A 72089-nucleotide genomic window follows, 5' to 3' on the forward strand; every position below is an offset into this window, starting at 1 on the left:
CTAATTGTTTTGTAAGGTTGGCTCAACCTGGCCTGTCAATGTCTCCACTCAAGTTGTTCAGCAGGGGTGGAGACAGTACTTCAGGTGGAGAGATCAGGAACCATGGTTATTTTACAAATTATATGCACTGTATCATATGAAAGAGTTAAAGTTGTGGAAGAATTTACTGATACCAATCATGTGCTACAGATGTGGTGATTAGTTTTGTGGCCCTGTGGGGAAGCGACGATTCTGGAGCAGCTTGAAAGCTACCTGTAGAGGGAGCTGCAGGCTCTTGACCCACTTCTGCCAAAAGTCAAACTTCACGTCCCATCCATCTGTCTTTTAATTTATACATGTTATCCATACATTTTCATGGGTTTGGTACATGGTATTTACATGGTATTTACCTAACTACAATAAGGAGTACAGCCTATAACGTCAAGTCACAAAATCTGCCCTCTGTCATATATACTGTACAAGCCGCTACAGTCTTACATACTTTTTTTAATGAAATCACATTTGGTGTGTAGCATTGCAGCATGGAATGTTTGTGATTGTGGCATATAGGCCTATAGTGTTATGGTGAATGTGAGCCTGGACAGCACAACAAGGATGAGTGGAAGTATGAGAGGGGCTTACATATTTCATGCTTATAGGATGTTGGATTTGATTTGATTTGACTGTAATGTCTATTTCTGCAGCATACCTATGGGACTAGATCTGTGAGCTATAGTGCCCCTCCGTGCTCATCTGGTTCTGGTCTCAGAGCAATGTGAGAAGGGGACCAAATCACATTTTATTGGTTGCGTACACATTTTTTTGATGTTATCATGGGTGTAGCGAAATGCTTATGTTCTTAGCTCCAACAGTGCAGTAATACCTAACAATGCAAAACAATACACACAAATCCAAAAAATAAAAAGGGACAAATTTAAATATTACAACAAGCAATGTCAGAGTCCGGAATATAACTATATATGTATATATGATGGTGTGTATAGACATTATGGACAGTATATGAATAGAAAAGGTGTGTACAGCAGTAGTTCTATAGGATGAGCTTTGAATAGAACACAGTATATAGAGTGCATTCAGAAAGTATTCAAACCCCCTCAATTTTGTTATGTTACAGCCTTATTCTAAAATTGATTAAATACATTTGTTTCCTCATCAATCTACACACAATACCCCATAATGACAAAGCAAAAACAGATTTTTTGATAAAATAAAAAACAGAACAACCTTATTTACATAAGTATTCAGACCCTTTGCTATGAGACTCGAAATTGAGCTCAGGTGCATCCTGTTTCCATTGATCATCCTTGAGATGTTTCTACAATTTGATTAGAGTCCACTTTTGGTAAATTCAATTGATTCAACATGATTTGGAAAGGCACACACCTGTCTATATAAGGGTTCCTCAGTTGACAGTGCATGTCAGAGCTAAATCCAAGCCATTAGGTCGAAGGAATTGTCAGTAGAGCTCCGAGAGAGGATTGTGTCGGGGCACAAATCAAGGGAAGGGTACCAAAAATGTCAGCAGCATTGAAGGTTCCCAAGAACACAGTGGCCCCCATCATTCTTGAATGGAAGAAGTTTGGAACCACCAAGACTTCCTAGAGCTGGTGGCCCGGCCAAACGGAGCAATCGGGGGAGAAGGGCCTTGGTCAGGGAGCGTGACCAAGAACCCGATGGTCACCCTGACAGAGCTCCAGAGTTCCTCTGTGGAGGTGGGAAAACCTTCCAGAAGGACAACCATCTGCAGCATTCCACCAATCAGGCCTTTATGGTAGAGTGGCCAGACAGAAGCCACTCCTCAGTAAAAGGCATATGTCAGCCCGCTTGGAGTTAGCCAAAAGGCACCTAAAGGACTCTCAGACCATGAGAACAAGATTCTCTGGTCTGATGAAACCAAGATTGAATTCTTTGGCCTGAATGCCAAGCGTTAGATCTGGAGGAAACCTGGCACCATCCCTACGGTGAAGCATGGTGGTGGCATCATCATGCTGAGGGGATGTTTTTCCACGGCAGGAACTGGGAGACTAGTTGGGGTCGATAGAAAGATGTACAGAGAAGCCCTTGATGAAAACCTGCTCCAGACCGCTCAGAACCTAAGACTGGGGTGAATGTTCACCTTCCAACAGGACAACGACCTGAAGCACACAGCCAAGACAATGCAGGAGTGGCTTTGGGTAAAGTCTCTGAATGTCCTTGAGTGGCCCAGAAAGAGCCCGGACTTGAACCCGATCGAACATCCATTTGTAAACATATCTAAAAATCCGTTTTTGCTTTGTCATTATGGGGTATTGTGTGTAGATTGATGAAGGGGAAAAAACATTTGAATCCATTCAAGAATAAGGCTGTAACGTAATACAATGTAGAAATAGTCAAGGAGTCTGAATACTTAACTGAATGCATTATATATACAAAAGTATGTGGACAATTAGTGCATTTGGCTATTTCAGTCACAAATGTTGCTGACAGGTGTATAAAATCGAGCATCCAGCCATGCAATCATTGGGAGTAGAATGGCCTTACTGAAGAGCTCACTGACTTTCAACGTGGTAGCGTCATAAGATGCCACTTTTCCAACAAGTTGTTTTGTCAAATGTCTACCCTGCTAGAGCTGCCCCGGTCAACTGTAAAAGCTTTTATTATGAAGTGGAACCTTCTTGGAGCAACAACGGCTCAGCCGGGAAGTGGTAGGCCACACAGGCTCACAGAACGGGACCACTGAGTGCTGAAGCGCGTAAAAATCATCTGTCCTTGGTTGCAACACTCACTACCGAGTTCCAAACTGGCCCTGGAATCAACGTCAGCACAATAACTGTTTGTCTGGAGCTTCATGAAATGGGTTTCCATGGCTGAGCAGCCGCACAGAAACCTAAGATCACTATGCATAATGTCAAGCGTTGGCTGGAGTGGTGTAAAGCTCACCGTCATTGGAGTGTGGAGCAGTGGAAACGCGTTCTCTGGAGTGATTAAGAGTGATCACGCTTCACCATCGCAGTCTGACGGACGAATCTGGGTTTGGCGGATGCCAGGAGAATGCTCCCTGCCCCAATGCATAGTGCCAACTGTAAAGTTTGGTGGAGGAGGAATAATGGTCTGGGGCTGTTCATGGTTCGGGCTAGGCCCCTTAGTTCCAGTGAAGGAAAATATTAACGCTACATCATACAACGACACTTGACGATTCTGTGCTTCCAACTTTGTGGCAACAGTTTGGGGAAGGACCTTTCCTGTTTCAGCATGACAATGCCCCTGTGCACAAGCGAGATCCATACAGAAATTGTTTGTTGAGATCGTGTGGAAGAACTTGACTGGCCTGCACAAAGCCCTGACCTTAACCCCATTTAACACTTTTGGGATGAATTGGTATGAGACTGCGAGCCAGGCCTAATCGCCCAACATCAGTGCCCAATCTCACTAATGCTCTTGTCGCTGAATGGAAGAAAGTCCCCGCAGCAATATTCCAACATCTAGTGAGAAGCCTTCCCAGAAGAGTGGAGACTGTTATAGCAGCAAAGGGGGGACCAACTCCATATTAATGCCCATGATTTTGGAATGAGATGTTCAACGAGCAGGCGTCCACTTACTTTTGATCATGTTGTGTATGAAGTGGGTAAAACAGTATGTAAACATTATTAAAGTGACCAGTGTTTAATGACTATGTGCATAGGGCAGCAGTCTCTAAGGTGCAGGGTTGAGTATCGGGTGGTAACATTGACTAAAGTTCAGGAGAGGGTACTGGGCAGAGGCCGGCTAGTGGTGACTAACAGTCTGATGGCCTGAGTCTCTCTCTTGCACCTGTACTGTGTCTGTCTGCCTTCTAGATGGTAGCAGGGTTATCAGGCCGTGGCTCGAGTGGCTGAGGTCCTTGATGATTTTCTTGGCCTTCTTGATCTTGGATCCTGGGCCTGCGAGAGGAGGAGAGGGCAGAGATCTGAGTGGTATACTACGAAGCACGCTAGATCTACTCAGGCTTTTACAAATCTAGCCAGCTTCAGTTGGCTTCACATTCCAGATCAGGCTTCATCCGTACTACGATAGTGGATATTGCTCATCTGCCTGTTGCCTTTATGTTGAAACATCAGTCCATGGGCGAGTCAGTGCCAAATTTTCATTTGTGCCGAAATCAAAATGAAAGAAAAGTTATCTTGCAAATTCAGCAGGCTATGGTGTGAAATAGGCATTTAGAAGTGCTGTCTTTATTTTATTAGGCTAGTTCTCATTAATGGGAAAGGGTGGATATTTGTACAACTTAGTCAGTTGTACAACTGAATGCATTCATCTGAAATGTGTCTTCTGCATTTAATCCAACCCCTCTGAATCAGAGAGGTACGGGGGGCTGCCATAATCAACATCCAGGTCTTCGGGCGCCTGGGAAATAGTGGGTTAACTGCCTTGCTCAGGGGCAGAATGACAGATTTGTACCCTGTCAACTCGGGGATTAGATCCAGCATCCTTTTGGTTACCGGCTCAACACTCTAACCACTAGGCTACCTGCCATCCAACAGCTAATGCCGTCTTTGGTGTGCTTATTAATGCACAAGCACCTTTTTCCGCACTCCTATTGCTCCTTCTGAACAGCTTGTTGGGTTGTGGCCAAAGAAATATCATCCATATAATGGGGTTGGAACATCTAACCCTATCAATTTGACTGTTAAACTCATGAGTACACTAACAATGGCTGCCAGTCTTGACTTGAATGGGAACTGCCATATATGGTTTATATGTCTATGGTTGGTTGTGACTGTTTAACTTTCGCAAATTTTAAAATTTGCGAAAGTTAAACTGACAGTTGTAAAAAACGTACAGTTTGGAAAGCAAATACTGTTTTAACTAAAGGTGTAATGTGATAGGTATTTTAACATTATTTTTCTACACACAAAAGAAAACTATTTAATCAGTTTCTCAATTGAAGGGGATGATGACACAATCTTTACAAGAGGGAGAGGGTATCTGATTTAATTGGTCCTCAACTCGTGTCTCAGGCACTTCATTAAGGATAAATAGAGCAGCCTGGAGTAGGTTAGTTCTGAAAGATTTGTTTGCCATAGAAATATACCTGGGTAAAATGTGGGCCACTTTCGTGGTACCGGTGATCCCGTATTGAAATCAGAGTTGACCAAAGTTACCTTGCTAAGTCCTCAAACCTGATTTCATAGTATATGGCTCTGGGGCCTGAAGCAAGAGATCCAACAGCTTCAAACGTTTATTAAAAACATGAGGGAGAAGCAAAGTTCCCTGTAGAACCAGGTACAGTGCATATCAACTAGGGTCAGTCTCAATCACACCATTGCTGCTCTGAAAATACCTCCGAGCAGCACTGTTTCATGTCATCCACGCATGGGCTGAACCCTCCTTCATCGCTCTTTGTCTTGTTCTTCCCAGGTGTGTTGTCTGCAGGATGACCTCGCCACTCAGTATCTAATGTACAGAGAGGAATGTGATGCTCGCACGCTGCTCATCACCAACATCAGCAGCATGAGCTATGGACCAGATGAGAAACCAGAGGAAGAGCTGGAAGGTGGTGAAAAAATAATGATTCATCAACTGTCTTGATGGAAGAGAGGTTTGTAGGGTTATGTCAACTCTTAACACACGTTCCTTTCCATCAGAAGTGGAAATATAGGACCCAGTTAAAGAGAAATTAGCTCTGAAGGTGTGTCGAGAGGACCTGACTAAAGCCGTGGTGGAGCTAAATCGATCGCATGCTGAGTATAGAGATGTAATGTAGTACGGATGAATACCCACAAAGAGAACTTGCTCAAGGTACAGTACATTACAGTAAAATATTTTATTCAACCACAGCAGATTCACTTAAATTCATTTGGAATCTCCATTTGCACCTTTCCCATATGGGGACCCTGCAGAAAAACTGAATATGACACACTGCTTGAGGCGCACAAGCAGGTCACAGCCTCCGGGGAGAACTGGATGGCTTCAGAGAGGCCTGAATGGGAGCAGGTATCACATAGGAAAAACTGCTTTAGGTTTTCAGAAATTTTTCCCCTTCCCATTTGTACTACGGTATTGTTGGTAGTAATGCCGAAAGCATTTACAGTGCCTTGCAAAAGTATTCATCCCCCTTGGCGTTTTTCCTATTTTGGTGATTTACAACCTGTAATATAAATTGATTTTTATTTGGATTACATCAAATCAAATCAAATTTTATTTGTCACATACACATGGTTAGCAGATGTTAATGCGAGTGTAGCGAAATGCTCGAAATACTACTGTCTTATACACAGTGTAAGGGGATAAAGAATATGTACATAAGGATATATGAATGAGTGATGGTACAGAGCAGCATAGGCAAGATACAGTAGATGGTATCGAGTACAGTATATACATATGAGATGTAAACAAAGTGGCATAGTTAAAGTGGCTAGTGATACATGTATTACATAAGGATGCAGTCGATGATATAGAGTACAGTATATACGTATGCATATGAGATGAATAATGTAGGGTAAGTAACATTATATAAGGTAGCATTGTTTAAAGTGGCTAGTGATATATTTACATCATTTCCCATCAATTCCCATTATTAAAGTGGCTGGAGTTGAGTCAGTGTCAGTGTCAGTGTGTTGGCAACAGCCACTCAATGTTAGTGGTGGCTGTTTAACAGTCTGATGGCCTTGAGATAGAAGCTGTTTTTCAGTATCTCGGTCCCAGCTTTGATGCACCTGTAATGACCTCGCCTTCTGGATGATAGCGGGGTGAACAGGCAGTGGCTCGGGTGGTTGTTGTCCTTGATGATCTTTATGGCCTTCCTGTAACATCGGGTGGTGTAGGTGTCCTGGAGGGCAGGTAGTTTTCCCCCGGTGATGCATTGTGCAGACCTCACTACCCTCTGGAGAGCCTTACAGTTGAGGGCGGAGCAGTTGCCGTACCAGGCGGTGATACAGCCCGCCAGGATGCTCTCGATTGTGCATCTGTAGAAGTTTGTGAGTGCTTTTGGTGACAAGCCGAATTTCTTCAGCCTCCTGAGGTTGAAGAGGCGCTGCTGCGCCTTCTTCACGATGCTGTCTGTGTGAGTGGACCAATTCAGTTTGTCTGTGATGTGTATGCCGAGGAACTTAAAACTTGCTACCCTCTCCACTACTGTTCCATCGATGTGGATAGGGGGTGTTCCCTCTGCTGTTTCCTGAAGTCCACAATCATCTCCTTAGTTTTGTTGACGTTGAGTGTGAGGTTATTTTCCTGACACCACACTCCGAGGGCCCTCACCTCCTCCCTGTAGGCCGTCTCGTCGTTATTGGTAATCAAGCCTACCACTGTTGTGTCGTCCGCAAACTTGATGATTGAGTTGGAGGCGTGCGTGGCCACGCAGTCGTGGGTGAACAGGGAGTACAGGAGAGGGCTCAGAACGCACCCTTGTGGGGCCCCAGTGTTGAGGATCAGCGGGGAGGAGATGTTGTTGCCTACCCTCACCACCTGGGGGCGGCCCGTCAGGAAGTCCAGTACCCAGTTGCACAGGGCGGGGTCGAGACCCAGGGTCTCGAGCTTGATGACGAGCTTGGAGGGTACTATGGTGTTGAATGCCGAGCTGTAGTCGATGAACAGCATTCTCACATAGGTATTCCTCTTGTCCAGATGGGTTAGGGCAGTGTGGTTAGGATTGCATCGTCTGTGGACCTATTTGGGCGGTAAGCAAATTGGAGTGGGTCTAGGGTGTCAGGTAGGGTGGAGGTGATATGGTCCTTGACTAGTCTCTCAAAGCACTTCATGATGACGGAAGTGAGTGCTACGGGGCGGTAGTCGTTTAGCTCAGTTACCTTAGCTTTCTTGGGAACAGGAACAATGGTGGCCCTCTTGAAGCATGTGGGAACAGCAGACTGGTATAGGGATTGATTGAATATGTCCGTAAACACACCGGCCAGCTGGTCTGCGCATGCTCTGAGGGCGCGGCTGGGGATGCCGTCTGGGCCTGCAGCCTTGCGAGGGTTAACACGTTTAAATGTCTTACTCACCTCGGCTGCAGTGAAGGAGAGACCGCATGTTTTCGTTGCAGGCCGTGTCAGTGGCACTGTATTGTCCTCAAAGCGGGCAAAAAAGTTATTTAGTCTGCCTGGGAGCAAGACATCCTGGTCCGTGACTGGGCTGGATTTCTTCCTGTAGTCCGTGATTGACTGTAGACCCTGCCACATACCTCTTGCGTCTGAGCCGTTGAATTGAGATTCTACTTTGTCTCTATACTGACGCTTAGCTTGTTTGATAGCCTTGCGGAGGGAATAGCTGCACTGTTTGTATTCGGTCATGTTACCAGACACCTTGCCCTGATTAAAAGCAGTGGTTCGCGCTTTCAGTTTCACGCGAATGCTGCCATCAATCCACGGTTTCTGGTTAGGGAATGTTTTAATCGTTGCTATGGGAACAACATCTTCAACGCACGTTCTAATGAACTCGCACACCGAATCAGCGTATTCGTCAATGTTGTTATCTGACGCAATACGAAACATCTCCCAGTCCACGTGATGGAAGCAGTCTTGGAGTGTGGAGTCAGCTTGGTCGGACCAGCGTTGGACAGACCTCAGCGTGGGAGCCTCTTGTTTTAGTTTCTGTCTGTAGGCAGGGATCCAAGGTCTTTCCACCCCTGGTTGCGCAATCGATATGCTGATAAAATTTAGGGAGTCTTGTTTTCAGATTAGCCTTGTTAAAATCCCCAGCTACAATGAATGCAGCCTCCGGATAAATGGTTTCCAGTTTGCAGAGAGTTAAATAAAGTTCGTTCAGAGCCATCGATGTGTCTGCTTGGGGGGGGATATATACGGCTGTGATTATAATCGAAGAGAATTCTCTTGGTAGATAATGCGGTCTACATTTGATTGTGAGGAATTCTAAATCAGGTGAACAGAAGGATTTGAGTTCCTGTATGTTTCTTTCATCACACCATGTTACGTTAGCCATAAGGCATACGCCCCCGCCCCTCTTCTTACCAGAAAGATGTTTGTCTCTGTCGGCGCGATGCGTGGAGAAACCCGTTGGCTGCACCGCCTCGGATAGCGTCTCTCCAGTGAGCCATGTTTCCGTGAAGCAAAGAACGTTACAGTCTCTGATGTCCCTCTGGAATGCTACCCTTGCTCGGATTTCATCACATGTAATGGACATACACAAAATAGTCCAAATTGGTTTAGTGAAATGAAAAAAATAACTTGTTTAAAACCTCTTAAGGCTAGGGGGCACTGTTTTTACATCCGGATGAAAAGTGTGCCCAAAGTAAACTGCCTGCTACTCAGGCCCAGAAGCTAGGATATGCATATAATTAGATTTGGATAGAAAACACTCTGAAGTTTCTAAAACTGTTTGAATGATGTCTGTGAGTATAACAGAACTTATTTGGCAGGCAAAAGCCCAAGGACAAACCTTTTTTTTTTGAGGTCACTCTCTTTTCAATGGGGTTTCAATGGAAATCTAGAATTCTAAGGCATTTTCTTGCAGTTCCTATCGCTTCCACTAGATGTCAACAGTCTTTAGAAATGTGTTGGTATTTTTCCTTTGAGAAATGAAGTAGGGCTGTCCAGAATGAGGGTCGAGTGAAGTGTACTGTTGTGGTTGAGGCGCGCGACCTGAAAGCACGCTCCACTTGGTTTTCCTCCGGTATTGAACACAGTTTATTCCGTCTTAAATTTGATTGATTATTTATGTTTAAAAATACCTAAAGTTGGATTAGGAAAGTTGTTTGAAATGTTTGGATCAGGTTTACAGGTAACTAATTAGATAATGTATAGTCATGTTGCGGGAGTTGGAACCGATGTATTTTCTGAATCATACGTGCCAAATAAATGGACATTTTGGAAATATAACGACAGAATTTATCGAACAAAAGGACCATTTGTGATGTTTAATGGAAATATTGGAGTGCCAACAGAAGAAGATCTTCAAAGGTAAGGCATGCATTATATGTTATTTCTGACTTTTGTGTTGTGCCTGGCGGGCTGAATTATGATTTTCATGTGCATGTTTGATGGGGTGCCATCCTCAGATAATAACATGGTTTGCTTTCAACGTAAAGCCTTTTTGAAATCTGACACTGTGGCTGGATTAACAAGAAATTAATCTTTAAACCCATGTATAACACATGTATGATTTATTAATTATTATAATGAGTATTTCTGTTTTTGAATTTGGCGTGCTGCTATTTCACTGGGTGTTGTCAAACGGGATTGGCGCGGGAAGGGATCACTAATAAGTTTTTACAAATTCTAAAAAATAAAAAAACAGAAAAGTGGTGTGTACATATGTATTCACCACCTTTGCTATGAAGCCCCTAAATAAGATCTGGTGCAACCAATTACCTTCAGAAGTCACATAATTATTTAAACACTTAATTATTTAAAGTGCACCTGTGTGCACCTAAGTGTCACATGATCTCAGTATATATAGACCTGTTCTGAAGGGCCCCAGAGTCTGCAACACCACGAAGCAAGGGGCACCACCAAGCAAGCGGTAGCATGAAGACCAAGGAGTTCTCCAAACAGGTCAGGGACAAAGTTGTGGAGAAGTACAGGTCAAGGTTGGGTTATAAAAAAAAACGTAAATTTTGAACATCCCACAGAGCACCATTAAATCCATTATTAAGAAATTGAAAGAATATGGCACCACAACAAACCTGCCAAGAGAAGGCCGCCCATCAAAACTCACGGACCAGGCAAGAAGAGCATTAATCAGAGAGGCAACAAAGAGACCAAAGATAACCCTGAAGGAGCTGCAAAGCTCCACAGTGGAGATTGGAGTATCTGTTCATAGGACCACTTTAAGCCGTACACTCCATGGAGCTGGGCTTTATGGAAGAGTGGCCAGAAAAAAGCCATTGCTTAAAGAACAAATAAGCAAACACGTTTAGTGTTTGCCAAAAAGCATGTGGGAGACTCCCAAAACATATGGAATAGGTATTCTGGTCAGATGAGACTAAAATTGAGCATTTTGGCCATCAAGAAAAACGCTATGTCTGGCACAAACCCAACACCTCTCATCACCCTGAGAACACCATCGCAGTATCATGCTGTGGGGATGTTTTTCATCAGCAGGGACTGGTACACTGGTCAGAATTGAAGGATATTCTTGAGGAAAACCTGCTTCAGTCTTCCAGAGATTTGAGACTGGGACAGGTTCACCTTCCAGCAGGACAATGACCCTAAGCATACTGCTAAAGCGACACACAAGTGAATTCCTGAGGAATCATTTAAATGTCTTGGAATGGCCTAATCAAAGCCCAAACCTCAATCCAATTGAGATTCTGTGGTATGACTTAAAGATTGCTGTACACCAGCAGAACCCATCCAACTTGAAGGAGCTGGAGCAGTTTTGCCATGAAGAATGATGGATGTGCCAAGCTTATAGAGACATACCCCAAGAGACTTGCAGCTGTAATTGCTGCAGAAGGTGGCTATACAAAGTATTGACTTTGATGGGGTGAATAGTTATGCACACCCAAGTTTTCATTTTTTTTGCTAGTATCTATTTTTTGTTTCACAATTAAAAAATATTTTGCATCTTCAAAGTGGTAGGCATGTTGTGTAATTCAAATGATACAACCCCCCCAAATCTATTTTAATTCCAGGTTGTAAGGCAACAAAATAAGAAAAATGCCAAGCGGAGTGAATACTTTAGCAAGCCACTGTAGAGTTTTACTTTGTGACAGAATCACTATCAACAGTTTTAGATCAGAACATTTACACAACTGTGTGATTACAGATGTGCTGGGAGGTAGTGAGTGTTGGTCAGAGCTCTCTAAGGACCAATCCAGCAAGCGGCGTCTGGATATAATGCTAGTAGAAGATCTCAATCTTTACACTGGACTGGTAAACCTCCCTCCCTGCTGAACTTTCTAACTACCTGAATATCAACAACACATTTCCGAAAAGAATGGCATGGTCAAAATGTCTTCAGCCTGTGTCCACTTAGGGTACTTCTGATGATGTGCCCATATACCTGTGCTATGAGGGAGAGTTGAGGGAACCATAGGCTAAAGAAGGCTGATATGAGAAACATCAAGGAGGTTTGGAAGGAGAAGATCATTGAGGATGGGAAGGTAAACTGTTACCTTTTTGCTTTTAAAATAATCAGTTAATATTTCACACACTCTGACTCTGTAATATTTATTCTAAATGTATTTATCTTCAGAGAGATGAGAGCAGCCATCTTCCAGAATTTCTACACCAGCATGTGGAGAGCCAAGATGGGAAAACGCCTGGGGAGTGGGTTTATAGATTATTAGAGGGCATTCGTCAACACCAAAATGATACTATACATTTAAAATATATATATATATTTAACTAGGCAAGTCAGTTAAGAACAAATTATTATTTCCAATGACAGCCTACCGGTGAACAGTGGGTTAACTGCCTTGTTCAGGGGCAGAACGACAGATTTTTACCTCATCAGCTCGGGATTCAATCCAGCAACCTTTGGGTTACTGGACCAACGCTCTAACCACTAGGCTACCTGCCGCCCCACAAGACGTACAGAGGTAATAACCAATCGTTTTTGGTTCTCAGTCCCTAGTTTCACACCTCAGTCCACATAATTCCGCACTCTCCCTTTTTGATAGAAGTATGTGTACAATAGCACCAATCCATGCTATTATTGCAATACAGTCACATACTGTACTACCACACAAACACAACCTTTACAAGAAACAGACTTAGACTGCCATTACTGACTGTTACCTGTGGCAAAGACGTGTTATACCCCTTGTTCACAGACATTTGCATTATTAATGATTAGTTTTGAAAGGATCATCAGGGGCATTGTGTTTGTGATTCACAGAGGTGACTGTGGCTGCCTTCAAGAACATTGACCCCTCTCTGGACTCTACCACACTGGACTGGAACCTAACTATGGCATTTCTAGATACCCCAGGAGGAGCTAGAGCAGCAGACAACAAAAAATGGACACAGAGCTGGCCCTGCAGCACCTCCTGGTAGCGGATGTAACCAGGGCTGGGCCTGCACCACAACAGGACTCATGCACTTTTAGAAAGTGTCAGCTGTCAGGCATCTTACTGTATTTTTTTTCTTTGCTCTCGTTGCAAAGTAATTGTTTCTACTGAAATGATCTGTAAATAAAATGTTTCCCACAATCAGTGTCAATAGTGTAGAGTTTATTTAACCACATCAGCATTCCAAAGTTAAGCTATCACATACGTCTCAGGTGATGTTCGCCAGTCTATTAAATTGATCACTGGTGCAGTATACCATTATAGAAATGTGCTATCTTGTGGATGTCCCATGTAAAAACCCTGTGTAATGTTGATCCATGCCCTTTCTACCCAGTCATGTAATTTACACAGCAAATGTAATTCACCTTCATCAAAATGGGCTGAATAAGAGGTACCATATTTTTGTCTGAAGAGGAAAATGTGTGTGTTTGTGGAAAATCTAAAACCTACCATCTGTATAGATTGAAGAACTCCATTTCCCTTTCCCCCAAAGCATTAGGACAGATTATTGTCCTGAGCATGCGCCATAAACTGGTGGAATCGCCATAACTGAGAGCCGGGGCACGGGTTTTGGGTCCGCGGTAAGTTGTTTGTTTGTATAAAGCATTCCATGATATAATGAATGAAAAAAAATGTGTATTCTGGCAACAATAGTATCGTATTATGTTTTAGACTGAATTAGTTGATATACCTTTTTTGACAGGCGCTGGCTCGCCAAAAGTGCTAACTAAGACACGCCTATGTTCTATCTGGGCCCGGTCCAAAAAAAGGCTTCAAAATGTATTTTTAGCAGCCGAAACCACGTGCCATTCAATTTGTAAATCAAGCTTCACTCTGTTTTTATTTTTTTAGAGCCGTGATTATATTTGATTAGATAAGCAGTACAGGACTGCTAGCTAGCCAGACAACCAACGTTGGATATTTGCTATTAGCCTTGCCTATGCTAGCTATCTATGAACCTAGCCTATTAAACTCGCCGCTCAACTCAATCGTTGACCAGTGTGGGCGAACTCGCGCTCCAATGTCACACACAGTGAAGTTTAAATCAAAACGACCCATTTCAGCGGCCAAAGAATACCCCGCCGCTACACACCACTGTTCCGTGTAACTGCGGGCTGTTTGGGTGCTGGAATGGGTCGTGTTGTGACGTCGGAGCGCCAGTCTGCCCGTAGTCGTCGCTGCTCAACGCTATCGTAAATCGTTGCGTTTAGCAGAGGAGCTATAAACCGTGAGTTAGCCAGTTTGGTTGGCGAGTTCAGCCAAAAGATCCCAACAAAATTGTTCATGATGACATTCTAACTTAACTAACGTATTGAGCGGACTGTGTGAAGTAGTTTGCTGTCCATTTAGAAGTCAGCTTACGATCACAGGGAAAGTTAGTTTACTAGTAACGTTAGCTAGCTGGTATAACTTGGTAGCTAACTAAAATAAAAAACTTTGTAGCTAATGTCAAACGATGGATATAACATTTTTGTAATTATAGTCCTTGAAGTATGACTATAATGGAGGACTATTTACTAGGTTCATGTGAATAACTTTGGTATGTATGCAAGCCTCGTATAAAGTTATCGTGCGTGAGGGAGACGCATGACGCGCTGTGTCATTGATGTCGCACTTATCAAAACAAGACCAACTAATGTTAACTAGTATGGTCAGGATAGGTATGAACACTGGAAAAATACCCAAAGATTAATACACTATCTACAGTGCTATTTTTTTTTTAGGAGCGCATGTACCGTTTTTTTTGTGCTGTGAATGTATTGTTGAAGCACTGAATTCCAAAAGATATTTCCTACATACTCTTTGCCTAACCTGCATATGTCTGTAGGGTAGGGCAGATCATGGACAATTGTACGTGCTCTCTTAATAATATGTATATGCAATTTGACTACAACTAAGCCTACAAATAGATTGTATTTGAAAATAACAATCATTTCATACCTGGGGGGATACTTGGGAATATACTTCCAAAATGAAACAAATTTTGTGCTGAATTCCTGGTGATTTTAGTCTCTTTATTTAAAAAATGTTTTACCAAAAAATACAATAAATACCCCTAAAAATCAAGTGTTGCCAACCCCTGCTCTACCTGGTCTTTCTTGACCAGATTTATTGAGTTTGGTTTATACCATTGGATTGTCTATACTTATAAGATTGTCTCTTCCACTAGTGCTTGTTGCCAGGTGATTCAGAATGGGGGAAAAGCCAATTTGGGAACAGATAGGATCCAGCTTTGTGCAACATTACTACCAGCTCTTTGACACTGACAGGACCCAGCTTGGAGCAATATATGTGAGTCTCAGAATGTGAATCTGTACCAATGAATATTTATCATAGTTACTCTGTCCTGTTGTCAGCCCTTTGTATTTATGGACCGTTCACGTGCTGTTGGGAGCTATCGGAAGTTTGGAGTTAGGAATGGGAAGTTTCACTTGAATGACCCTCCCAAGTGGGCATTACAAATGGGGAAACTGAGAAAATGTTGTTACCCAAGATGCAACTTTTCACCAATAACTTTTCACCTTTCAACCAAATGATGACAACATAAGTTTTTGACTGTTACAAAATTATCAATGTGGATAATGTTGCTAGTTTGACCATATTGTCAATGTTAACCAAGCTAGCTAACTATATTATTAGCAACATTAGCTATCTTATCAAGCTACCTAAAATATTGTTGGTTGAAGAATTGGTCCGAATTTAACAGCTCTAGAACACAATCATGTCGGACTTACGACTTCCCAGTTCCTACGAGCACATGAATGCCCCATTATTCCACCTTCAACCATCTATCCACCTCCTCTGCATCTGTAATAACTAATTCAGTAATGAATTTCAACAATTAATTAAATATTTGTTAATGTAAGGTTCAGTTGTTATTCAAATAGAAAAGTACTGTATCATATCGCCATTCCTGTGAGCAAATGCTCCCTGATAATTCTATCCAAAACGCTAACCAAAGTGAAGATTGTTCAATCAATACATGTACCGTAGTCTTTCCTTATTTCAATGTAACTGTTCAAACCTTTACTTGGTTTATGTCTTTCAGAGACTGATGCTAGATCAAACAAGTTTTGACAAGCATTCATCTGAGGAACTTTTTGGGCCAAAGAAACAGGGTCTGAAGCATCAAGTTAGACTGTGGAGGACATGCACATATGCATACCACTTGGACACTTCCAAGCTAAAGAATAATATATTTCAATAAGATGTGTAATACACAGCATATAGTAACATATTTTAAGCTGCTCAAATAATTGTAATGTCCATTTTTCAATTGTGAGAACAAGCAAGCTGTTGATTGTACCCTTTTCTTTACATTCTGCTGATTCAGTGTATTGTTTGTGTGCCCCCTATTGGTAGCAGGGTGATTCTCATGAAACTGGCACATAAACACATCTTTCTCTATTATTCTTCTTGGATCACTAAGAATCGGATCTGTAGGTATCCATTTCATAATTATTGTTTTGTATTTGATTGGATATTATGCATTTTACCCAGGGGTGAAAGTATATTTTATTTCTTTCCGGTATGGGACTTCAGTACCACAATTTTAACCAATCTAGTTAACTTTAGCAACATACACTACTGTTCAAAAGTTTGGGGTCACTTAGAAATGTCCTTGTTTTGAAAGAAAAGCAACAAAAAAAATGTCCATTAAAACAACATCAAATTGATCAGAAATACAGCGTAGACTTAATGTTGTAAATTACTATTGTAGCTGGAAACGTCATATTTTTTATGGAATATCTACATAGGCGTACAGAGGCCCATTATCAGCAACCATCACTCCTGTGTTCCAATGGCACGTTGTGTTAGCTAATCCAAGTTTATCATTTTAAAAGGCTAATTGATAATTAGAAAACCCTTTTGCAATTATGTTAGCACAGCTGAAAACTGTTCTGATTTAAAGAAGCAATAAAACTGTCCGCCTTTAGACTAGTTGAGTATCTGGAGCATCAGCATTTGTGGGTTCGATTACAGGCTCAAAATGGCTAGAAACAAAGACCTTTCTTCGGAAACTCGTCAGTCTATTCTTGTTCTGAGAAATGAAGGCTATTCCATGCGTGAAATTGCCAAGAAACTGAAGAGCTGTTTACAGCCACAATAGTCATTTGCAACATTAGCAATGTCTACACTGTATTTCAGATCAATTTGATGTTATTTTAATGGACAAAATTTTTTACTTTTCTTTCAAAACCAAGGACATTTCTAAGTGTCCCCAAACTTATGAACGGTAGTGTACATATAGAATTCCTATGAATTCAATAGGATCTCTGTTAGCCTGGTCGTAAAGATTTGTCATTTAACTTTTAAAATGTATTACCTTTTTATTGTGGCATAAACAACCAGTCATGATGTTTTCATCTGATTGGTCAAACAATCACTTCAAAGGGCTCCTTTACAAGGCTCCCTGTGCACCTTCATCCACTCGTAAACATGTATCCAGCCTCCAAACAGTGGTGAATGGAAAGAGACCTCTGTTACACAAAACACCAAGAATTGTAATGACATTTGGCGATTGTCATTAGGCTAGAATTGATGTGTCCACTGCTGTCCATGCTCGCCTCTTAGTCGGACACTCGTCTCTGCCTTGGCATAATTTCAGTGTTCTCGTCAAACCACATTGCATTTTGGAACGTAGGCTATACCACCTGTTTTCATTCACAAATGTTTCCTGCCTCTGACATGCGCTAATGATAAATAGTGGTGTAAATAGTCCCCCAAAAAATTACTTAACTTTTTTTTAAAATTGTAATAGGCTTATGTTTTACTGGTACAGCATATGCCCAGTATTTATTTTGGACTGTACTGCTTTACTTTCACCTGATTTTACCACAAATTCCACAATTACAAATGCAAAATATAGGTTCCAAAGTTCCAAAAAGTCTTAAACAAATAAATTTCTATTTTTTTTTACATTGTTCTCCTAATGAAAAGGCCAGTGTTAAACTTGAAATATGTAATTATAAACAATTATTTTGTGATTTCTCATTACTGCAACACAACCTTTTCTGAATATTGTTTTTTGTCATAATTGCTTGTGCATACATGTTCTTTTTATGCACAGATATTTGAATAAAGAACAAAGGGCACACTATCAGATTAAGGCAAAATTACTGAAATGTTTAAAAAATATATATATTTCCTAAATATTGGTGCATAATAAGTTTTCAGAGATGAGAATGCATGTTTCGGTAATGAGTGTTGCATAGTTTGCCATTGAAAAACTACTGAGCTCTATTAGATATTCATTAACACAATACATCATCAAACGGTGTCATTTGTTAAGCCCAAATGACTTGCATAATACTAAAATCACTGGTCTTAATGCAATTGACAAAAATAACCCTTTATTTTTTTATCATCAGTGGCGGGTAGCCTAGTGGTTAGAGCGTTGGACAAGTAACCTGAAGGTTGTAAGATCGAATCCCTGACAAGGTAAAAATCTGTCCTTCTGCCCCTGAACAAGGCAGTTAACCTAGGCCATCATTGGAAATAATAACTGACTTGCCTAGTTAAGTGCGATGGCCGAGAGGCATAGGCAAGGTGCAATAGATGGTATAAAATACAGTATATACATGTGATATGAGTAATGTAAGATATATAAACATTATTGAAGTGGCATTGTTTAAAGTGACTAGTGATCCAGTTATTAAAGTGGCCAGTGATTGGGTCTCCAATGTAGGCAGCAGCCTCTCTGATTTAGTGATAGATGTTTAGACGTCTGATGGCCTTGAGATAGAATCTGGTTTTCAGTCTCTCGGTCCCAGCTTTGATGCACCTGTACTAGAGGTTGACCGATTAATCGGAATTGCCTATTAATTAGGGCCGATTTCAAGTTTTCATAACAATCGGAAATCTGTATTTTTGGACACCGATTTGGCCGATTGAAATAAAAAATAAATGTAAAAAATGTTTAAAAAAAATGTTTTACACCTTTTATTTAATCTTTATTTAACTTGATGATCTTTTTGGCCTTCTTGTGACATCGGGTGCTGTTGGTGTCATGGAGGGCAGGTAGTTTGCCCCCGGTGATGCGTTGTGTAGACCGCACCACCCTCTGGAGAGCCCTGCGATTGTGGGCAGAGAAGTTGCTATACCAGGCTGTGATTCAGCTCGACAGGATGCTTTTGATTGTGCATCTGTAAAAGTTTCAGGGTTTTGGGTGACAAGCTAAATTTCTTCAGCCTCCTGAGGTTGAAGAAGCGCTGTTGCGCCTTCTTCTCCCCACTGTCTGTGTGGATGGACCATTTTCAGTTTGTTTGATGTATACGCAGAGGAATTTAAAACTTTCCACCTTCTCCACTGCTGTCCCTTCGATGTGGATAGGGGGGGGGGAAGAGTGCTCCCTCTGCTGTTTCCTGAAGTCCACAATAATCTCCTTTGTTTTGTTGATGTTGAGTGTGAGGTTATTTTCCTGACACCACACTCCGAGTGCCCTCACCTCCTCCCTGTAGGCTGTTTCGTCATTGTTGGTAATCATGCCCACCACTGTTGTGTCATCTGCAAACTTGATGATTGAGTTGGAGGCGTGTGTGGCCACGCAGTCATGGTTGAACAGGGAGTACAGGAGGGGGAAGAGCACGCACCCTTGTGGGGCCCCAGTGTTGAGGGTCAGCGAAGTGGAGATGTTGCTTCCTACCCTCACCACCTGGGGGCGGCCTGTCAAAGTCCAGGACCCAATTGCACAGGGCAGGATTGAGACCCAGGGCCTCCAGTTTAAGGATGAGCTTGGATGGTACTATGGTGTTGGATGCTGAGCTGTAGTCAATGAACAGCATTCTTACATAGGTATTCCTTTTGTCCAGGTGGGATAGGGCAGTGTGATGGCGATTGCGTTGTCTGTGGACCTGTTGGGGCGGTATGTTACCTGAAGTGGGTTTAGGGTGTCAGGTAAGGTGATATGATCCTTGACTAGTCTCTCAAAGCACTTCATGATGACAAGTGAGTGCTACGGGGCTGTAGTCATTTAGTTCAGTTACTTTTTCCTTCTTGGGTACAGGAACAATGGTAGCCATCTTGAAGCATGTGGGGACAACAGATTGGGATAGGGAGCTATTGAATATGTCTGTGAACACACTAGCCAGCTGGTCTGCACATGCTCTGAAGACGTGGCAAGGGATGCCTTCTGGGCCAGCAGCCTTGCAAGGGTTAACACGTTTAAATGTTTTACTCACCTCAGCCACGGAGAGGGGGTGCTCAGTCCTTGTTAGCGGGCCGCGACGGTGGCACTGTATTATCCTCAAAGCTGGCAAAGAAGGTGTTTAGTTTGTCTGGAAGCGTGACGTCAGTGTCCGTAACGTGGCTGGTTTTCTTTTTGTAGTCTGTAATTTCCTGTAGACCATGCCACATACGTCTCGTGTCTGAGCTGTTGAATTGCGACTCCACCTTATCCCTGTTCTGTCATTTTGCTTGTTTGATTGCCTTGCGAGGGAATAACTACACTGTTTATATTCAGTCATGTTCCCAGACTTCTTTCCATGGTTAAATGTGAGTGGGTGAATGTTTGCAGGTAGCCAAGTAAAGGAGCCCTTTGAAGTGATTGTATGGCAATCAGATGAAAACATCATGACTGGTTGTGTTTATGCCACAATAAAAGGTCATTCATTTAAAAAGTTAAATGACAAATCTTTACAACTAGGCCCACAGAGATCCTATTGAATTGATAGGGATTCCTATATTTAATTCTATGATTAAAAAAATATGCATGCAAGCGTGTGCACCTAAAGCAGGTCCATACTGGGAAGAAATTAATTTTACTTTAACCCCTGCTATAAAATATTGAAATATGTGGGATATGGAGCAAGTGCTAAAACATGTAGACATGGCAAAACCCGGGGATATCCTCCATTAAGTGGAGGGGTTGGTCTTCGCTGAAGCACAAACAGATTGTGGATTTAAGTAAATTAAATGTTTTTTATACACCCATATTTCTTGACAACCTTAGTCAAATAATAGATGTTTTACAAAAAAATCTATACAATAGCTTTAAGCTGTCGTCCTAGTAAATAATAAAAGTTACCAGCACAGCGCACCCATACATTAGAAATAGCTTATTATCATTACCGAAATTAAGGTTCTCATTACCGAAACAGACCTAAAAATGATATGGTAATGAGATGTGTTTGGTAATGAGAGGCCCTTAGTTCAATTTGCAAGTAATAGGAGACCGCCGTTGTGAGTCTGCAAACAATAGACCACATCTCAAAGCCCTTTCATGCCTCCATGTTGTTAAGGTAATGGTTCTCAAGTTTTTCCCAATTTTACGTTTTTAGTCAATTTGGTAATGTGAAGGTCAAGTGTATTAAAGGGGGTGTTTGAGAATAAAATCCTCGTTCCCGCATATAAGTGAAGAAATTAAATTAACTTGTGCTCGTCTGACTACTCTAGATGATGCATCATGGGTGAATACAACTTTATTAAATCAAATTTGAGTTTTTGTAAAAACTCTGTTACGGTAATGAGAAAGATGCCCACAGACTGTGTTTTTACGGAATGCATATAAAAGATTAATGTAAACTTCACATTGTATAACATTTTTATTATTTATGGACAAACTACAGCATAAGGTTTTATTCAAATATGTTAAATTGTATAAAATGACCTGAGGATTTAATCCAGAAGCATTTCGGTAATGAGAATTTGGGGTGAAAATTAACTAAAGTCAGACAAATGTGATATGTATTTTAAATAATACACTCTGCCACTAACTAGGTATCTTAGTCTTCAGAATGATAGTTGACTGTTGCAGATACATTATGCTGTTCGAAGTCAATTTATTGCTGCCATGGTTAACTGGTTTCATGAGAATCACTCACAATTTACATTTTTAGATGGAAGGAGAACTGCACAAGCTGACTCATTTACATTATAATGAAAATGTATTACTGGAAGGCTTCTGGTTGCTCTCTTATTTGGCCTCAAACAATTAGATTTTCATCAAAGAACAAGATCAGAGCAGCAGAGCCCGTTCTTCTATGCTTCCACATGGCACTTGCCTAAATTATTACATACTCCTTCACACCCTTGAGTATGCGTAGAAAAGTTAGTCATGCTTTTAAAATATTTGGCAGTCGGGACACTTCACATTCTTCCACCCTAAATATACCACCAATGTGCCTTCTGCTGATGAATTCAATCCTCTGCTTTTCCTTTTAACAGATTGATGCATCATGCCTTACGTGGGAAGGACAGCAATTCCAGGGAAAGGCAGCAATTGTTGAGAAACTTTCTGTGAGTGACATTTTAAAATATTTGTCCTGAGGATGACAGAATGGAATACCTCAGTAATATGTCAGGAGTATACTGATTGAAAAGGATCTCCAGTAGACATCCTGGTGGAATGTGCTTGTCTCTGATACATCTGTCATTTTTCTTATTTCTTCTTTTCAGACTCTCCCCTTCTTAAAAATTGCTCACAGTATAACAGCACAAGACCACCAGCCCACCCCTGACAGCTGCATAATGAGTATGGTAGTAGGACAACTAAAAGTAAGTATTTCTCATATCACTGTAAAAATCAATATTGCCAGTTTCTTAAACCAACAGCTGAGTAGTTTGCATGCTAGACATCCCCACCTGCTTTAAATGAAGAGTATCGGTTCTGTCTGTTTGATCAAACTTCATTGTTAAAAGCACAGCTAGGTACATCTGTTTTCAGCTTCACCACAGTTTCAAGCCATTTGTTCACCGAGTTAATAAATAGCTATGCTGTTATTTATCTGCCTAAGCAAATAGAAGAGGCCATGGACCAGGCATTCCTGTGTTACACACAAACACCCTTATTTTTTACGAGGTTGATAAGTACTTTAAAAGTCAGGGTTATTGTATATTATTGTATGTGTCTGTCTCTCAGGCAAGATGATGACCAGCTTTTAGAATACCTTTTTTCAGAAAAATTTCAGCAATGCCTGGGTTTGCACCAATGAGTTCTTCAGGCTTGCCCAGCACAACCCTTGATCTGTCTGTGGTCTAATGCCCCATCTTCTCCCTACTTACTGTCAGTAAGGATCTGTGTTCTGACTGACCATGGTTCAGTTGGGCTTTTACTAATCTCATGCCATAGAGGGATTTATTCATACTGGAGTTTGATTACTGTGTGTTCAGGGAGTTAAAAAAAATAGATTTACTCACCAGATAATGTTTTTACACTCTGGTTAAAGTGGGGGGGAAATGACCAAAAACTGGGACAACCATGTGGTTTGTTTGTTGAATCTGAACCTAGATCATAGTGAAGGCTGGCTTGTTTGATTGTTTTTTTTTTTTTTTTTTTTTTTTTGACCAGGTAGGCTACTTGACAACAAGTTCTCATTTGCAACTGTGAACTGGCCAAGATAAGCAAAGCATTGTGACACAGATAAGAACACAGTTACAATAAACAACATGGAGTAAACAATAAACAAGCCAATAACACAATAAATAAGTCAATGACACAGTAGAAAAAATAGTCTATATACAGTGTGTGCAGAAGGCATGAGGAGGTAGGCAATAAATAGGCCATAGGAGTGAATAATTACAATTTAGCAGATTAACACTGGAGTGATAAATGAGCAGATGATGATGTGCAAGTAGAGATACTGGTGTGCAAAAGAGCAGAAAAGTAAATAAAATAAAAACAGTATGGGGATGAGGTAGGTAGATTGGGTGGGCTATTTACAGATGGACTATGTACAGCTGCGGCGATCGGTTAGCTGCTCAGATAGTTGATGTTTAAAGTTGGTGAGGGAAATTAAAGTCTCCAACTTCAGCGATTTTTGCAATTCGTTCCAGTCACTGGCAGCAAAGAACTGGAAGGAAAGGCGGCCAAATTAGGTGTTTGCTTTGGGGATGATCAGTGAGATATACCTGCTGGAACGTGTGCTACGGGTGGGTGTTGTTATCGTGAACTGAGATGGCATTGAAGCTCGTTTGGAGGTTAGTTAGCACAGTGTCCAAGGAAGGGCCGGAAGTATACAGAATGGTGTCGTCTGTGGAGAGGTGGATCAGGGAATCGCCCGCAGCAAGAGTGACATCATTGGTATATACAGAGAAAATAGTCGGCCTGAGAATTGAACCCTGTGGCACCCCCATAAAGACTGCCAGAGGTCTGGACAACATGCCCTCCGATTTGACACAACGAACTCTGTCTGCAAAGTAGTTGGTGAACCTGGCAAGGCAGTCATTAGAAAAATCGAGGCTACTGAGTCTGCCGATAAGAATACGGTTATTGACAGTCGAAAGCCTTGGCCAGGTCGATGAAGACGGCTGCACAGTACTGTCTTTTATCAATGGCGGTTATGATATCATTTAGTACCTTTAGCGTGGCTAATGTGCACCCATTACCGGCTCGGAAACCAGATTGCACAGCGGAGAGGTTGAACAGGCTGGTAATAGGGGTTGCGACAATGGCGGCGGATAGTTTCAGAAATAGGGGGTCCAGATTGTCAAGCCCAGCTGATTTGTTTGGGTCCAGGTTTTGCAGCTCTTTCAAAACATCTGCTATCTGGATATGGGTAAAGGAGAAGCTGTGGAGGCTTGGGCGAGTAGCTGTGGGGAGGGCGGAGCTTCTGGCCGAGGTTGGAGTAAGCCAGGAGGAAGGCATGGCCAGCCGTTGAGAAATGCTTGTTGAAGTTTTCGATTATCATGGATTTATCGGTGGTGACCGTGTTACTTAGCCTCAGTGCAGTGGGCATCTGGGAGGAGGTGCTCTTGTTCTCCATGGACTTTAGTGTCCCAAAACATTTTGGAGTTAGAACTACAGCATGCGAATTTCTGCTTGAAAAAGCTGGCCTTTGCTTTCCTGACTAACTGCGTGTATTGGTTCCTGACTTCCCTGAACAGTTACATATCGTGGGGACTATTCGATGCTATTGCAGTCCGCCACAGGATGTTTTTGTGCTGGTCAAGGGCAGTCAGGTCTGGAGTGAACCAAGGGCTATATCTGTTCTTGGTTCTGCATTTTTTGAACAGGGCAACGTAGTCATTCTGTATTGACCAATTATCGCAACTAGTCTCAGCTGCAATAATGGCATTATATGCTAGCTCTGATCTTCACTGTGGACCTTCAACTTGCAAGCTGCTGATTGTTAGAAGCTTTTTAGAACACCAACGTGTCATTTGAAGGAGCCAATGCCATCATGATCACTGAGCAGTAAACCTTACAGAGTTATGTATGCCTTGTCTCCACTGACACCTAAAGGGATTACTTACTTTTTGTCGGCTCTATCTCCATTAGTGCTTGTTCACACCTGCTTGTGCTCTGTTTGACTGGAATAGCCTGATCAGGAATTGGGGTTTGTCACAAGCAGTGTGATTGTATAAATTAGGCTGAGGCTAACTGCAAGACTGACTGTAACCGCCCCGTTCCTCCCACATCCCTTCCCCCTGGAAGCCTCTTCCCCAGAGAAGAAATGTCTATCTCATTCTGCACATGTTTCTTTAGCTCTACTTTAAAAACACATTGTTGTGCTCACCCTCCCTTCACATTTCTCACTTGTGAATGATAAATTGTGAATGATAATATTTCTAATTTTACTGGTGAAACATCCATGCCAACCATTTTACCTCTAATTTCATGGTAATATGCATTTACTAATAATGCATTTATTAATAAATATATAAATGCAACAATTTCAACAATTTTACTGCGTTACCGTTCATATAAGGAAATCAGTCAATTGAAATAAATTCATTAGGCCCTAATCTATGGATTTCACATAACTGGGGATACAGATATGCATCTGTTGGTCCCATATATAACTTAAAAAGTAAGGTTGTGGATCAGAAAACCAGTCCGTTTCTGGTGTGACTACTATTTGCCCCATGCTGCGTGACACATCTCCTATGCATAGAGTTGATCAGGCTGTTGATTGTGGCCTGTGGAATATTGTCCCACTCCTCTTCAATGGCTGTGTGAAGTTGCTGGATATTGTTGGGAACTGGAACATGCTGTCATACACGTCAATCCAGAGCATCCCAAACATGCTCAATGGGTGACATGTCTGGTGAGTATGCAGGCCATGGAAGAACTGGGACATTTTCAGCTTGCAGGAATTCTGTACAGATCCTTGTGACATGGGGTCGTGCATTATCATTCTGAAATACGAGGTGATGCGTGCAAGTGGCCATCGAAGGTGAGCAATTGCCCACTGAAGTCGGTTACGGCGCTGAACTGCAGTCAGCTCAAGACCCTGGTGAGGATGACGAGCATGCAGATAAGCTTCCCTGAGAGGGTTTCTGACAGTTTGTGCAAAAATTATTCGGTTTTGCAAACACACAGTTTCATCAGCTGTCCGGGTGGCTGGTCTCAGATGATCGCGCATGTGAAGAAGCCAGATGTGGAGGTCCTGGGCTGGCGTGGTTACGTTACACATGGTCTGTGGTTGTGAGGCCGGTTGGACGTAAACTGCGTTGGAGGCGACTTACGGTAGAGAAATGAACATTCAATTCTCTGGCAACAATGTCTGGTGGACATTGCTGCATGTCAGCATGCCATTTGCACACTCATTCAAAACAAATTTGTGCACAAACTTTGAGCGAGAGAAGTTTTTTGTACATATGGAACATTTCTGGGATCTTTCTTTTAGCTCATGAAACATGGGACCAACAGTTTTTACATGTTGCGTTTCTATTTTTGTTCAGTATAGATCTTCTTTAATTATGTACAGTGTTTTAAATGATGTACAATTATCATTTTTTTTGCAGATTGTGTTAACAAATCAAAGCACATATTTTGCCTATGGCGCGTGCTGTTGTGTTTAGGCCGCATGAGAGAAAAATACAACCATTCGCACAATCATCCAGAAATCCATAACAAATTAGGTGGTGTTTTTTGTCTCACAGTAACGTTATACAATGCTATTCTGTTCTGTTATGTAGAATACTATCATTATGTGCTCTTGCTAACATTTATTCAGGTTTGATCTAACATGATTAAACAAGCACCATTCTCCATCATAACTGAAATTCGCCAGAGTATCCTGTTCTCTGGGCAGCCAAACGAGTACAGACTGTGCGTAAAGTAGAGAATCCCACACATGTGCAGAAGCTTCGGTTGTTTAGCTAATCGGGAAGAGGCATCCAGAGAATTTAGCAACGCGGCCACTCCGGATAAGTTAATTGATAGTAGAGTATCAGGAATGTGTTTGTTGTGTGCAAGCAGTTTGTGTTTCTTGGACCCAGCCAAAATCAACCCTTGTCAGAGATGTACCCAACTGTGGATTGGATACACAGCCATAGAACTGTGACTTGACTAAGCTCTGTCTTTGTGTTACAGGCCGATGAGGACCCCGTCATGGGATTTCATCAGAGTTTCATCCTGAAAAACATTAATGATGCTTGGGTATGCACCAATGACATGTTCCGGCTCGCGCTGCACAATTTCGGCTAAGGACACCAGAGGTGTGCAGGAAGGATATGAGGGAAGGCTGACGACACCTAAATGCCCAACCTTCCCTCTGTATCTTCCATACCTGTTAGAGAAATTACACCGGATTCCAGATGTCAATCACAGAGACCTACAGGCACATAGGCTACATGCCTCCAACTGAATTGAGATGTGTTACTTTGCTGAGAGCTCACAGAACCATCAGTCTCGTTCCCTACGCCAGTGTTTCCTAACCCCAGTTCTTGAGTACCCCCAACATTACATATTTTTGTTGTTGCCCCAGACAAGCACACCTGATTCTACTTGTCAACTAATCATCATGCCCATGATAAGTTGAATTAGGTTTTTTTGTCTGGGCCTACAACTAAAATGTGTGCTGTTGGGGGTATGTGAGGACCGGAGTTGGGAAACACTGCCCTACGCTGACCTGCATGATGCTGGGGAGCTTGAATATCTGAAGATGCCAGAAAAGGAAAAAAATACCAACCTACCTGCACCATTTTCTCTTCCATTTTAGTTTTATGTTTGGACTCAACATTTCTTAGATCCTGTTGTTTTCTCCTACTCCTCTTTTGTGTTGTGGCTTGCCTTGGTGTATACAACTACATTTAGCTTATTTTGTTAAGTTTATATTAACATTCATTGTCATATCAGGTTGCTACAGCGATCCAAAGAATCATAGAAAATATGGTCAATAAGACACCCTCCCCTCAGACCAGCAAGTTTTCCATTTCCTGCTCACTGCTCTCTGTGACAATGAATACTAAAGCCACGATACACAATAAAAGTTGACTTTTTCTTAATGATTTCAGCTCATTGTTCCTCTGCCTTTCTCTCCTTACACCTACCTCCTCACTCTTATTTTAATTGTCTTGGCATTTTATGGACAACAATTTAGGTTCTAGACAGTAGTTCTATAGCACAGTGTTTTATATGATCTGCTCTATCGCTGATTTTCTCAAGCAAGATGCAGACAAAATGCAACAAAAAAATACATATTTAACCTGTCTCCAACCCTTCATCCACAAGAGAATTTAACAAGTGACATCAATAAGGAATCACGTCTTTTACCTGGTCAGTCTGTCATGGAAAGTGCAGGTGTTCCTAATGTTTTGTATCATCAGTGTATATGGACATAAGGTTCCCATTTATTTATTTTTTTCCTAAACTGTCTTTTTTTTTAGACAATACCGCATAAATAGCCAATAATGAATTGAAGGATGCTCTTGACAATTGGGAGCACTTTGTGCCATCAGAGTACTTTTGGAGAAGTTTTGCAAGAGGGAACAGGCATACATCAAATTATGCCTTTTATTTTGGTATTTTTTACAGCAATAATGGTTGTATACTCTGCCCTCCATATGTATTTGGACAGTGAAGCCTATATACAGTGGGGCAAAAAAGTATTTAGTCAGCCACCAATTGTGCAAGTTCTGCCACTTAAAAAGATGAGGCCTGTAATTTTCATCATAGGTACACTTCAACTATGACAGACAAAATGAGGGGGAAAAATCCAGAAAATCACATTGTAGGATTTTTTATGAATTTATTTGCAAATTATGGTGGAAAATAAGTATTTGGTCACCTACAAACAAGCAAGATTTCTGGCTCTCACAGACCTATAACTTATTTAAGAGTCTCCTCTGTCCTCCACTCGTTACCTGTATTAATGGCACCTGTTTAAAGTTGTTATCAGTATAAAAGACACCTGTCCACAGCCTCAAACAGTCACACTCCAAACTCCACTATGGCCAAGACCAAAGAGCTGTCAAAGGACACCAGAAACAAAATTGTAGACCTGCACCAGGCTGGGAAGACTGCATCTGCAATAGGTAAGCAGCTTGGTTTGAAGAAATCAACTGTGGGAGCAATTATTAGGAAATGGAAGACATACAAGACCACTGATAATCTCCTGCGATCTGGGGCTCCACGCAAGATCTCATTTTGGGGTCAAAATGATCACAAGAACCTTGAGCAAAAATCCCAGAACCAAACGGGGGGACCTAGTGAATGACCTGCAGAGAGCTGGGACCAAAGTAACAAAGCCTACCATCAGTAACACACTCCGCTGCCAGGGACTCAAATCCTGCAGTGCCAGACGTGTCCCCCTGCTTAAGCCAGTACATGTCCAGGCCCGTCTGAAATTTGTTAGAGAGGATTTGGATGATCCAGAATAAGATTGGGAGAATGTCATATGGTCAGATGAAACCAAAATACAACTTTTTGGTAAAAACTCAACTCGTCGTGTTTGGAGGACAAAGAATGCTGAGTTGCATCCAAAGAACACCATACACCATACCTACGAAGCATGGGGGTGGAAACATCATGCTTTGGGGCTGTTTTTCTGCAAAGGGACCAGGACGAGTGATCCGTGTAAAGGAAAGAATGAATGGGGCCATGTATCGTGAGATTTTGAGTGAAAACGTCATTCCATCAGCAAGGGCATTGAAGATGAAACGTGGCTGTGTCTTTCAGCATGACAATGATCCCAAACACACCGCCCGTGCAACGAAGGAGTGGCCTCGTAAGAAGCATTTAAAGGTACTGGCCTAGCCAGTCTCCAGATCTCAACCCCATAGAAAATCTTTGGAGGGAGTTGGAAGTTCGTGTTGCCCAGCAACAGCCCCAAAACATCACTACTCAAGAGGAGATCTGCATGGAGGAATGGGCCAAAATAACAGCAACAGTGTGTGAAAACCTTGTGAAGACTTACAGAAAACGTTTGACCTCTGTCATTGCCAACAAAGGGTATATAACAAAGTATTGAGATAAACTTTTGTAATTGACCAAATACTTATTTTCCACCATAATTTGCAAATAAATTCATTAAAAATCCTACAATGTGATTTTCTGGATTTTTTTTCTCATTTTGTCTGTCTTAGTTGAAGTGTACCTATGATGAAATTACATGCATCTCTCATCTTTTTAAGTGGGAGAACTTGCACAATTGTTGGCTGACTAAATACTTTTTTGCCCCACTGTATATCTATATATAGATTTGTCTTTATTTTTACTATTCTACATTGTAGAACTATGAAATGACATATGGAATCATGTAGTAATCAAAAAAGTGTTAAACAAATCCAATTGTTTATTTGAGATTCTTCAAAGTAGCCACCTTTTGCCTTGACAGCTTTGCACACTCTTGGCATTCTCTCAACCAGCTTCATGGGGAATGCTTTTCCAACAGTCTTGAAGGAGTTCCCACGTGTGCTGAGCACTTGTTGGCTGCTTTTCCTTCACTCTGTTGTTCAACTCATCCCAAACCATCTCAATTGGGTTGAGGTCAGGTGGTTGTGGAGGCCAGGTCATCTGATGCAGCACCATCACTCTCTTTCTTGGTCAAATAGCCCTTACACAGCCTGGAGGTGTGTTTTGGGTCATTGTCCTGTAGAAAAACAAATGCTAGTCCCACTAAGCGCAAACCAGATGGGATGGTGTACTGCTGCAGAATTATGTGGTAGCCATGCTAGTTAAGTGTGCCTTGAATTCTAAATAAATCACAGTGTCACCAGCAAAGCACCATCACACCACCACCTCCGTGCTTCATGGTGGGAACCACACATGCGGATATAATCCGTTCACCTACTCTGCGTCTCACAAAGACATGGTGGTTGCAACCAAAAATCTCAAATTTGGACTCATCAGACCAAAGAACAGATTTCCACCGATCTAATGTCCATTGCTCGTGTTTATTGGCCCAAGCAAGTCTCTTCATCTTATTGGTGTAGTGGTTTGTAGTTGTTTCTTTGCAGCAATTCAACCATAAAGGCCGGATTCACGCAGTCTCCTCTGAACAGTTCGTGTTGAGATGTGTCTGGTACTTGAACTCTGTGAAGCATTTATTGGGCTGCAATCTGAGGTGCAGTTAACTCTAATTAGCTTATCCTCTGCAGCAGAGGTAACTCTGGGTCTTCCAGAGTTACGAATCAAAAGTTTGGACATCTACTCATTACAGGGTTTTTCTTTATTTGTACTATTTTCTGCATTATATAATAATAGTGAGGACATCAAAACTATGAAATATCACATATGGAATCATGTAGTAACCAAAACAGTGTTAAACAAATCTTCAAATTAGCAAACCTTTGCCTTGATGACAACTTTGCACACACTTGGCATTCTCTCAACCAGATTGATGAGGTAGTCACCTGGAATGCAATTCAATTAACAGGTGTGCCTTGTTAATTTTGTGTAATTTCTTTACTTCTTAATGAGTTTGAGCCAATCAATCATGTTGTGACAAGGTAGGGGTGGTATACAGAAGACAGCCCTATTTGGTAAATAACCAAGTCCAATTTATGGGAAGAACAGCTCAAATAAGGAAAGAGAAACAACAGACCATCATTGCTTTTAGACAACAGATGACGTGGCCTCCCCAGTCACTCAACCTCAACCCAATTGAGACGGTTTGGGATGAGTTGGACCGCAAAGTTAAGGAAAAACAGCCCCACACCATCACACGTCCTCCATGCTTCACGGTGGGAATCACACATGTGAAGATCATCCTTTCACCTACGCTGTGTCTCTCTGTATCTCAGAATATGTGGGAACACCTTCAAGACTGTTTAAAAAGCATTCCAGGTGAAGCTGGTTGAGAGAATGCAAAGATTGTGAAAAGCTGTCATCCATGTGAAGTGTGGCTACTTTGAAGAATCTCAAATGTAAAATATATTTAGATTTGTTTACTACATGATTCCATGTGTTAGTTTGGACAGTTTTGACATCTTCACTATTATTCTACAATGTAGAAAATTGTAAAAAAATAAAGTAAAAACCCTTGAATGAGTTGGTGTGTCCAAAAGTTTGACTGGTCCTGTTTGTGTATATATAAATGCAGCAAAAAAAGAAACATCCCTTTTTCAGGACCTGTCTTTCAAAGATAATTAATAAAAATCTAAAATAATTTCACAGATCTTCATTGTAATGGGTTTGAACACTGTTTCCCATGCTTGTTTAATAAACTATAAACAATTAATGTACATGCACCCATGGAACGGTCGTTAAGACACTAACAGCTTACAGACGTTAGGCAATTACAGTTATGAAAAAACTTAGGACACTAAAGAGACCTGTCTACTGACTGAAAAACACCAAAAGAAAGATGCCCAGGGTCTCTGCTCATCTGCGTGAACGTGCCTAGGCATGCTGCAAGGAGACATGAGGGATGCAGATACAGCCAGGGCAATAAATTGCAATGTCCGTACTGTGAGACGCCTAAGACTGCTACAGGGAGACAGGACAGACAGCTGACCGGTACATCTGAACCTCACACCTGCGGGAAAGGTACAGGATGGCAACAACAACTGCCTGAGTTACACCAGGAACCCACAATCCCTCCATCAGTGCTCAGACTGTCCGTAATAGACTGAGAGTGGCTGGACTGAGGGCTTGTAGGCCTGTTGTAAGGCAGGTCCTCACCAGACATCACCGGTAACAACGTTGCCTATGGGCACAAACCCACGGTCGCTGGACCAGACAGGATTGGCAAAAAGTGCTCTTCACTGACGAGTGAAGGTTTTGTCTCACCAGGGGTGATGGTTCGATTTGGAGGTGGAGGTTCCGTCATAGTCTGGGGCGGTGTGTCACAGCATCATCGGACTGAGCTTGTTGTCATTGCAGGCAATCAACGCTGTGCGTTACAGGGAAGGCATCCTCCTCCCTCATGTGGTCCCCTTCCTGCAGGCTCATCCTGACATGACCCTATAGCATGACAATTCCACCAGCCATTCTCTGCGTGATTTCCTGCAAGACAGGAATATCAGTGTTCTGCCATGGCCAGCGAAGAGCACGGATCTCAATCCCATTGAGCACGTCTGGGACCTGTTGGATCAGAGGTTGAGGGCTAGGGCCATTCCCCCCAGAAATGTTCGGGAACTTGCAGGTGCCTTGGTGGAAGAGTGGGGTAACATCTCACAGCAAGAACTGGTACAGGCCATGAGGAGATGCACTGCAGTACTTAATGCAGCTGGTGGCCACACCAGATACCGACTGTTACTTTTGATTTTGAACCCCCCTTTTCAGGGACACTTTATTCAATTTCTGTTAGTCACATGTCTGTGGAACATGTTCAGTTTGTCTCAATTGTTGAATCTTGTTGTGTTCATACAAATACTTACAAATGTTAAGATTGCTGAAATTAAATGCAGTTGACAGTGAGAGGACGTTTCTTTTTTTGCTGAGTTTATATACACTGCTCAAAAAAATAAAGGGAACACTAAAATAACACATCCTAGATCTGAATGAATGAAATATTCTTATTAAATACTTTTTTCTTTACATAGTTGAATGTGCTGACAACAAAATCACACAAAAATTATCAATGGAAATCAAATTTATCAACCCATGGAGGTCTGGATTTGGAGTCACACTCAAAATTAAAGTGGAAAACCACACTACAGGCTGATCCAACTTTGATGTAATGTCCTTAAAACAAGTCAAAATGAGGCTCAGTAGTGTGTGTGGCCTCCATGTGCCAAACCGGTCATGCTGGAGGATGTTGCATGCAGCAGAACGTTCTCCACGGCGTCTCCAGACTGTCACGTCTGTCACATGTGCTCAGTGTGAACCTGCTTTCATCTGTGAAGAGCACAGGGCGCCAGTGAAGAATTTGCCAATCTTGGTGTTCTCTGGCAAATGCCAAACGTCCTGCACGGTGTTGGGCTGTAAGCACAACCCCCACCTGTGGACGTCGGGCCCTCATACCACCCTCATGGAGTCTGTTTCTGACCGTTTGAGCAGACACATGCACATTTGTGGCCTGCTGGAGGCCATTTTGCAGGGCTCTGGCAGTGCTCCTCCTTGCACAAAGGCGGAGGTAGCGGTCCTGCTGCTGGGTTGTTGCCCTCCTACGGCCTCCTCCACATCTCCTGATGTACTGGCCTGTCTCCATGCTCTGGACACTACGCTGACAGACACAGCAAACCTTCTTGCCACAGCTCGCATTGATGTGCCATCCTGGATGAGCTGCACTACCTGAGCCACTTGTGTGGGTTGTAGACTCCGTCTCATGCTACCACTAGAGTGAAAGCACCGCCAGCATTCAAAAGTGACCAAAACATCAGCCAGGAAGCATAGGAACTGAAAAGTGGTCTGTGGTTGCCACCTGCAGAACCACTCCTTTATTGGGGGTGTCTTGCTAATTGCCTATAATTTCCACCTGTTGTCTATTCCATTTGCACAACAGCATGTGAAATGTATTGTCAATCAGTGTTGCTTCCTAAGTGGACAGTTTGATTTCACAGAAGTGTGATTGACTTGGAGTTACATTGTGTTGTTTAAGTGTTCCCTTTATTTTTTTGAGCCGTGCATATATATATATATATATATATATATATATATATATATATATATATCTTTTGGCTCTATACTCCAGGATTTTAGATTTGAAATAGAATGTTTCATATTAGGCGACAGTGCAGAATGTCAGCTTTTATTTGAAGATATTTTCATACATGCTGTATCTGTTTCACCATTTAGAAATGAACACATTATGTGGAAACAGTCTCCACATTTGAAGAAGTCAAGTATTTGGACAAATTAACTTATATTAAAGTAGTCAAAAGATTAGTATTTTGTCCCATATTCCTTCCACACAATCACTAAATCAAGAGTGTGACTACAGACTTGTTGGATGCATTTTGAATGGTGAATAATGTCTTGTGCCATTTTGGAGTCCCTTTTATAGTAAGTAAGAATGGAAGATGTTTCTGAACACTTCTACATTCATGTAGATGCTGCCATGATTATGGATAATCATGAATGAATAATGATGAGTAATAAGGTTACAGAGGCACGAAAGTCATACCCCCCCAAAAACGCTTAGCTCCCTTGTTATTGGTAATGGTGAGAGTTTAGCATGTTTTGATGTAGCCTCTGAACGGCATCTTGCTCATCATTGTTCCACGATTCATTCATGTTTTTTCTTAAACATTGTATTATCAGGATTAATTTAAAGTTTTCAGAAACATCTTATTTACCCACTTAGAAAGAAAATGACTCCAGTTATCATTCACCATTCAGTTGAGCAAACAACACAACGAAAACAAACTGCAAATGCATCCAGAGAGTTCGTAGAGTCACTTGCTTGATGTAGTCATTGAGTGCAAGAAATATGGGACAAAATACTAAACTTTTGACTACTTTAATAGTCTATAAGTGAATTTGTCAAAATACTTCACATGCGGGTGACTAGATACATAAAGTCCTTTCATTTAAAACGGTTAAACAGATATGAATGAAAATGCCCTCTAATAAAAGGTGACATTCTGTACTGTCTCCTCATACGAAACATTTGATCTCGAATCCTAGATGGAGTATAGAGACAAATTTTGTTATTTTAGCTTCACTGTCCAAATACATAGGGAGGGGAGTCTAAGCTTTACTGCAGTCTCGTTGCCAGAAGGGACAGTGTAAGTACTGCGCCTTTTAATTACATACATTGTTTTGGAAAACAGAGAAACAGTTCTTGCTTGTTGTGTGACAAGGAAATCACCAAGAGTTCTCTCATGCTATAATATTTTAACAGTAAAGGCAGACTGGTAAGGGAGTGTGTTCTTATTTTCTATTTTTATTTGGTTGACAGTTTCTAATTTTCTATTGTTACTATTTTTTTGCTGTCAATCAAGGACTTGCATAACTAATGTTTTTCCTCTACCAGCCTGTCTGTTGGGGTTACTGGTTAAAACATTTTCCTGGTGTCACTGGTTCAATAAAGAAGATTAAAGGCATCTGTCTCTAAATTCTGCTGTCATTCACAGACTTACAAGATATACTGTACTATTCCGGTGTCAGACAGAAATAAAAGACGTATAAAAAGTATGACCTTGTGTTTATTGGCAACCTTTATTGGCCTTCAGCAAGGCTTCAGAAAGGGAGCAGAATATTTGAGATGGACACGTTATTTGTTTTCTTAGTTGGTCTGACCAATTGGAATCTATGCTTCAAGATTGTTTTGATCACACGGTTTGGGATATGTTCTTGGCTGGCTCTGAGAATAACATTGGCGTATATGCTGACTGTTACTGAGTTCATCAGGAAGGGCATAGAGGGTGTTGTTCCCACTGCGACAATTAGAACTTATCTAAACCAAAAAACGTGGATAGTTGGCATCATTCGCACAAAACTGAAAGCGAGAACCACTGCATTTCACTGTGGCAAGGTGAATGGGAACATGTACAAGTACAAACAATTCAACTATGCCCTCCATAAGGCAATCAAACAGGCAAAACGTCAGTACAGAGACAAAGTGGAGTCACAATTCAACGGCTCAGACATGAGTATGTAGCAGGGACAACAGACAATCACGGATTATAATGGGAAAACCAGCCAGGTCACGGACACCGATGCCAGCTGCCTGGAGTGTTTACAAACATATTCAATCTCTCCCTATCCCAGTGTTGTCCCCACTTGCTTCAAGATGTCCACCATTGTTCCTGTATCCAAGAAAGTAAAGGTAGCTAAATGACTATCGCCCCGTACAACTCACTTCTGTCATGAAGTGCTTTGAAAGGCTTGTTATTAAGGATCATATCATTGTACCTTACCAACCTCCCCACGCATGTCTCCAACTCAATCATCAAGTTTGTAGACGACAACAGTGGTAGGCCTGATAACCAACAATAACGAGACAGCCTACAGCGAGGAGGTGAGGGCCCTGGTGGAATGATGCCAGGAAAATAACATTAATTTCAACTAAACAAAGGATTGTGAACTTCAGGAGACAGCAGAGGGAGCACGCCCCCATCCACATCGACAGGGCCGCAGTGGAAAGGGTGAAAGTTCCTCGCCATGTACATCACTGAGAACCTGAAATGGCCCGTCTATACAAATTGTGTGGTGAAGAAGGCGCAACAGCGCCTCTTTAACCTCAGGAGGCTGAAGAAATGCAGCCTAGTCCCTCAGACCCTCACAAACTTCTACAGATTCACCATTGAGAGCATCCTGTCGGGCTGTATCAAAACCTGGTATAGCAACTGCACCATCCCGCAAACACAGGGCTCTCCAGAGGGTGGTGCGGTAAGCCCAACGCATCACCGGGGGTACACCACCTGCCCTCCAGGACATCTACAGCACCCAGCATCATAAGAAGGCCAGGAGGATCATCAAGGACCTCAGCCACCCGAACCAGGGCCTGTTCACCCCGCTACCATCTAGAAGGCGGAGACAGTACAGGTGCATCAAAGCTGGTTCTAAGAGACTGAAAAAACAGCATATACAGGCCATCAGACTCTACCCAGCCTCCACCCAGTACCGTGCCCTGAACTTTTGTCACTAGACGCCTACCACCCGATACTCAACCCTACACCTTAGAGACTGCTGCCCTATGCACATAGTCATTGAACTGGCCAATTGAATAATGTTTAGATACTGTTTTACCCACTTCATATGTATATACTGTATTGTAATCAAGACTTATCCTATATAACTACTGCTGTACAAACATTTTCTATTCATATACTGTCCATAGTGTCTATACACACCATCGTATACAGTGCGTGAGAAAAGTATTCTTACCCCTTGACTTATTATTACAGCCTTATTCTACAATTGATTAAATTGTTTTTCCCCCTCATCAATCTACACACAATACCCAATAATGGCATAAACCGGTTTTGAGAATTTTTGGCAAAATTGTTACAAATAAAAAGCATATATTGCGTAAGTTTGCATAAGTATTCAGACCCTTTACTCAGTACTTTGTTGAAGCACCTTTGGCAGCGATTACAGCCTCAGGTCTTCTTGTGTATGACGCTACAAGCTTGGCACACCTTTATTTGGGGAGTTTCTCCCATTCTTCTCTGCAGATCATCTCAAGCTCTGTCAGATTGGATAGGGAACGTCGCTGCACAACTATTTTCAGGTCTCTCCGGAGATGTTCAATCAGGTTCAAGTCCGGACTCTGGGTGGGCCACTCAAGGACATTGAAACTTGTTCCGAAGCCACTCCTGCATTGTCTTGGCTGTGTGCTTAGGGACATATCCTGTTGGAAGGTGAACCTTCACCACAGTCTGAGGCCCTGAGCCCTCGGGAGCAGGTTTTCATCAAGGATCTCTTACTCCGTTCATCTATCCCTCGATCCTGACTAGTCTCCCAGTCACTGCCGCTGAAAAACATATCCACAGCATGATGCACCATGCTTCACCGTAGGGATGGTGCCAGGTTTCATTCAGAAGTGATGATTGGCATTCAGGCTAAAACGTTGCAGTGATGGGAGTTGCAATCCCAGTGATGGGATTGCAGTGATGGGACAAGACTAACTACCAATTTGATATCACAAAACTGGGGAGAAAAAGGCCACTGTGTTCTTGGGGACCTTCCCCAGATCTGTGCCTTGACACAATCCTGTCTCGGAGCTCTACGGACAATTCCTTTGACCTCATGGCTTGGTTTTTGCTGTGACATGCACTGTCAACTGTGGGACCGTATTTTGACAGGTCTGTTCCTTTCCAAATCATGTCCAATCAATTGAATTTACCACAAGTGGACTCCAATCAAGTAGAAACATCTTAGGGATGATCAATGGAAACAGGTTGCACCTGATCTCAATTTCGAGTCTCATAACAAAGGGTCTGAATACTTATGTAATAAGGTATTTTTATTTGTTATAAATTAGCAAACATTTCGAAAAACCTGTCTTGGTTTTGTCGTTATGGGTTATTGTGTGTAGATTGATGAAGAAATAGTTTATTTAATCTATTTTAGAATAAGGCTGTAACGTAACAAAATGTGGAAAGGGGGAAGGGGTCTGAATACTTTCCGAATGCATTGGAGTCCAGTTGTGGTAAATTGTATACAGTACCAGTCAAATGTCTGAACACACATACAGTGCCTTGCGAAAGTATTCGGCCCCCTTGAACTTTGCGACCTTTTGCCACATTTCAGGCTTCAAACATACAGATATAAAACTGTATTTTTTTGTGAAGAATCAACAACAAGTGGGACACAATCATGAAGTGGAACGATATTTCAAACTTTTTTAACAATTCAAAAACTGAAAAATTGGGCGTGCAAAATTATTCAGCCCCCTTAAGTTAATACTTTGTAGAGCCACCTTTTGCTGCGATTACAGCTGTAAGTCGCTTGGGGTATGTCTCTATCAGTTTTGCACATCGAGAGACTGAAATTTTTTCCCATTCCTCCTTGCAAAACAGCTCGAGCTCAGTGAGGTTGGATGGAGAGCATTTGTGAACAGCAGTTTTCAGTTCTTTCCACAGATTCTCGATTGGATTCAGGTCTGGACTTTGACTTGGCCATTCTAACACCTGGATATGTTTATTTTTGAACCATTCCATTGTAGATTTTGCTTTATGTTTTGGATCATTGTCTTGTTGGAAGACAAATCTCCGTCCCAGTCTCAGGTCTTTTGCAGACTCCATCAGGTTTTCTTCAGGAATGGTCCTGTATTTGGCTCCATCCATCTTCCCATCAATTTTAACCATCTTCCCTGTTCCTGCTGAAGAAAAGCAGGCCCAAACCATGATGCTGCCACCACCATGTTTGACAGTGGGGATGGTGTGTTCAGGGTGATGAGCTGTGTTGCTTTTACGCCAAACATAACGTTTTGCATTGTTGCCAAAAAGTTCAATTTTGGTTTCATCTGACCAGAACACCTTCTTCCACATGTTTGGTGTGTCTCCCAGGTGGCTTGTGGCAAACTTTAAACGACACTTTTTATCTTTAAGAAATGGCTTTCTTCTTGCCACTCTTCCATAAAGGCCAGATTTGTGCAATATACGACTGATTGTTGTCCTATGGCCAGAGTCTCCCACCTCAGCTGTAGATCTCTGCAGTTCATCCAGAGTGATCATGGGCCTCTTGGCTGCATCTCTGATCAGTCTTCTCCTTGTATGAGCTGAAAGTTTAGAGGGACGGCCAGGTCTTGGTAGATTTGCAGTGGTCTGATACTCCTTCCATTTCAATATTATCGCTTGCACAGTGCTCCTTGGGATGTTTAAAGCTTGGGAAATCTTTTTGTATCCAAATCCGGCTTTAAACTTCTTCACAACAGTATCTCGGACCTGCCTGGTGTGTTCCTTGTTCTTCATGATGCTCTCTGCGCTTTTAACGGACCTCTGAGACTATCACAGTGCAGGTGCATTTATACGGAGACTTGATTACACACAGGTGGATTGTATTAATCATCATTAGTCAATTAGGTCAACATTGGATCATTCAGAGATCCTCACTGAACTTCTGGAGAGAGTTTGCTGCACTGAAAGTGACGGGGCTGAATAATTTTGCACGCCCAATTTTTCAGTTTTTGATTTGTTAAAAAAGTTTGAAATATCCAATAAATGTCGTTCCACTTCATGATTGTGTCCCACTTGTTGTTGATTCTTCACAAAAAAATACAGTTTTATATCTTTATGTTTGAAGCCTGAAATGTGGCAAAAGGTCGCAAAGGTTAAGGGGGCCAAATACTTTCGCAAGGCACTGTACTCATTCAAGGGTTTTTCTTTCTTTCTTTTTTTTTACTATTTTCTACATTGTAGAATAATAATGAAGACATCAAAACTATAAAAATATCAATTTTTATTTTTATTTCACCTTTATTTAACCAGGTAGGCCAGTTGAGAACAAGTTCTCATCTACAACTGCGACCTGGACAAGATAAAGCAAAGCAGTGCGACAAAAACAACAACACAGAGTTACACATAAACAAACGTACAATCAATAACACAATAGAAAAAAATAGAAAAATCAATGTAGGGTGTGTGCAAATGTAGAAGAATAGGGAGGTAACAATAAATAGACCATAGTAATTACAATAATTACAATTTAGCAATAACACTGGAGTGATAGATGTGCAGATGATGATGTGCAAGTAGAGATACTGGGGTGCAAAAGAGCAAGAGGGTAAGTAATAATATGGGGATGAGGTAGTTGGGTGTACTATTTACAGATTGGCTGTGTACAGATACAGTGATCAGTAAGCTGCTCTAACAGCTGATGCTTATTAAAGTTAGAGAGGGAGATATAAGACTCCAGCTTCAGTGATTTTTGCAATTCGTTCCAGTCATTGGCAGCAGAGAATTGGAAGGAAAGGCAGCCAAATTAAGTGTTGGCTTTGGGGATGACCAGTGAAATATACCTGCTGGAGAGCGTGCTACGGTTGGGTGCTGCTATGGTGACCAGTGAGCTAAGATAAGGTGGGGCTGTACCTAGCAGAGACTTGTAGATGACCTGGAGCCAGTGGGTTTGGCGACAAATATGTTGTGAGGGCCAGCCAACGAGAGCATACAAGTCGCAGGGGTGGGTAGTATATGGGGCTTTGGTGACAAAACGGATGGCACTGTGATAGACTACATCCAGTTTGCTGAGTAGAGTGTTGGGGGTTATTTTGTAAATGACATCGCCGAAGTCAAGGATCGGTAGGATAGTCAGTTTTACGAGGTAATGTTTGGCAGCATGGGTGAAAGAGGCTTTGTTGAGAAATAGGAAGCCGATTCTAGATTTAATTTTGGATTGGAGATGCTTAATGTGAGTCTGGAAGGAGAGTTTACAGTCTAACCAGACACCTAGGTATTTGTAGTTGTCCACATATTCTAGGTCAGAACCGTCCAGAGTAGTGATGCTAGTCGGGCGGGAGGGTGCGGGCAGAAATCGGTTGAAGAGCATGCAATTAGTTTTACTAGCATTTAAAAGCAGTTGGAGGCCACGGAAAGAGTGTTGTATGGCGTTGAAGCTCGTTTGGAGGTTTGTTAGCACAGTGTCCAAAGAAGGGCCAGATGTATACAGAATGGTGTCTTCTGCGTAGAGGTGGATCAGAGAATCACCAGCAGCAAGAGCGACATCATTGATACAAAGAAAAGAGAAAAGAGTCGGCCTGAAAATTGAACCCTGTCGCACCCCCAGAGAGACTGCCAGAGGTCCGGACAACAAGCCCTCCGATTTGACACACTGAACTCTGTCAGTGTGTCAAGTAGTTGGTGAACCAGGCGAGGCAGTCATTTGAGAAGCCAAGGCTATTGAGTCTGCCGATAAGAATACGGTGATTGACAGAGTCGGAAGCCTTGGCCAGGTCGATGAAGATGGCTGCACAGTACTGTCTTTTATCGATGGCGGTTATGATATCGTTTTGGACCTTGAGCGTGGCTGAGGTGCACCCATGACCAGCTCGGAAACCAGATTGCATAGTGGAGAAGGTACGGTGGGATTCGAAATTGTCGGTGAGGTTTGTTAATTTGGCTTTCGAAGATTTTAGAAAGGCAGGGAAGGATGGATATAGGTCTATAACTGTTTGGGTCTAGGGTGTCTCCCCCTTTGAGGAGGGGGGGAGCCAGCAGCGTTCCAATCCTTGGGGATCTCAGACGATACGAAAGAGAGGTTGAATAGGCTAGGAATAGGGGTTGCAACAATTTCGGCTGATCATTTTAGAGAGGGTCCAGATTGTCTAGCCCAGCTGATTTATAGGGATCCATAGTTTGCAGCTCTGTCAGAACATCAGCTGTCTGGATTTGGGTAAAGGAGAAGCAGGTGGCTTGGGCAAGTTGCTGCAGAGTGGGCTGAGATGTTGGCCGGGGTAGGGGTAGCCAGGTGGAAAGCATGGTCAGCCCTAGAAAAATGCTTATTGAAATGATCGATTATCGGGGATTAATCGGTGTTGACAGTGTTTCCTATCTTCAGTGCAGTGGGAAGCTGAGAGGAGGTACTCTTATTCCCCATGGACTTTACAGTGTCCCAAAACTTTTTGGAATTAGTGCTACAGGAAGAAAATTTCTGTTTGAAAAAGCTAGCCTTAGCTTTCCTAACTGACTGCGTATATTGGTTCCTGACTTCCCTGAAAAGTTGCATATCGCGAGGGCTTTCCGATGCTAATGCAGAACGCCACAGGATGTTTTTGTCCTGGTCGAGGGCAGTCTGGGGTGAAGCAAGGGCTATATCTGTTTTTTGTTCTACATAGTTCTAAATAGCACATATGGAATCATGTAGTAACCAAAAAAGTGTTAAACATTTCAAAATAGATTTTATATTTGAGATTCTTCAAAGTAGCCACCCTTTGCCTTGATGACAGCTTTGCACTCTCTTGGCAGTCATTTCTATATTCATTTCTATATTTCTTAATTCCTTTTTTATTTTTTATTTTTTAGATTTGCATGTATTGTTTGGTATTGTTAGGCACTACTGCACTGTTGGAGCTAGAAACATAAGCATATTGTTACACCAGTGATAACATCTGCAAAATACTGTATGTGTACACTACCAATAGTATTTCATGCGGTTTTCTGTGTATGGAATGTAATTCCATATGAAATGGCAATATTTTATTAGTGTCATTTAGACACATTTCAGTTGTATGCATTCAGTTAAACTGACTTGGTATCTCCCTTTCCCTTTAATTACACACTGGTCAATTCCATGTTTGGGTTGATGGAAACATGAAATGCCGGTTTCAATTTTATAAATGCCGAACGACATTTTGTTCGTTAGACATTATGGGATATTTTTGTGTAGGTAAAATTAATTATGTGAGAAATTGCATTGGAAACGCCTTTATCTGCAAATATTGATATAATAACAATTATTTTCAATGGTTTCAAAACCAGAGTGGGCACATTTGCTAAATAACGCAAATGTTTTTGTGACAAAACCATCGGTAGAGTTGAAAATGCAGTGGAAACCATTTAACTTGTATTTTTCATTTGGTATATGGGACTTTAACGGCAAAAGTTATTTTTGTCATCACGAACAGCCTTTTTATTAACATAAAGTCTGTTTGATAGAAACATCTCTTGTGGGAAAATGCGCATATTGTTTTATGCAGATGTTTTAATATTCGCATGAAAATCTGTCGCAAATTGTATGGAAACCAAGTTACGGTTGGATAAATATTGTATTAAAAAATCTGCAGTCGTAAATTAAATGGAAACCAAGCTACGGTTGGATAAATATTGTAGATGCCATGCCACTTGTCTTGGTTCCGGACTGTTCGGCTATCGTTCCACTCCTGTCATTCTATTTGCTAAACCATATTTGGCATATATCACGAAGTACTAGGAGTGGAATGCTTTCGCTAAACAGACAGAAGGAATGCCACCTATGCTGCCACAATTTGGGGTAGAATGTGGAGCAGACAGTATCCTCGGAACTATACAGCGCACTAGCTTTTGCTGGGGAGAGAAATGCATGAACACCCAGCGGAAGTTTAGACGGTTAGTGGCGTTCGGTCAAACGAATTGAACACTGACAGCAAAGTACGAAAATATACATTATTTTGCAACGACCCAGTTTCCCCCCCATCCCTTACATATGGCTTCAAATTCAAACATAGATATAGAGGGTGCAACCCAGCATCTTCGTGATATATTAAAGCTGGACCGACCCGGGAACAGCGTTGGTAAGTTTAACTGGAATGAAAAGCGCTTTTAGGCCGCATTGCAAGCTAATTCTACTAACTTAGCTACCTAGCTTTGGACAAAATTCTAGTTTGCTAACGTAACCTTCCAATCAAAAGTTATGGACGGACGTTGCAAAATGCGAGCTAGCTCCATATGCTCACGTTTGTACCTAGCTAGTTAACTGAACTTTTTCACAAGTCATTAGCTAACGTTAGCTAGCTAATTTACATTTGCGAACATATTAGCTAGCTAAGTTAGCAGACTGCTAGTTAGGCTAACGTTGACTGACTATGGTTGCTAGCCTATTAGTTAACTAATGTAGCTAGCAAGCTAAATTATCTTAACGACGTTACGCTTGCCAAATGTACAATTACGCTAGCTAGTTTAGTTAGCAAGTTGAACCACGGCTAGCTAACGCCTTGATCACACCACTATATGCAAGGCGAGTCCCCTCTGTACCACAGCACGCAGAGTATTGGTGGGACCAATTCTCTAGCGTGACATTGTTGACTCTAGTACCACCTTTCCAGCTGGGAAAAAAGCTACGGCCAACAAATGGGTGTTACACACTAACACAAGGCTACGCTCTACAATTTCGTTAGCGACTCCCACGCTTCAGGGGTGTCTTGAAAACAACAGTTTGCAAATGCTGCTCAGAAATTCCCTTGCTTCTAGAAAAGCTGGGATGTAGGGACAGGGTTGGTGAGCGGTCTTGAACCAGTCAGGGTTCCGTGGTGTATGGTCAGCGCCATGGAAACCAGCTCATGTCAACCTACTGGAGCTAAAGGCCTTTCACCTTGCATTCCGGCACTTCCTCCCAGTACTGACAACTACTGAAACGGACAGATGACACAAGCGAGGTTGTGCGCCAACTGCCGGGGTGGACTGAGGTCACTGCACAAGGAAGCTATTGCTTTGTGGAAACAGACACTAAACATCCCTCAGAGCAATACACCTGCCGGGGGTGGAGAATCAGGCAGCAGACCCCACAGGAGGCCCTCTTCTTTCAGACTGGAGGATACATCCCACTGTAGTGGAGATGATCAGGTATCAATTTGGAAGGGCCATCTCCGAACTGTTTGCTTTGCCCTATGTGTTTTTTTAGTAAAGGGTATAGCAGGCCCACTCAGGGTTAATGCTCTATCGCACAGATGGCCAAGGGGGCTGCTGTATGCTTTTCCAGCAATTCACTTGCTCCCTCAGGTCTTGAGGAAGATCAGCCTGGAGTGTGCATCGGTTCCCACAATTCTAATTAGCATAATAAACAAATACCTGTCAAAATCCGTCTGTTTCAGCTGGATGTTTTTTGCTTTGGCTGCATCTCAATCACCGCATCCGCAGACGTTGCCCTTCCGTATCTGCGGTGGCGTTTTTCGTTTGTCATGAGACATTTGTTTTCTCACAAACGTCTGTAGCACCCAAACGGTTTGGCCTTCAAAATATTATGAGACTCTCACGAACACCATTGTGTTCTCAGTTTTGCTCTACGACCCCCACAAGCGTCACGGGACTCGTCTGAAGTTGGTACTGCAGATCTGCTAACTTCCCTCTGTAGAGTCAGAACAGTTTGGGCTGCACACTATGACCCATCTATGGAAAGGTGAGTCTCTCCTGAACGTGTATGTACATGTTGGTTGTTTTTGCTCTAGGACGAACACAAGCCTCAGACTCATTTGAAGGTATTCCGGTAAAAGTAAAAAAACAAATTAATGGGAGTAGTTTAGTGCCAAATGTAAGGATTTTTCTCACAGATATAGGACAGACACATCACAACAAATGTCTGTGATTTCTTTGAGATATTAGCCCATGTTTCTATGGACTAATAGCAGCAGGGTGTCACTCGTTCCATGTTGGGCATAGTGTCTGCAGGATTGTTTTTTCATTTCAATTAAGTCCTAGACAACCAGGTGTGGGGAGTTTCTTACTAATTAGGGGCCTTCATTCATCAATCAAGTACAGGGCAGGAGCGGAAACCTGCGGACACTCGGCCCTCCGTGGAATGAGTTTGACATGTGGTCTAGAGGGTTAATCATTTTACCTGCCTCCCCACTGCTCACAGGAGAGTTATAAGTTGCATACACTTTGCCTGCATGCACACAGTGCATATCTTGCTGCAACAATAACTGTTTGTCAAACAGAACAGCTTTTTGTGTGTTATGGGGGGAGCAGAGACTGGCACATTGGATTATCAATGCCGTGTCAAAATCATACTCTATAGCAGGTAGACCAATTCCAGATAGCGTGGTAGCACAGTTGTTCACTGGTATAGCCACTTCATGGGTCTTGTTCAGTGGGGCCTCCCTGAACTCTCTGTGCTGCTGCAAGTTGGGCAACACCCATGACTTTCTTGAGGTACTGCAGACTCAATGTTATGTCCACACCATCACTAGGGTCTGTGGTTTTGGACATGGCATGCTCTCTCAACCCAGATAAGTTAGCGTACCGTCAACCTTGTACGTACATACTTTTCAACCATCCATGAGATGGCTGTTCTATACAGAGGCCTTCCACTCTTGGTGCTGTTGCACCCAAATTAAGAATCATATAAGTTATAGCTTTCAGCTCGCTTGTGTGTACGGTTGTATACCACAGTTGAAATTCTGTTACCTTGTTGGGTAATTATATTCTTTTGCATCCTGTGGTGGATACAGTGATGTCCCAGGGACTCATCTGGACCAATATAAATGGTGTTATCCCACTCTTTTGTCTGACCGACCTCTAGGGTTATGGATGTAACATTGGGTTATGGATGTAACCTGAGCTGTTATTCTGCTCAGAGGAATACGATTACATTCATTACCCAATGTTCTGTGTGCTGCATACGTTGGATAAATCCAACATATGCATCATTGTATGTGTAGACTTGACAAATAGTAGCAAAAAGGAATGCACACATATCCAGTACAAATGTTGGATTACATGATGAATAAAGTGTCACTGCAGAATTTATTATGCAGTATTGATGCAATGACTGTCGGTCTGATCAAAGCATAACTTTAGCAGAATGCGCCATCCCTGTCATGCAAGTTAATATCAGCTAATTAATGTTAGCTAGCTAGTAAAACATTAATTAATTTATGTTGGCTAGCTAACTAACATTACTAGACTAGCTACAGGTTAGATGTTTGCTTGCTTTCTTGGTAGTTTGCAAGTTATCAAACTAGCAGTACATTTACGTTGCAAGTTAGCTATAGACGGCACTAGTTAGGTAAGTTGGCTAACGTTACAATTTTAAAGTGTGCAACGGCTACCTAACACATTGGTTTTTATTTAATACAAATCAGTAGCTAGCTAGCTAAATAACTAGGCAGCAGGTTGCCCAAATACTGACTGAAGGTGGGCAGGTGAAACACTTTTTTAGGTGATTTCTTGTATATCATAAAAATCAATAAATCATAGCACGTTTTGGGATAATTTGGCAATTTATCCCCCTGGTTAAAACCTTTTGTGACTAGGGGGCAGTATTTTCATTTTTGGAAAAATAATGTTCCCGTAGTAAACGGGATATTTTGTCAGGACAAGAAGCTAGAATATGCATATAATTGACAGCTTCGGATAGAAAACACTAAAGTTTCCAAAACTGTAAAATATTGTCTGTGAGTATAACAGAACTGATATTGCAGGCGAAAGCCTGAGAAAAATCCAATCCGAAAGTGCCTCGTGTTTTGAAAGAGCTGCGTCCAATGCGTCCCTATTGAGCAGTGAATGGGCTATCAACCAGATTACTTTTTCTCCGTATTCCCCAAGGTGTCTACAGCATTGTGACGTAGTTTTACGCATTTATGTTGAAGAATACCCGTAAGCGGCTACATTGCGCAACTGTTCACCTGATGGCTCCCAGAGTGATTCTCGCGTAAAATACAGAGGTAGCCATTATTCCAATCGGTCCTACTGAAAAACCAATTGTCCTGGTGGATATATTATCGAATAGATATTTGAAAAACACCTTGGGGATTGATTACAAACAACGTTTGCCATGTTTCTGTCGATATTATGGAGCTAATTTGGAATATCTGGCTATCTAACTGGGAGTCTCGTGAGTGAACATCTGAAGTTCATCAAAGGTAAACGATTTAATTTGATTGCTTTTCTGATTTCCGTGACCAAGTTACCTGCTGCTAGCTGGACAAAATGCTATGCTAGGCTATCGATAAACTTACACAAATGCTTGTCTAGCTTTGGCTGTAAAGCATATTTTGAAAATCTGAGATGACAGGGTGAATTAACAAAAGGCTAAGCTGTATCTCAATATATTTCACTTGTGATTTTCATGAATAGGAATATTATCTAGGAATATTTATGTCCGTTGTTATGCTAATTAGTGTCAGTCGATGATTACGCTCCTCATGCGGGATGGAGTCACTAGAGGTTATTAAGTAGAAATCCATTGGGAAATGGATTTATATTAAATTTATATTCCTGAAATATAAGTTTTAAATTATGCTATTGCTTCCTTTTGACAATACATTTTAATGAATAGCCCAATGTCAACAGTTTTGTCCAACTCAATAACCAATTTACAGAAACAGTACATTTTCTCCATCACTCTCCTTCTTGATCAAACAGCCCTTGCACAGCCTGGAGGTGCGTTGGGTCATTGTCCTGTTGAAAAACAAATGTTAGTCCCACTAAGCCCAAACCAGATAGGAAAGCATATCGCTGCAGAATGCTGTAGTAGCGATGCTGGTTAAGTGTGTCTTGAATTCTAAATAAATCACTGACAGTGTCACCAGCAAAGCACCATCTCACCACCTCCATGCTTCACGGTGGGAACCACACATGTGGAGATCATCCGTTCACCTACTCTGCGTCTCACAAAGATAAGGCGGTTGGAACCAAAGAACAGATTTCCACCGATCTAATGTCCATTGCTTGTTTTTCTTGGTCCAAGCAAGTCTCTTCTTATTATTGGTGTTCTTTAGTAGTGTTTTTTTTGCAGCAATTCGACCATGAATGCCTGATTTCATGCAGTCTCCTCTGAACAGTTGATATTTTGATTTGTTACTTGAACTTTGTGAAGCATTTATTTGGGCCGCAATTTTTTGAGGCTGGTAACTCCAATGAAATGATCCTGTGCAGCAGAGGTTACTCTGGGTCTTCCTTTCCTGTGGCAGTCCTCATGAGAGCCAGTTTCATCATAGCGCTTGATTTTTGCAACTGCAATTGAAGAAACTTTCACAGTTCTTAATGTTCTGGATTGACTGACCATGACTAGAAGTAATGATGGACTGTCGTTACTCTTTGCTTATTTGAGCTGGTCTTGCCATGACATGGACTTGGTCTTTTACCAAATAGGTCTGTCTTCTGTTTACCACCCCTACTTTGTCACAACACAACTGATTAGCTCAAACTCATTAAGAAGGAAAGAAATTCCACAGATTAACTTTTAACAAGGCACTGAAATGCATTCCAGGTGACTACCTCATGAAGCAGGTTGAAATAATGCAAAGTGTGCAAAGCTGTCAAGGCAAAGGGTGGCTATTTGAAGAATCTAAAATATAAATATTGTTTTTAACACTTTTTTTGCCTATACCTTATATTTCATAGTTTTGATGTTTTCACTATTCTACAATGTAGAAAATATTTAAAATAACCCTTGTTATACATTTTTGACTGGCACTGAATATCTACCGAAATAAGACAGATCCTGCTGCCTGTTTTGAGTGTTTGTTTAATAGCGTACTGTTCCGTGAGCACCAAGCCTCTCGCAACTGCATAATGTTGGATAAATCATTTTCACAAATTCATCTGTTTTTAATCTTTGCTATGCTGTAGTAAATGCTTTCCAATTTTTTTATTTCCTTAGAACAGACTCTGGTATTACTTAATGCATTTAGTGTTTACACTGTTCTAAACGGGTAGAAAACTAATATTGTAATCAACAGCACCTGTTTGTCACATAGTATGCATGCAGCTCTCGCTCCTATACCCTCCTTTTTCTGGACCACCTTATTGTTATATTATCATTATATTAAGCAATGACATCATTGGTAGGCTTCGTATAGTAGTAGCCTTGTTTAAGCACCATTGATCTGTAGTCCTAAGAGCACGTCCTGTTTAGTCTTAATGCCATAACCTACTTAGGCCTATATATCAATTCATAAACTGGGTGGTTTGAGCCCTGAATGCTGATTGGCTTGGCTGACAGCCTTGGTATATCAGACCCTATACCACAGGTATGAAAAAACATTTGTGCTAAAGAACAGCCATTAGCCATGGTGTATTGGCCATATACCACACTCCCCCGGGCCTTGTTACTTACACGTGTGTGTGTGTGTGTGTGTGTGTGTGTATGTCTACTGTATCAATAATTCGTTCATGACACAGCATATGGGTCATTCGCGCGTTGAAATGTAAACAAGCATTTTAGTTTTATATACAGTATATATATTTTGTTAGAACAGACTCTCTGGTAGACTTAGAGTTTACACTTCCAAATGGTCAAAAGAAGAAAAAAAACATCTTAAGCACCTGTTTGTCACACACAGGCCTAATATTCATGCAGCGCTTGCTCCTATACCCTATACCCCTTTTTCTTGATCTCCAGTAGTTTCCACAACCAAGCCGTGTCTTCTGCACATCTAACTATCCATTTCCCTTCTGCGCAACCAGTAAACATTCCCCGTTTTCAAGTTTCTTTTTCACGTCCTCTGCACCTATTTTGCTGTCACGTGTTCAGAGTTTTTATTTTATAATCAATTTCTTATAATTATGATAGGCTATAGGTCTGGCCCTATTGGTCAAGTGTATGTGATGCATACATGTGTCACGTAAAAGAGCAAGGGTTGAGCGAATAGGGAAGGTTTTTCTTAAACAAATTGGGGATTTTGATGTCAGAGAAACAATTAATCTAAATGGCTGTAATTATGTTGCAGCTTCAGAATGGACAGTGCGATCAACACTTGCTGTGCTATGGTCCCTGGTCGCTGCAGCAGGGAGGAGAGACGACATGCGCCAGTAACACAGCCACTTACTGTAATTTGTTTTAATACAGCGTGGCCATTGGGCTCCTTGAGTCATTTGTCTGTCTTACTTTAAGCGCACGGTTTGATTTAATAATTATCAGACAAGATACATGTAGTTGATTTTATTCAAACGCATGGAAAAACGTATAGAAAAATGTTTTAAAATATCCAACAATCGATTGGTCGAAAGAACCAATGACTCTTGGTCAACCAAGATTTTTTGGTTGTTGTTGGTGACGGAACTAGTTGAATTTTGTCTATCCCCACCAGGCGTGTTCAAAACCAACTATATTAATTTGAGCACCGGTTGAAACACACAAAACATCAATGGACATTGCTAGCTAATTTGTCATGGGAAATAAAAATTGGGTTATTTTACCTGAAATGCATATGGTCCCTTTTTATTTATTTGTTTACCCATTTTCAGTCACACAAAATCATGTGCTCTCTACTCTGACAATTAATCCACAGATAAAATGGGAAACCTATATAGTTATTATATTTTTGATTCATCTATCCTTGTTCATCCTTCTGTGGATTTCACATGGTAGTTGCCAACTAATTTTAAGGTGCATTACCGCCACCAACTGGATGAGAGTGTGGACCAATTTCATCTTTCAAACACCGTCGTGGGTTAATATGCTTGTAAAAACCATGGGAGACGCGGGACTTGCAGAGCATCAAGGTGCCCGGTTATGTCGACGCGGGCGAGCAGTTTGGATGAAATTATTGAATAACGTGTGTAAATGTATATTACAATACTCGGGCACGTAATGCGGACGGTTTAGTCATGTTAGAACGTTCAAATATGTGGGACAGCCCTTTTTGTGAAACCCGTAAAATCGGTTTGTTCATATTTGCTCTTTGCTATGGGTTTTCCTCAACCTATCAGAGTAAGATCGATGTGAGGTTGTGTTGCTAATAATGAGGGTGTTTCACTGTTATCGGGCGTCTTTTGACTGAAAATAAGGTAACATTTTTCCTTCGCATCTGTTATTCATCCGTCCCACGTTTTTATGCGTGTAAAGTACGTCAGATATTGTCATGACGGGCCTGATAGAAGAAAAATAATGTAAGGTTAACTTTACAACTGTCAACAAAACACAATACGCTAGTCAAGGTGGAATCTTTTCGGTAAAATGAATTATGCGAGGATTGTCGGTGTAAACGCTTTTATGCGCAAATATTGATATAACCATATCGACTTAAACTTGGGAGTCACGAGATGACGTGTCGTCCTCGCACTTCGACTCATCGGGAGAGCAGGCAGTTTATTAGGCTACAGATGGAATAAGTTATGTTTGAACTTGTTGCGCAAATGCAAGGTGATGAGCTTGATGCTCCTTTCCAATAAATATCGCGAGGGTCTTATTCTGATGACCTGATAATCGATGCTTGGCTGCCGTTTGACGAATAAAAATGTTCTCGCGCTTTTGTTCATAATTATTGTCTCCATGTAAGCTATACGCAATACTAGAGTGGTCACAGTCGCTATATAACGCAAATGTTTGAGAACCAGAGTTGAAAATGTGATGGAAACCCATTTAACTTCTATTTTTTTTCTTCTAAGCGAAGTGTGTTAATGTTCAGACAGGGTGCCAGGGCTCTTAACAAAACTCTCCTGTTCCAGAAGACACCTTCATCCAATAACTTATGTGTAATGTAATGGAACTGAGGGTCATCAAGGTCTAAGCACCAGAACCAAATCATAAGGCATGAGGTTGCCTGGGTTCTTTGGAGGCGATGAAACATCAGTCCTTGATGAATAAGGGTTTTCTGGTTCATGTAAAATTACACTAAGGAACGTTGTCATCCCCTTTCGGCTTTACCCCTGAAAATGTTGCTTGGCAATAGGGTTCGCTACTTATCATAATTTTTTGGTGATATCCAAAGTTAGGGGACTGAGTTACTCACGGGTATTTGTTTCCGTAGATGCTTCTCCAAGTGAGAACCAAAGCAAAACATCTTTCAATGGTGAATTGAATGGACTTCTGGGAGCAGACCTTATAGGAGCAGGCGACAGGTCAACCATGGCTGAATCCACAGGCCCTAATTCAGAGAACATGAACACCCAAGAGTGTCAGATCATGTAAGTAATAAAGTTACCTCTTCTTTATTCTGTTGTACAGTATTTTTCTCTGCCTTAACAGAGATTTCTCAGGTACAGAAATGCACATTTCTGTATTGTGTGAAACATTTGGGTTGATTGAACATGGGTTTCAACATTCAATCTAGATCTCTTTAGGAGATCAAGTGTCCAGTTTGTTAACATTGTATTTGGTTTCTTCACCAGCTGCCTCTCTGGGGATGATGGCTCCACTTGCATTCCCATCACATCTAACAATGTTGAAATTGTGGCCAGTCGAGACTCAAGCATTGACAGCAAGGCACGTGGCAGCAACAAGGTAAGACTGAGTATTAAAGGCCTAGTGCAGTCGATTTTTAGTGTTTTGTATCATATTTGTACAATAGTTGATATAACGAACAGTGTAAAAGTGTTATTTCCTGGAAGAGAACAACAAATTTATGGATTTTTTCCCCTGTGTTTCCACTAGGCGCCGGCCATTGGCCAAATAGCCAGTTATACACATTTCCAGCTGGCCACTTTTTCCTTAGTCAATAACTCTTTTAAAATATGTGTGCATCCTGAGTGCCATATATATACGCACTGAATACAGCTTTGTTAATGTCATGGTTTCACAATTATAATGCTAAAAACCGAGTTTCTACCCCAAACCGTTCAAAAGATGTTTTATTTTTATTTTTTTCTTGCGTTCATTTGCAGGAAACATTTGATTCGTGCAGCGATTTGAACATAGTTGTACACCCAAAGGTAACAAATGCGATTAGCGGGAAAACACTTGTAAAAAGTGCACTGCACATGCAAGTTGCATCATATGACAAAGATGGAAATAGTCATTTGAATTTTAGGAGGGGATATCTAAAGATTCAACAACTAGCATGGGTTGCAAATATGACTAGGATTATGCCTTTGGCTGCTAGACAACTAAAGAAAGTTGATTTGAAAACCAATGGAACACTAGAGAAATGCTGGTCTCAGTGGCATATGAGGAAGTGTTTAAAAAAAAATCTCTATTTTTTTATGAATCATTCCCTCTGCATATAGTACCAGTCAAAAGTTTGGGGACTCCTACTCATTTAAGGGTTTTCTTTTATTTGTACTATTTTCTACATTGTAGAATAATAGTTGAGGTTGAGGTCAGGTGATTATGGAGGTGGCAGGGTAGCCTAGTGGTAGCCGAGCGTTGGACTAGTAACCGGAAGGTTGCAAGTTCAAATCCCCGAACAGGCAGTTAACACACTGTTCCTAGGCCGTCATTGAATATAAGAACAGAAACCCAGCTTAAAACCCCAAACAGCAAGCAATGCAGGTGTAGAAGCACGGTGGCTAGGAAAAACCCCCTAGGAAGAAACCTAGAGGAACCATGCTATGAGGGGTGGCCAGTCCTCTTCTGGCTGTGCTGGGTGGAGATTATAACAGAACATGGCCAAGATGTTCAAATGTTCATAGATGACCAGCAGGGTCAAATAATAATATTCACAGTGGTTGTCGAGGGTGCAACAGGTAAGCACCTCAGGAGTAAATGCCAGTTGGCTTTTCATGGCCGATCCCGATACGCACGCCACCAACCGGTATCTTTTTTGGTAAAGTACTGTTTCTGTATAGGGACTTCGGCGAACAGTAAATCATTGAATGCTTTCAATATGTCTGTATGCCTTGTGGCATTTTTCAAATCTGCTTAAACTTGACTATATGCAGCATGAGTGGGTAGCTAACAAGATCCATTCCAGCCAGAGGTTCCTCACAGTCTTGCAACAGTATGACACGAGGCAAGTGCTCTTGCCCTTTATCTGTCTTCTTTATCTATCTGTCTTCTCAATGAAAACTAGTTCGAATTATCAATTATCATATATTTTATGGAAAAGAGGTGTGTGTTTCGGAACAATGCATCATGCTGCCTTTTTGACAATATGACCGAGCGGCATGGATTACTGTTCGACAGTGGTGTAAAAATACTTTAAAATACTACTCAAGTAGTTTTTGGGTGCTATCTGTAGTTTTACTTTACTATTTATATTTTGTTTTACTTCACTACCTTCCTATATAAAATAATCTACTTTTTACTCCATACATTTTCCCTGACACCAAAATGTACTTGTTACATTTTGAATGCTTAGCAGGGCAGGAAAATGGTCCAATTCACTAAACACGAATGCTTTGTTTGTAAATTATGTCGTGGGGGTTGGCTATACATCAATAAAAAAAAACAAGAAAATGGTGCCGTTTAATTTAAGGAATTTTAAATATTTAATACTTTTACTTTTGATACTTAAGTATATTTAAAACCAAATACTTTTACACTTAATTGTTCCAAACCGCTCTGCCAATAAAAGCTAGTTTTCAGGTTGTATACCCCGCACCACATTCCTAACTGTGGGTTAATGCACTTAGACCACTCCCATACAGTCCTAGCAAAATTCTTGCTTGATACATTTTCTTTGTTAAACTATTTTTGTTGCTTTTTTACCATTGGAATTTTTTTTAAATTGTAACGATTACAGTACATTTCTTAGATGTTACCGAGTAATGATTTAATATTGAGATCAAAACGGCTGCACTGGGCCCTCAACTGTCCTTGAGGACATGAAAAAGGTCACCGGCGTGATTACACCAACGTTCTCAGACAAACAATGTAAAGACAATTTTTTTAGGCAAGGGTGGTTGTCTCAAGTCTAGATAGCTAAGCAATTTATTACCGAGCACTGTTTTGCGCTTACTACCATTGTTTGAATATCTGTCCTCATGTTAACACAATATACAATGAATGTTCTTGACTCAGTGTTGCTCTGTTGTAAGTATATGGGTCCTTTAATTTTGACTCTTTCCTGTTTCATGCAGGTAAAAATCCAGCCTGTCGCCAAGTATGACTGGGAGCATAAGTATTACTACGGCAACCTCATTGCGGTCTCTAACGCATACCTGGCATATGCCATCCGAGGTGAGTTTGGAACAGTGGTGGCTGGTGGAAGTTTTAAATGTGGAGGAAAGGAATAGTAAAATATGGAATGGTGTCAAACTCATCAAACACCTGGTTTCCATGTTTGATAGCATTCCATTTACTCCATTTCATTCATTATTATTAGCCATCCTCCCCTCACCAGCCTCCTCTGGTGTGGAACCATGCATTACCATCCCTTGTTACTTGGTATGATCTGATCATTATATATACACATACACAGTTGAAGTTGGAAGTTTAAATACACCTAAGCCAAATGCATTTAAACTCTTCCAGACATTTAATCCTAAGAAATGATCCCTGTCTTAGGTCAATTAGGATCACCACTTTATTTTAAGAATGTGAAATGTCTTAATAATAGTAGAGAGAATGATTGGTTTATTTCAGCTTTTATTTCTTTCATCACATTCCCAGTGGGTCAGAAGGTTACATACACTCAATTAGTATTTGGTAGCATTGCCTTTAAATGGTTTAACTTGGGTCAAATGTTTCGGGTAGCCTTCCTCAAGCTTCCCACAATATGTTGGGTAAATTTTGGCCCATTCCTCCTGACAGAGCTGCTGTAACTGAGTCAGGTTTGTAGGCCTCCTTGCTCGCACACGCTTTTTCAGTTCTTCCTACAAATTTTCTATAGGTTTGAGGTCGGGGCTTTGTGATGGTCACTCCAATACCTTGGCTTTGTAGTCCTTAAGCCATTTTGCCATAACTTTGGAAGTATGCTTGGGGTCACTGTCCATTTGGAAGACCCATTTACGACCAAGATTTAACTTCCTGACTGATGTCTTGAGATGTTGTTCAATATTTCCACATCATTTTCCTCCCTCACGATGCCATCTATTTTCTGATGTGCACCAGTCCCTCCTACAACAAGCACCCCCAGAACATGATGCTGCCACCCCTGTGCTTCACAGTTGGGATGGTGTTCTTCGGCTTGCAAGCATCTCCCTTTTTCCTCCAAACATAACAATGGTCATTATGGCCAAACAGTTTTATTTGTACAACCTTTGTCCCCATGTGCAGTTGCTAACCGTAGTCTAGCTTTTTTTATGGTGGTTTTTGAGCAGTGGCTTCTTCCTTGCTGAGTGGCCTTTCGGGATATGTCGATATACGACTTGTTTTACTGTGGATATAGATACTTTTGTACCGGTTTCCTCCAGCATCTTCACCAAGTCCTTTGCTGTTGTTCTGGGATTGATTTGCACTTTTTGCAACACAGTACGTTCATCTCTAGGAGAGAGAACGCGTGTCCTTCCTGAGCGGTATGATGTCTGCGTGGTCCCATGGTGTTTATACTTGGGTACTATATTGTTTGTACAGATATACATGGTACCTTCAGGCGTTTGGAAATTGCTCCCAAGGCTGAACCAGACTTGTGGAGGTCTCACATTTTTTTTCTGATTTCTTTTGATTTTCCCATGATGTCAAGCAAAGAGGCACTGAAGTAAATCCACAGGTACACCTCCAATTGACTCAAATGCCAATTAGCCTATCAGAAGCTTCTAAAGACATGACATTTTCTGGAATTTTTCAAGCTCTTTAAAGGCACAGTCAACTTAGTGTATGTTAACTTCAGACCCACTGGAATTGTGATACCGTGAAATAAACAATTGTTGGAAAAATTACTTGTGTCATCCACAAAGTAGATGTCCTAACCGACTTGCCAAAACTACAGTTTGTAAACAAGAAATTTGTGGAGTGGTTGAAAAACAAGTTTTAATGACTTAACAAACTTCTGATGTCAACTGTGTGTATGTAATATGTATATATATAAACCACCCCAATGTATATGTGTGTGTGTGTGTGTGTGTATATATATATATAATATGTTGTAGTGAAAATTTCCTGTATTACCAAATCATGAGAGCAAACCACCACACAAGTCAGAGTTATCATAAAGTCCATCTTTAATTATTATGAGCTCCATCACAACCCTGTGACTCTCAGATCAATTCAGTATAATAAATTAATTCTCTGAAAGTGCTTACTCATTGCAACTGAGATCCTTTATAGCAAAGACACACATAGCCAGACAGCATTGGCTATAAATTATCGTTCAGCTTTGTCTCCTAAACTATGTTCTTATCTCGCTCTTGGTACCTCTCAGGACCCACCATTGCCTCACCCAATGGCATATATCAAATACACCCCCTCCTGGACAAGATCACAGAGAGACCGTGACTGGCACACAGACATTGTAGAGCCAAGAGATCATTTGTTCCCCCTCAATCATCCCTTCACATGGTTTAAAAGATATGTTTACATATGAAGACAAGCTTGACCTCTCCCCTTTCTGTGGCCCAAGTAACTGAACCCTGACAGAGAACAGATAACTGCAAACGGCCAACAGTATTTTCAAAAATACATTCTAATGACAAATATCTCACATAAGCAGGAAATAAAATATATATTTATAAATGTTACCTAAAGAATTCTGATTCTGCTACGACAATGTATATATATTATGCATATATATGCATGCAGTGCCTTAGACCGTTGTGCCATTCGTTGGCTTCAACATTGTAAACTGAAATCACTGCCACTGAAACATTTTGAGAGCTTATGATGATATAGTGCACTCTAGCCTACTATAATAACTTCACACCTACAAACCACCCCAAAATAGGTCACTATAACTAACAAAGCCTATGAAAAACCTGTTATTACCACAGGTAGCCTAGTTGTTAGAGCATTGGGCCAGTAACCAAAATGTTGCTGGATCGAATCCCTGTGCTGACAAGGTAAAATCTGTCTTTCTGCCCCAGAGCAAGGCAGTTAACCCACTGTTCCCCAGGCGCTGAAGATGTTGATTATGGCAGCCTCCCCTCACCTCTGATTCAGAGGGGTTGGGTTAAATGCACATTTCAGTTGTACAACTGACTAGGTATCTTCCTTTCCTTACTACCATTACTACTCCCGTCACTACCACTATTAAGATTAGCTGGCACACCACATTTACGTCAGTAAATGTCCTTTTTTATTTTCCAATAGGTGGCAATATCACATATTGCCTTCATAATAAGCATATACAGTTTTATTTCAAATGGATAGCAAAATCACAGGAATGGTTTCAGATCAAACTCAACATTCAGACTAAAGGCAGCGAGGGTCTTTAAACTAAAGATCTATTTTAACAATGGGGGAAATTCCAGCGGGAGCAGAAAATATTTTTGTAATCTCTGATTGTTCTGGCAATTCTTACATAGGAATGTTGAACATACTTTTCACATTTGTATCACAAACCATTTTTGCGAAGATCATGATGAAACTGGCAATTTTGGGATTTTTTTTTTGTAGACCTATACATGCTGCCTGTGAACTGTACATGATACAGACATCTTGGTGTCGTTATACTAGGTGTGCTCTAACATAGAGAATGTCTAGATTCTGAAATAAAATTGTTCACATACCTTTGATTCAACTTATTTATGATTTTCTCAGAACTACCCTTTTTGATTTTGTTCATTTTGACTTTGTTTGGAACAGTATACGCTACAAGTACATCAGATTTCCAGTGGGCTCTCTGCTAATTCTGAAGTTATGATACCTTTTATGGGCACCACTAACAGTGTATGGGAAAATGGATTCAAAGGGAACTCCCTCTACTGGTGATTATTGAATTTGCAATCCTAAAGGAGGGCCGTGATTGGTTAATGATATGTCAATTTCTATGTATAAAGTTTGTCCAGAAATCCAAATACAGTGCTTTCGGAAATTGGAATAATGATTATTCTTGTGTCCTTTAAAGAGATCACGTCTCAATTTGTTTAGAATTTTCTTGATGTCAGTATTGATCTGACCATTTTGTACCCCTTTCATTGGATTTTCTTTGTATTTCATGTTCTGGAAATACACATTTCTTACTCTGACCTTACGTACCCATTCAGATTTGTATTCCTTGGAAACCACAAACATTTTTTTGTTGTTGTTGCTTTGTCAGCCCCAAAAATTGCACTTTAGAAACCTGCTCTTGGCATTTTGCCAATCTTGATCTCCCTCTGCCTGTCATCAAATCACTTAACTTTATAGTGATGACAGAATTACAAACGACTGGAGGTTATAGAAATCTGTGGTAAAACATACACTGAACTAATATTGTGTTTTTCCCAAGTACTGCACTATGCCTTGGACCCTTGGCATTCAACCTTGCTTTAGCTATCCATGTAAAAACCAAAAGGTCTGGATTGATTCTGAATGTGACAGAAGTTGACAAACTCATGTTTTGTACTTGTGTGCAGGAGCAAACAACCAGGCCATGATCCGTGTGTTGAGCTTGGGCTCGGCAGAGCGCACCCTCCTGAAGGGCTTCACTGGTGCAGTCACAGATCTGGCCTTTGCACACCTGGACTCCACCCTGCTGGGATGTGTTGACGAGGCCGGTAACCTGGTCATCTGGCAGCTCACCTGCCATAGCAGCAAGATCCTGTATCCTCATTCTACTCAATAATAGCACTTCCCTTGGTTCTTTCCTACTGTTTCATGTAACAATATACATTTACCTGGTTTTGACCATTTAAAAGCACATTGTATAGGATAGTGTGACGTGTGTACATCTGTGTGTTATGCACCTTAACCCACATACTTCCCAGCGATCAAGTCATTGTCCACGTCCGGAGGCCTGAGGACACACCTCTGAACTCCAATAGGAGGTTGATCTGGTGTCCCTTCATCCTAGAGGACAATGAAGAGAACCCTGAGGATGCCAGCCAGACCCTGGCCCTACTGCATGAAGACAGAGTATGTACAGTGCCTTCAGAAAGTATTCACACCCATTGACTTTTTCCACATTTTGTTGTTACAACCTGAATTTAAAAACGATTAAATGGAAATGTCACTGGCCCACACACAATACCCCATAATGTTATTGGAATTGTTTTTTGATTATTATTTTTTACACATTAATAAGAAAATATATAGAAGCTGAAATGTCTTTAGTCAATAAGTATTCAGCCCTTTTGTTATGGCAAGCCTAAATAAGTTCAGCAGTAAAAATGTGGTTAAGTTGCATGCAGTAATAGTGTTTAACATGATTTTTGAATGACTGTCTCATCTCTATACCCCACACATCCAATTATCTGTAAGGTCCCTCAGTCAAGCAGTGAATTTCGAACACAGATTCAACCACAAAGACCAGGGAGGTTTTCCAATGCCTCGCAAAGAAGGGCACCTATTGTTACATGGGTAAAAAAAAATGGAATGTCCATTTGAGCATGGTGAAGTTATTAATTACACTTTGAATGGTGTGTAAATACACCGTCACTATAAAGATACAGGCGTCCTTCTCCTGCCCAGAGAGGAAGGAAACCCCTTAGGGATTTCATCATGAGGCCAATGGTGACTTTAAAACAGTTGCAGAGTTTAATGGCTGTGATAGGAGAAACATGAGGATGGATAAGCCACAGTGCAGTTACTCTACAATACTAACCTAAATGACAGAGTGAAAAGAAGGAAGCCTGTACAGAATAGCAAATATTCTAAAACATGCATCCTGTTTGCAACAAGGCACGAAAGTACTGCAAACAATGTGGAATAGAAATTAACTTTGTCCTGAATACAAAGCGTTATGTTTGGGGTAAATCCAATACAACACATTACGGAGTACTACTCTCTGTATTTTCAAGCATATAGTAGTTGCTGCATCATGTTACGGGTGTGCTTGGAATTGTTAAGGCCTGGGGAGTATTTCAGGTTAAAAAAAACGGAATAGAGCTACACATTGGCAAAATCCTAGACGAAAACCTGGTTCAGTCTACTTTCCACCAGACTTTGGGAGAGAATCACCTATCAGCAGGACAATAACCTAAAACTCAAGGTCAAATGTACACTGAAGTTGCTTACCTAGAAGACGGTGAATGTTCCTGATTGGCCGAGTTACAGTTTTGAGGGCAAATGTTGCACAATCTAGGTGTGCAAATCTCTTCGTCTTACTCAGAAAGACGCGCAGCTGTAATCGCTGCCAAAGGTGATTCTAACATGTATTGACTCGGGGTTGAATACTTATCTAATCGAGCTATATTAGTGTCTTATTTTGTTTTACAAACGGTCAAAATGTTCTTCCAATTTGACAGAGTATTATGTGTAGATCATTGACAAAAAATGTAAACTAACCATTTTAATCCCACTTTGAAACACAACAAAATTTGAAAAAAGTTCTTCCTGAAGGCACTGTATGCCCTGCTTACACATAACCGGACTATTTACAAATGCCGCCGCCTCCTCCATTTGTACCATTTCCTTTACACCCTCCCTTCAGCTGATTGTCCTGTCTTTTCTCCCCAGGCTGAAGTGTGGGATCTGGAGATCCTCCGCAGCAACAATGACACCTGGCCAGTAGATGCCACTGACCTGAAGGACGGAGTTATAACCATAAAAGGACATACAGATGTAGGGCATTTCAATAATTTAGTAATCACATGGTCTGTTTCCAGTATGGAAAGCACTTATTTACGGGCTGGTTTTTAGTGTAGAAATCTGTTTTTCTGTTTTTCTCCAGCGCATCAGTGAAGGTGCCCTGTCTCCGGATGGCACAGTCTTGGCCACAGCCAGTCATGATGGATATGTAAAGTTCTGGCAAATCTACATTGAAGGACAGGACCAGCCAAGGTAGACCTTTTTACTCACTTACTAAATTTTATACTATTCAATTATATTCTTGAACATTCCAGCTGTTTCTTGCCATTACTTTCCATCTGTTTCTCTATGGTTACTTTGACTTTCCTTTGTGAAGTCCTCTCCCCGGCTTCTTCCACAGATGTCTACACGAGTGGCAGCCCCACAACGGGAACCCCCTTTCCTGCCTGCTGTTCTGTGACAACCACAAGAAACAGGACCCAGAGTAAGTAACTACTGTTCCCTACTGCTGCTTTACTCTTTATCTTAACAGGCGTTGGGAGGATTTAGGGTATGAGACTTTGTTTTGGGTGGGGGGTGTGTTGTATTTTTTTTAAAATTTAATCAGACTACATTTTAAAATCGGTAATAAATACATGTTCATTTTGAGTTCCACAGGGTTAGGTAGACACGTGTAGTTGCCATCTTTTTCAGCATTACCCAATGCAATCAGTCATTTTCTCTTAAGCGCCTATGAGAGATTAATACATCTTCTTCCCCTTTTGCCTTTCTAGTGTTCCATTCTGGCGCTTTCTGATTACTGGAGCTGATCAGAACCAGGAGTTGAAGATGTGGTGCACAGTGTCATGGACCTGCCTGCAGACCATCAGGTCTGACTGTTTTACCTGTGGGTTTCGCTATGCTTTTATGCTTGCAAGTTGTCTGTTACTGGACACGTTTTAACAAGAGCCCATGTACATGTGCTCTAGGTTCTCTCCAGACCCGTTCAACTCCTCAGTCCTGCCCTGTCTGAAGGCCAGTCTGGACCTGTCTGCAGAATGCCTCATCCTCAGTGACGTACAGAGAAAGGTCAGAATGACTTATGTTCTGCTGTGTCACTATGATCTTTCAACTGTAATCCTGTTGGATATTAGTATAATGAGTAATTGACCCTGGTTTGTGTTGTCCCTCTAGGTGTTGTATGTGATGGAGTTGTTGCAGGACCAGGAAAAAGGCAGAGCCAGCTTCACAGCCGTGTCAGAATTTCTACTCACACACCCTGTGCTTAGCTTCGGTGTTCAGGATGTCAGCCACAGCCGCCTGTGCCACACGGAGGTCCTCCCGCCAGATGAGGAGAGCGAGAGTATGACTGCAGGTGGGCTTCACCTTTTATACCCGTTACCACTGAAACCTGATCTAACGATGGGCTGGTCTAACTCTGAATTATCATGGGTCAAATTTTAGCTTATGTTTTATTAAGACTTGTTCTTCCCTTTATCTTTAGATGGCAACCAGGGCACAATGGAATCCAAAGCTGGGATCCAAATCAAGCTATATTGTGTTCACACAAAGTGAGTGTCCTTATTCATGGTCATTATTACCATATTTACTAAGAGGTCTGCATTTAAATTATATAGTATCCCATTTCATACACCCATATGGGTGTTGATATATTCTTCTGCCCACAGGTCCCTTCAAGATGTGCAGATCTGGTTCCAGCCAAACCTTGGCTCTGGCTCATCCTTGTTCCTGCCTCACTCAAACTCAAATAATGGCTTTGGTGAGTTAGGTAAACTGTTAGTCTTCATAAACCAAAACAATCCTCTTCTGCGTTTTAAGTGAGATTTTAGAAATGTTATCCCAATTTTTCATGGATAAAAATCCATATTTGTACTTTCCTAGGTTTTTCAGATCACTTGACAGACATGAGTGTGGAAGGTTTGAGCTCTGATAAGGAGTCTGGATGCGGCTCCGAAAATGATCTCTGCAAGATTCCCGCTCTTGCTGACTTCCTGTCCCCCTCCGGCACTGCTGCTATGCCCAAGCTCATGACCCCTGACGCCTTCATGACCCCCACTGCTTCGGTATGTCCTGTTCCAAATGCTCTCTATTCTATCAAAATTACAGTGAATATCCAAGGATGGAAGATTACTCCTGGATCTTGATCCTGCTTTTCATTTTGTTTCTACCTTTCTCCCCCAGGTCCCAGCCTCCCCAGGCAGCAGTGCCAGCAGCCTGACCATAGTGACAGCCATGAGCAGCAACTCTGACAGTGGCGCCAGGTAGGTCTACTCGAAGAGTGCATAAGAGGGGAGGAATTCATAATTGACTAGAATGAGCAGGCAAACCGATTTGTGGTTTGATGTCCCTGACTCCAGTGATGGTAATGTCTGCAGGGGAGGAGAGGAGCTGACCCAGAGCCCTAAGATGTCTGTGGAGAGCAACTCCATCCTCATCGCAGGCTTAGGGGACAACATGCCGGTAGGCCATACATGCACGCGCAGACACATACACACTTACAGCATGATGCCGTCATTACACACAGTTAGAAAGCAGGATGTGTGCCACACAATTGGAGAGTCTGAGGGGCTAAAGTAACGTGTTCATGTCAACTTACAAGACCTTTCGTCCCTCTCCATCGTATGTGACATTATCCTTACTCCTTGTTCCATCTTGGTCTTCCCGGCTGTCTCATAAAGATGTACCATCTTCCACAAGAGACCACTCCTCATACGCTCATGTTCCCCCTCACCTACCCCCTCCGCCCTCTACAGGGGCTTCCCTCTCCAAACCCGCCCCTCTCGCTGGACCCGCAGGTCATTGAGCCTATGCTGATTCAGCAGGCCTCTCCTACCCGGGCCCGCTCTCCGGACGTCATCTCGTCTGCCTCCACGGCCATGTCTCAGGACATACCTGAGATCGCCTCTGAGACACTGCAGCGAGGCCTGGGGGGGGTGTCTGGAGCTGAATCTCGAGAAACTCTCCCAGCCCTCCACACAGACAGCATGGCTTCTGCAGCCTCAGCTCTTCACCTCCTCTCTCCACGAAACCGGAACAGCTCTGACCATGGCCATCTACCCCTGGAGCTGGGTGCTGTAGTAGGAGCAGTGGAGGCGGAACAGAGGCTCAGTAACACCCCCTCACTACTGGAGAACGCCCTGTCACAGGAGAATGCCGCTGCCTCCTGCTCAGACAACAATGTGAGCCACCCGTGGCCTGCAGCTCCTGACATCACACGGGAAACACGCAACAGCCTGCGAGACAATGGCCTGGGAGACTGGTAAGTTCATACACTGACATAAGCACAATGTCTTTACCGATGCAAGAAACCCCAGAGCATACACGGGTCTCTTTGTTTCTCTTAGCTCGAGGGAGGAAATTAAGGACAGACACATGTCCTCTCCATACCACAGACGCACCTACCACTTAACCCAGAATGACAGTCAGGACGCCAGTGCAGAACAGAGGTAAGATAGACATCTCTGGAACTCCCCTTCAGTTCTCAATTACCCTGGAAGGCTGTGGTATTTGCTGTGTTTTTTGGAGGTCAGTGCTTGATTTGAAGTTTGCTTGTAAAGGTAAACTTGATTCTGATTTAAAGCTGTTACACAGGATGTTTTTGCATTGTAATTTCAGAAAATGTCCATAATATCGGGCGCTAATAGTGCAATTATGGTGTTTCACAGTATTACTTACCCACCAGTGTTGTGATTGGCTGTGATATTCGTCTATTGATTTTGCTTGCCGGAGCGGCATCTGTTGTCAAACTGCGAAAGCTGTTCTGACCGTGGATGTGTTATCTAGTGGAAATTGCAATTTTCTTGGTTGCTAAAATTCAAACCGTTTGCTCAATTTCAGTTTGTGAGAGAACTAGCACTGAATAGCTTAGGAAGTCATTTTACCATCTAAATCCATGTGAAAAATGTTTTCAATTTCAAAATATTGTTTTTACTGCTGTTTTGAAGTAGGGTTGGCCCCGGCCCCGGTTGACCAAAATCTTGATCAACCGTTTTTTTCCATATGGACACATCCAACAGTGCAGTTACAGCTTAATTCAAAAATGTATTTTATTGTTAAAAATCTCATCAATCTACACACAATACCCCATCATGACAAAGACTAAACAGGTTTTTATACATTTTAGCAAATGTATAAACATAAATGTAATATTTCAGTTATGTAAGTATTCAGAACCTTTACTCAGTACTTTGAAGCACGTTTGGCAACGATTAAAACCTTGAGTCTCTTGGGTATGACGCTACAAGCTTGGCACACCTGTATTTGGAGAGTTTTTTTTCCATTCTTCTCTGCAGATCCTCAAGTTGTCAGGTTGGATGGGGAGTCTGCACAGCTATTTTCAGGTCTCTACAGACGTGTTTGATCAGGTTCAAGTCCGGGCTCTGGCTGGGCCACTCAAGGACATTCAGAGACTTTTCCCGAAGCCACTCCTGCATTGTCTTTGCTGTGTGCTTAGGTCATTGTCCTGTTAGAAGGTTAACCTCTCTTGGGTAGGGGGCAGTATTTTCACCTCCAGATGAAAGGTGTGCCCAAAGTAAACTACCTGTTGCTCAGGCCTAGAAGCTAGGATATGCATATAATTGGTAGATTTGGATAGAAAACACTCTAAAGTGTTAAAATAATTTCTGTGAGTATAACAGCCGGGAAGAACTATTGGATATGAGAGCAACGGCAACTTACCAACATTACGTCCAGGAATACGACTTTCCCGAAGCGAATCCTGTGTTTGGACCACCACCTAGGACAATAGATCAGATCCCAGTAGGCAACCCAAAACAACGGCGCCGCACAAGGGGCAAATGGAGCGGTCTTCTGGTCAGGCTCCGCAGACGGTCACATCGCTCACTGCTCCCGAGGTATACTACTCGCCAATGTCCAGTCTCTTGACAACAAGGTAGACGAAATTCGAGCAAGGGTTGCCTTCCAGAGAGACATCAGAGATTGTAACATTCTGTTTTTTATTTAATTTATTTAATCTTTATTTAACCAGGTAGGCTAGTTGAGAACAAGTTCTCATTTGCAACTGCGACCTGGCCAAGATAAAGCAAAGCAGTGTGACACAGACAACAACACAGAGTTACACATGGAGTAAACAATAAACAAGCCAATAACACAAACAAGTCGATGACACAGTAGAAAAAATAAAGTCTATATACAGTGTGTGCAGAAGGCATGAGGAGGTAGGCAGTAAATAGGCCATAGGAGCGAATAATTACAATTTAGCAGATTAACACTGGAGTGATAAATGAGCAGATGATGATGTGCAAGTAGACATACTGGTGTGCAAAAGAGCAGAAAAGTAAATAAAATAAAAACAGTATGGGGATGAGGTAGGTAGGTTGGGTGTTTTCACAGAAACATGGCTCACTTGGGATACGTTAGTCGGTACAGCCTCCCGGTTTCTTCACGCATCCCCCCGACAAACAAACATCTCTCTGGTAAGAAGGGCGCGGGTGTATGCCTTATGATTTACGAGTCGTGGTGTGATCATAACAACATACAGGAACTCTAGTCCTTTTGTTCACCTGACCTAGAATTCCTTACAATCAAATGCCCAACCGCATTACCTACCAAGAGAATTCTCTTCCATTATAATCACAGCCATGTATATCCCCCCCAGCAGTCACCTTGATGGCCTTGAAAGAACTTCATTGGACTCTATGTATACTGGAAACCACATATCCTGAGGCTGCATTTATTTTAGCTGAGAATTTTAACAAAGCTAACCTGAAAACAAGGCTCCCTAAATTGTATCCGCTTATCGAATGCGCAACCCGGGCTGGCAGCATTATGGATCATTGCTACTCTAACTTCCGCGACGCATACAAAGCCCTCCCTCGCCCTCCTTTCGGCAAATCTGACCGACTCCATTTTATTGCTCCCATCCTATAGACAGAAATGAAAACAGGAAACAGAAAGCTTGTCCGACCAATTTGACCCCACGCTTCAAGATTGCTTCTATCACGTGGACTGGGATATTTTCCAGATAGCCTTATACAACAACATTGATGTATATGCTGATTTTGTGAGCGAGTTTATTAGCAAGTGCATCGGTGATGTTGTACCCACGGTGACTATTAAAACCTTCCCCAACCAGAAACCATGGAATGATGGCAGCGTTCGTGCAAAACTGAAAGCGCGAACCACTGCTATTAATCATGGCAAGGTGACCGGAAACATGACCGAATACTAACAGTGTAGCTATTCCATCCGCAAGGAAAACAAACAAGCTAAGCGTCAGTATGGAGACTGGAAAGTAAAGTCCCAATTCAACGGCTCAGACACGAGCCATATGTGGCAGGGTCTACAGTCAATCACGGATTACAAAAAGAAAAACAGCCCCGTCGCGGACACCGTCGAACTAAACAATTTCTTTGCTCACTTTGAGGAGAATACAGTGCCACTGACACGGCCCGCTACCAAAACCTGCGGGCTTTCCTTCACCGCAGCCAATGTAAGTAAAACATTTAAACGTGTTAACCCTCGCAGGGCTACCTGCCCAGACTGCACCCCTAGCCACATCCTCAGAGCATGCGCAGACCAGCTGGCTGGTGTGTTTACGGACATATTCAATCAATCCCTATCCCAGTCTGCTGTTCCCACATGCTTCAAGATGTCCACCATTGTTTCTGTACCCAAGAAACCAAAGGTAACTAAGCTAAATTACTATTGTCCCGTAGCACTCACTTCCGTCATCATGAAGTGCTTTGAGAGACTAGTCAAGGATCACATCACCGACACCCTAGACCCACTTCAATTTGCTTACCGCCCCAATAGGTCTGCAGACAACGCAACACACTGGAAAATAACCTCACACTCAACATCAACAAAACAAAGGAGAAGATGGACTTCAGGAAACAGCGGAGGGAGCACCGCCCTATCCACATCGACGGGTTAGTAGTGAAGGTGGAAAGTTTTTTTAAGTTCCTTGGCGTACACATCACGGACATACTGAAGTGGTCGTCCCACACAGACGGTGTGGCGAAGAAGGCGCAACAGCGCCTCTTCAACCTCAGGAGGCTGGAGAAATTTGCCTTGTCACCAAAAACACTCACAAACCTTTACAAATGCACAATCGAGAGCATCCTGTCGGGCTGTCACCGCCTGGCACGACAACTGCTCCGCCCACAACCGTAAGGCTCTCCAAAGGGTAGTGAGGTCTGCACAATAACAGGCTCTGAACGCCGTAACTCATCTGACGGCAAAATGGATGGACGTGACAAACTCGAATCATGTTTATTTGTTGCTCAGGAGGTAAAAAAGTCACGTGTGGAATAAATTTGACTAGTTGTTGAAAATACTGGAGATCAAGAAAAATAATTATTGATTTGATACAGTAGCCTAATATAAGTATTGAAATATAGGCCTAAGTTACGGTTTCAAGATTAAACAGGATGCGTTCTTAAGCCTACAGCTCAATGGTGGCTATACTAAGCCTGCTAATGATAATGACATTACTTGTTGTTATTATTACGATGATCATCATAATAGTAATAATAACACTAAGGAGATTAAATAAAAGGAGGGTTGCTCTTATTATAAATAAAATATTTCGGACAATTTACACTTTTATTTTTAGAAATAATACGAGAGGCTGGTCTAACGGGGGGGGAGTGTAACGCCTGTATTACAGCATAGCGAAGATTTAAAAACAGATGAATTCGTGTAATTGTTTGTCCGACATGTTGTGGTTGCCTGAGGCTTGGTGCTCACGGAATCAATAGGCTACTAAACAAACACTCAAAACATTCAACAGAAGCAGGAACTGTCTTATTTCTGTAGATATCAAATTGTATTTGTCACATGCGCCGAATACAACAGGTGTAGACTTTACAATGAAATGCTTCCTTGCAAGCCCTAACCAACAATGCAGTTTAAAAAATGTAAATACCTAAATAAATAAAAAATATATATATAGGATGAACATTGAAGGTGCTACACACAGGATTTTTTTGTTGTAGATTTCTTAATAATAATAATAAGAAGAAGAAGAAATAAATAACAAATAATGAGGACACAGATATATCTATCTATATGGATGATTTATATAGCCAGGCACGTTTAACAGGCTATTGATTATAGACCTAATTAAGTTGGGTTTCCTCTCTCCTCACTTTTCTTCGACAATTATAGTAAGTGTTGCTTTCTCATCTCCTAATTCCGCCGCATTGTTCTCAACACCAATATGCTGGTCAATGTTGCTATTATGCCCAAAGCAACATGGTCTTGAAAAAGGTGCCCATTCAACAGCGCACTGATAAGTTTCAAAACCGTGGACAACGAGCACTATCCAATGTGGGAGAAAGCACATTTGTTATAAAATATTATTTTTGTTCTGCACCATTGTTCTTACATAATATAACTATATACAATTTCTGTAGCAAATGTCTTAGTCCATCAGTCTGTGCCAGGCCCATGGCCTCGACAATGGATCATTCCACTCAGATATGCACGAGTCAGACAGGTGTCTTGTACACCATGATTTTTTTATTTGCTACTGCTCAACTAAATCTCGATCGACCAACAGCCTTTCGACCAAACAATCGACCAGTCGACTAAATGGGGTCAGCCCTAATTTGAAGCTGGTGGACCAAAACCACGGTTTGAAGTTTTGATCAGCTTCAAGAAGTTGTAAAAACAATATTTTTTTCTTATTGAAACTATATTTCACAGTGATGATTTCGATGGTACAATGATTGACTAAACTGCTTGTTTTCTCACAAACTGAAATTGAGCGAATAGTGTAGAATTTTTGCAACCAGGAAATTAGCCCTTTCCACTAGATAACACAGCCACAAAGTCAAGACAGCTTTCCCAGTTTGACAACAGATGCCACTCCGGCAGGAGAAATCAATAGGCGAATATCACATCTAATCACAACACTGGCGAGTAAGTAATACTGTGAAGCACAATCATTCCACTATTAGTGCCAGATATATTATGGTTTTTGAATGCAATTACAATGCAAAATTTCTACAACAAAAAAATCCTATGTGTAGCACCTTCAATGTTCATCCTAAACCTGTAGGGTTTTTTGTACCCATGCCTTAGTCTTGCTTATCTACAACTGTGAGCACTTATCCTGTACCTCTTGTTTTGCTT

At 41.7% G+C, this 72089-nt stretch overlaps 2 protein-coding genes across 10 annotated transcripts in view; both read left to right on the forward strand.

Annotated features, from left to right (window-relative positions):
• Positions 1–13368: 13368 nt before the first annotated feature.
• On the forward strand, positions 13369–28110 carry LOC112218541 (nuclear transport factor 2). Of its 2 annotated transcripts, none has more exons than XM_024379410.2 (5): positions 13369–13512; positions 15102–15223; positions 22097–22168; positions 22328–22426; positions 27189–28110. In XM_024379410.2, exons 2-5 carry the CDS (start codon positions 15125–15127, stop codon positions 27300–27302), a joined length of 384 nt encoding a protein of 127 aa, XP_024235178.1. In that variant the 5' UTR covers positions 13369–13512; positions 15102–15124; the 3' UTR covers positions 27303–28110. The 2 variants fall into 2 exon arrangements, with proteins under 2 accessions (XP_024235178.1, XP_024235179.1); XM_024379411.2 differs by lacking the exon at positions 13369–13512 and adding an exon at positions 14045–14159.
• A 16301-nt stretch (positions 28111–44411) lies between these two features.
• Positions 44412–72089, forward strand: part of LOC112218542 (enhancer of mRNA-decapping protein 4) — a 33761-nt gene continuing 6083 nt past the window's right edge. The window contains exons 1-20 of one of the 8 annotated variants that reach the window (XM_042301519.1): positions 44412–44637; positions 46116–46238; positions 53536–53692; positions 53897–54008; positions 56525–56624; positions 60878–61064; positions 61229–61376; positions 62919–63023; positions 63133–63242; positions 63367–63474; positions 63764–63859; positions 63959–64058; positions 64164–64344; positions 64474–64540; positions 64658–64758; positions 64872–65053; positions 65172–65251; positions 65348–65450; positions 65669–66249; positions 66335–66436. In XM_042301519.1, the coding sequence (XP_042157453.1) occupies positions 46220–46238; positions 53536–53692; positions 53897–54008; positions 56525–56624; positions 60878–61064; positions 61229–61376; positions 62919–63023; positions 63133–63242; positions 63367–63474; positions 63764–63859; positions 63959–64058; positions 64164–64344; positions 64474–64540; positions 64658–64758; positions 64872–65053; positions 65172–65251; positions 65348–65450; positions 65669–66249; positions 66335–66436 (2639 nt within the window). In that variant the 5' untranslated portion in view covers positions 44412–44637; positions 46116–46219. The remainder of the gene's footprint in view (positions 44638–46115; positions 46239–53535; positions 53693–53896; positions 54009–56524; positions 56625–60877; positions 61065–61228; positions 61377–62918; positions 63024–63132; positions 63243–63366; positions 63475–63763; positions 63860–63958; positions 64059–64163; positions 64345–64473; positions 64541–64657; positions 64759–64871; positions 65054–65171; positions 65252–65347; positions 65451–65668; positions 66250–66334; positions 66437–72089) is intronic. The other 7 variants (XM_042301516.1, XM_042301520.1, XM_042301517.1 and 4 more) reach the window with 7 other exon arrangements.

Source organism: Oncorhynchus tshawytscha, linkage group LG19, assembly GCF_018296145.1.
Source record: "Oncorhynchus tshawytscha isolate Ot180627B linkage group LG19, Otsh_v2.0, whole genome shotgun sequence".
NCBI lineage: Eukaryota > Metazoa > Chordata > Actinopteri > Salmoniformes > Salmonidae > Oncorhynchus > Oncorhynchus tshawytscha.

Excerpts from the sequence above, each read along its gene's own strand:
- LOC112218541 (XM_024379410.2), top strand. The coding sequence starts at position 15,125 with ATGGGGGAAAAGCCAATTTGGGAACAGATAGGATCCAGCTTTGTGCAA. Across the intron at positions 22,169-22,327 it reads CAATTGTTGAGAAACTTTCT|ACTCTCCCCTTCTTAAAAAT; the intron begins GTGAGTGACATT and ends TCTTCTTTTCAG. Across the intron at positions 22,427-27,188 it reads TGGTAGTAGGACAACTAAAA|GCCGATGAGGACCCCGTCAT; the intron begins GTAAGTATTTCT and ends TTTGTGTTACAG.